Genomic DNA, 72,089 nt, shown 5'->3' on the forward strand with positions numbered 1-72,089 from the left:
AAACAACTCAGAACTCAGACAGTCAGGGTTCTCTCGGTTACATGAAAGAAAAGGTAAGTTGTTCCTAATATTACGATTGAATGACTGTAAGCGCCTTTCGGAAATCAGTCTGCACACAGTGTCTTGTGGAATATCCTCTATCTTCCCGCCAAAAGAGGCTTTTAGTCCACAGTGGTCAGAACTCAAGGTGTTTATTACAGATTTACTAATCGCAATATCGTTACTGAAGATGTTGTCTATACATGTTGCACTGGTTGCCGTGATTCTAGTTGGTTCACAAAATAAATTTACTAAATTAAAAGATTTAAAGGTATTTAGTAACCTTCCACACAAAGGCGAATTTTCTAGCATTGGAATGTCAATAAATAGACATTCCAATGTCAGCTATTTTCAAAAGCCAATATTATTCCTCATTCCTTCTCTATTCACACTTATGATACCAACAACAGAACGATATTCAAATAAGCATAATATATCATCGGAGCTCAGTAACTACAACATACGGAAAGGTTATATTCTCAGCGTGTAAAGTTCGTTTTCACATATCAATGTCAACTTTGTATAGGGTTGTACAGTCAGTTTGAAAAGTATCTGTTTAAACAAGGTCTCAAAACTATAGAAGAATTAAACTACACATAAAAGACTACATATACCTTCTGAGGTGTATCCCTTGCGCTATGACATGGGTTTCTTCAAGAAGCAGGTATTTAGGGTTCTCAAAGGTCGGCAACGCATAAGTGGTTCCCCTGGTGTTGCTTATGTCGATGGGCGGCGATGGCTGCTTACCAAAAGAAAATTTTGAAAATTCACACGTCCGGCAGCCGTCGCTATGAGCTTAGCTTAGTCCCAGGTTCGAGTTTTGTCGGAGGTGTGGATTTTTTTCATTTTTCCTTTGATTAAAAAAAATTTAGTATCGCTCGCAGACGTTTCTGTATGATAGAAAACATTTTTTTACATAACACATTAACTAAACTATATACATACATAGAAGATACACATAGGGCCCCCTCACATGCGAGCGTAGCGTTGGCCAACTGTATTGAAAAAGACGCGACGCCACGTTGACGCGGCGTCAGGCTTTGACATACAGTTGGGCGGCCGCTACGCTCGCGAGACGCTTGATACTCGTATAACGGGGTCCTTACTTAGGCCTGATTTAGACGGCGTGCGAACTCGCATGCGATTTTAGTTACATTGCGGGCTGTTGAGGTTACATACAATTTTGCACAGCCTTCAAATACCGCAATGTAATAAAACTCGTATGCGAGTTCTCGAACCGTCTAAATGGGCCCTAGACTTGATTTAGACGGCGTAATGAACTCGCATGCGATTTTAGTTACATTGCGGGCTGTTGAGGGTACATACAATAGAGAATAAATTGAACGACATAGAACTGTTAAATGACGAACTCGAGACCAATCTTTGCAATTTTTTTCTATTTTTATAAAATTTTGTTAAATCGTGTATCGAGTACGGCTATATTCGTTGAAATATAATGAATAATAACGTATAATTTACTTGCATTACTAAAACTAATAGTTTGTCTTAAAAAGCTGCGCAAGTAACATCAATTTTGCGCAGTTGGGTGTTGTCAGCCCCTTAAGGGTATCCATTTTAAATACTTTTGGTGCGTTATTTCATCCGCTACTGACGCCCACTGTACATTACAAATTCGAGACATAGTGCGGGAGTTAGAGGCACCTTCGAGCGCATGCCGGCGGACTTACAACACAACTTATAGACAAATTTACACGTACACTTTTTTATTGGTATTATCTTTGAACGTGGCTTGAAATATGAGGATGCGTCTGTTTAGGTTTACAATTTTGGCATATCTTAAATAATGATACTAGCGAAAGGCTTTGATGTTTATTCCATAGGATATTTTGTAAGCTTTTTTTTAAAAAACAATCGAGGAAGTTTAATTTGATACAATTTTAGTAATAATTAGGACATCAATGTACGCATCAGTTTGTAATAATTTACGTCAAGGTAGCAACATTTTACTGCCTTCTAATTTTATCTACTTACCTATTAACATAACAAAGTATAAAAATAGTGAAAAATATCTACCTCGGGTGACCCATGAACTCACAATTAAATTAAATACATTTTCCATATTACAGTCCTTAGACATTACTAATATCTGGGTAACTAGCCAATGTCACAATCGCTCACGCTTCATAACCGAATTGAAGCTACTCCCTATCGCTCTTTTGTAATGGCTCAACAGAGCCAGACTGCCATTCGATCGACACGAAGCGTCAATGATTCTCACTTCGGCCGGTGGTGAATGGATTTCGCTGCCTTGTGTCGATTAGGCTTAAATCGCAGACTCCTTCCATTATTAATTGGATTTAAGTGCACTAAATTGGGTGCAGCAAACGCTTTACTTTTTTTGTAGAATCTTTTACTCTTATGGGCTTATACGTAGTTTCAGGTGTATCCTCATATTTCATATAGGTACCGTGATTTTTTATTTCCATCTAATTTGACACGTCGTTAGGCTTAAATGAATCAATGAGTACCTGTGTAGGAACATTAATAATAACACGACAAGATATACCTACTACAAGAACAAGTGAAAGTACATGTTTTTCTAGAAAATATTTCAATTTGCATTTTTTAAGAGTCACACTACTATTAAACTATAAACTGAAATAAATCAGATTTGGACACTTGGGAGCTTTAGTAATTTATTATTTTTATATTGCCATTTATTTCAGACAGCAGCCAGACAGGCTTAAAAGTTTTATAATAGAATAGGATCACGTCAAAAATTGCAAAATAATAAAACAACACGTCTTTGTAATAAAGGCGTCAGCAACACCCGTGTCAGCATTAAATATTCAAAACTAATATCGGCCGCCTAGGACCGCCATCTTGAAACCCACGTGTATTGCAAAGGCGTAACGAGCACGGGAGAAGAAAATATCATCCATTTTGTTGAGAACTTAACAAACTAATTTAATAGTGCACGAAAATTAGTGATCGGATACTTCCGATCGCGCGATTCGCCTAGGTAGCAATTATTAGGGTATGTGCCCACGACCAACTTTGTCACTGTAACTATTTTGTCTCGATCGTCAATGGTAATAATATTAAGTTTACAAAGAAAAAAGCCAAAAATTTTATTTGCATAGCTATTCCAGCGCTCTGCCATCTGAACCATGAATGACCTCGTCCATCTTCTTCAATCTTTCCACCTCTCTCCATACCCTTACAACGATCTTATGGAGAACTTTACAGAACTGTTTGACATGATGCCAACGTCCACTTTCCATCGCCATCGACAGGGCGCTCATCCACACACCTTGCAACCTAAATGGTCTCGTACCGTGCGGTGTCAGAGGAATTTCCTCTCGCGGACGCTCCGGCTGTGGAATGAGGCAGCTCTCTGCCGAGGTATTCCCGATGAACTACAGTATGGGGTTCTTCAAAAAAAGGAGTGTACAAGTTTCTAATGGGTCGTCAACGCGCATGTGATACCCCTTTAGTTCCAGGCGTCCATAGATTACGGTGACCGCTTTCCATCAAGCGGACCGTATACCTGTTTGCCATCGACGTGGTATAAAAAAAAACTTTTATTAAATGGGTTCGAACTTCGAAATGACAACACGTTTTTCAGTTTTAAATGTATACTTAGCTGAATGATTAAATTTGTTTATAAATTCTATAATGGAAGTCAAGGTCAAGTTATAACAGTTCTTACAAGAGCTTGGCTCTCCCGTGCACTCTGAACCAAGCTGGGCCAGGTGGCCGCTGACGGCAAATATATAGGAGATTTATTCACGCTGACACTTTAGCCTTTTGAGGCTTTTACACGCTTTTATTGTATGTATTGTCAGTAATGCCATTAGGTTATAGGTAGGTAAGTACTTCGTTTCACACCCCTGACAGACGGGGGCTGAGTTTTTCAATATTGCAAAGGCTAATAGGTTAAAATTAAGCAGATATATCTGCAAATGAAATAAATACGATTAAATTACATATTACGAGTATTTCAGGCATATTTGACTTTCGTTGTACTGTTTTAAAGTTTAATTTGCACCCGTCTATCCAGTGTCTGTTATCATTTCAAATACGAAGGCCCGATGGTACTTGAAACTTAACAAATAGGCTTATAATGTTTTACTTTCGTTATTTAATTAGGGATACGAATTTGAAGTATGCGTATGCGTCGGTGCAAACTGCATACAACTAAAACTCTTAGGTTTTAAAGTTTAATTTGCACCCGTCTCTCGGGTGTCTGCAAATGCCGCCAGCATGCCGCAGGCGTCCGTCTGTCTGTCTGTCTGTCTTTTAAATGGAATTTTCTTTTTTTAATTGGGTTTATTTGGAAGTAGTTATTTTTAGTTGTAATTTAGTTTTTTAGTTATTTCTAAGTATTTTTTAAGTTTTATATTGTTATTCTTTCACCAATGTATAATTTTATAATTGTGTTTACCATTGAATAAATAATAATACTAAATAAAGCGAACTTTTGCTTGTAAAAATTACCATCCCGAAATGGCCCTTGAAAGTTTGAATTTTTTGTGTTCTTGCAATTAAATATCACGTATCTAATTTATCGCCACTCGTTTCGAATTTCCTCTTTTCCGCACTTGTATCCTAATGTACTAATTTATGGTTCCGAGGTAGGTTTTTTTATCAATCTTTTTTGTCTTTTACGGAGTTACGGATGACGCCTAATTTGACAGATTAAAGGAAATGACGTCATACGTTATGTTCAACGTGGTTGTTCCTTTTCCGCTTTAATCATGACGGGTCACGGATTACATAACATCAGATATGACATACACGGAGATCCCCAAAAACGGTTTGAAATCCAATACAATTCAGCACATTAATCAAATAGAGCAATGTCGTACATGCGAGTTCTCTCATTTATGAAAGGTGAAACTAAAATAGTATTTTATGCAACAGGCGTTTAAAGGAGGTCAAAAAAGACGAGTGGCGTGGGTAACAATTTGAGGCGAAGCCGAAAATTGTTATTAAGACGCCACGAGTTTTTTTTGACTCAGTTAAACACCCTTGCATACAATACTTTTTCTACGACCATGTACTCACTTTTGAATAGTTTTCTAGAATAACTTTCTTGGAATTCGCACTGTTTCCTATTAAGTATTTTGACTTGTCCTCTGCAATGTTTCTGCACTCACCGGCCTGTCGCTCGCACTCCCCCGCGCCGCCGCCCGCCCCCGGCCGGCGCCCCGCGGCCCGCTATATCCCTTAAAGGCATCCTAACAATGCTTTAAAAGCTATATCGTATGCGTGGGTGCGCGGGGCGCCGGGCGGGGGCGGGCATCATTTATGTAGGGTTTTGACGATCTATGCACGACACGGTAAATGACGAATAACAACACGGAAGTAGAAAAAATGCTTTTCGCACTTATCTACTTTATCTAAGAAAGAAAAATGCTTGCTTATATTTTAAATCCATAAAAAAACATTTCGTAATCAGTCTATGTTGGCGTTGGCTGACGATGGAAAGAGAAGAGTCTGACTCTTCTGTTTATGCACAGACTATAAAACAGACTTTTATCTATGTCTGTATTTTTATTTAGGTGCTAATCTCCAAAGATATTACGAGTATACAATCCGGTTGTAATTTTTTTCCCTCACTAGCTCAGAAACACGTGTTTTGTCCTTTAATACCAGCGGGTAAAAACGCATTTTATCCACTAGTGGGTAAAGTAATTTGACCTTGAATAAAGTCAAATTAACTGCTTTTAAATTGATAAAAGTAGGTGAATCAAGTAATAAAGATGATTTACCACCTGTGGAACTACTGGAAGCAGTGATAAACGCATTTTTTGCGTTGTAGTTTCCTCGCTATAGTGAGGGGAAAAGTTTTGTGTTACACTCGGGTGCAAATGTATTTTACTTCTCGTGTGTTAAAAAACTGTTCATTTATTTCGAACTTTCGTCGTGATTCAAAAAATCCTTTCACACTCCACCACACTCGGCGTTAAAATACAACTTTGCCCCCTTATATAGGTAACAAATAACTATTAACTTTATGGAACACAAAAAAGTACAATTGGCGGACTTAATGCCTTTAAGCATTCTCTACCAGTAAACCATGGAGCAATTTTGGTGATGGCGTATCAGTTTCTTCTTATTCTTTGCCTCTTTCCACTTCATGTAGGGTCGGCTCTCCTAAGTCCTAACTCTACGGCGCGAGGACGCTGTGTCCTGGGTTGTCGGGTCCGGCAGGTTTTTCTCTCGTAGGAGTTTACTTTGCTGGCCCACCAGGTGTATCTGTATACATAGGTAGTTATTTAATCCATGCCCCAGTTTATGAGCAAACAGAATCACAATAAACAGACGCGGTGAAAGCGGTGCAATCAGTAATTTATGCACTTTGCTGCGCGCGCGCGGGATTTCACGGGATCCCGGGCATTCGAGTCTCTATTCAAATGCTGAGACTCATAAATGAAGGATATTTTAACTTGAGACCTGGTTCAAATGGAAATGTAAGGGGTGTATTTTTTACGTGATATGAGATCTCTACGTTTATTATACGCGACTGCATATATTACTGTAAATTTTGTAATGAGAGAAACTAAATGTGTGTGATAACTTAGTTCAATTTGATACGATACAGCCATGCTTGACATGGAGATTACGATTATTTCGATTGGTTATTCATTATTACCAGTGCCTAAGATTGCTTATATTAGATGGTAGATTTATCAGATTGACGATAGTTATAATAATAATAATCTAAAAATATCATCAAATATGTAAAAATAGTTATTTGTTATACAAGGGGGCAAAGTTGTATTTTAACGCCGAGCGTGGAATTGAAAAACGAGCAAGTGAAAGGAAGAACCATGAGCGAAGCGAGTGGTTCGAGAATAGCATCCTGAACTTGCGAGTTTTTTAGCACACGAGAAGTAAAATACATTTGCACCCGAGTGTAACACAAAACTTTTCCCCTCACTATAGCGAGGAAACTACAACGCAAAAATGTGTTTATCACTGCTTCCAGTAGTTCCACAGGTGGTAAATCATCTTTATTACTAGATTCACCTACATTTATCAATTTTAAAACAGTTAATTTGACTATGTTCAAGGTCAAATTACTTTACCCACTAGTGGATAAAATGCGTTTTTACCCGCTGGTATTAAAGGACAAAACACGTGTTTCCGAGCTAGTGAGGGGAAAAATACTTAAACATAAGAGGATACATAAAGGGATATATTCAACAAGAGATTTACTAATAAATACAAAATTTAATAATTTTATAGAAGTTCAATCGAATAAAAGTATCAAAATCGGTAGCTTATCAGCTTTAAACTAAATAAGATAATCGTCAAACATTTCGGGATAATCTTTATTAGAAACTAGTAACCCATAAAATATTATCTAGCACATAAAACATAATTCACATCCCCAATATTCAAAACTATCACCTGATACTGAACAAAGACAACAATAGAGGCTGCTCTGGCCTAGTCGAGTATTCCAAAAGCCTTAGCAAGCCAGCCTTCGTAAAAGTTCCACTACTGTATGCTATAATAAAATAATTAGCTTAGAATAAATTTGTAAGTTGATAAAATACTGCCTTATATGGAAAAAGAACGGCCTCTGGGTACGTAGCCGAATGGCACAAACGCTCACGAAACGAAACGCTCGTAGATATCTATTCTATCTCTAACGCCCTTGCATATTGGCACGACAGATCCAGACTACCTTTCGCAGCGCTTAGTTTTCTTTTCGTGTCGCAGAAATGCTATTCGTCTACGCCACCTGAAGAGTCTCCTGCAGGCAGTAATTTTTCCACTTTTGATTTCTTTATCATTTAGTAGACATTTCTTTGTGTAAAAATAATTATATATATTTATTTTTCTATTTTTTGGAACATCAGACAATTAGTCACTGTATTGTTTGATAAATTTTAAGTAGTCAGAAATAAAACTAAGTTCACATTAGAAACAGTTCTATTGGCCATTAAAGTTCTTTCACCAGAAGGAACCCCGAAAGCGGCGGTTTTTTTTCTTAAAAAATATTCTACTAGCTTTTGCGGCTTCGCTTGCAATAAATTCGAAAATTGCGGAAAGGCTCCATACAAACTCCCCCCTCCCCCAACCTTATTTCAGGGAAGTGGCGGTTTGAGGAAGACAAAAAGAAGCCTGTGTCACTTTCCATCCCTTCAACTATCTCTACTTAAAAAACCGGCCAAGAGCGTGTCGGGCCACGCTCAGTGTAGGGTTCCGTAGTTTTCCGTATTTTTCTCAAAAACTACTGAACCTATCAAGTTCAAATCAATTTTCCTAGAAAGTCTTTATAGAGTTCTACTTTTGTGATTTTTTTCATATTTTTTAAACATATGGTTCAAAAGTTAGAGGGGGGGGGACGCACTTTTTTTCCTTTAGGAGCAATTATTTCCGAAAATATTAGTATTATCAAAAAACGATCTTAGTAAACCCTTATTCATTTTTAAATACCTATCCAACAATATATCACACGTTGGGGTTGAAATGAAAAAAAAAATATCAGCCCCCATTTTACATGTAGGGGGGGTACCCTAATAAAACCTTTTTTTCCATTTTTTATTTTTGCACTTTGTTGGCGTGATTGATATACATATTGGTACCAAATCTCAGCTTTCCAGTGCTTACGGTTACTGAGATTATCCGCGGACGGACGGACGGACGGACGGACAGACAGACATGGCGAAACTATAAGGGTTCCTAGTTGACTACGGAACCCTAAAAATCACGTCAATTTGTTGCTCCGTTTTGCCGTGACAGACTGACAAACACTCAGACACACGCACTTTCCCTATAATATTATGGATGGTCCAGCTGATCGTTCGACTCAGAAAGCGTCTGCTATATCATTGATTTACACGCCCCTCGGGAAATTAGCTCGTAATGAAGCATTGTATGACCGAAGCTCGACTTTAAGCTCTGGCCACGTGCAGGTAAACTACTATTGCTAGGTTTTAGCCTGTTGTAATAAGGGTTACAAATGACAACGATCTCAACTGACATGGATATTTTTTGAACTAATGGTTTGATTAAGTAAGGTAAGGAGGGGGGAGATTGAATAACTAAACGCCGTAAGACTTATAAAGAGACAATAGGAGCGTACCACCTACGATGTAACGCGGCCAATGAGAGCACCTAACTTAACCAACCTTTTTAATTGCTCAAATATTGCAATTTACTCTTTCATCATCTTCGCTACCATAACCACCACTTCCATACTTAGCCGTTTAGTCAAGTCATCCATTGTAAATCAGTACTACTTTTGGAAATAAATTATAGAGGTAGTCTACTTATATTGAAGTTTTTATAAGTCGTCGGCTCCTGATCCTGCACGGCAGCTACAACACTGAACATATTTCGTCTTACCCCTCAAGAAAAACCCTTCACAATCTTCCCCCACTTTACCTTATGTGTAATTATAGTAATGTACAATCAACCAATTGGAAACCTAGGCCACTTACAACCATGTCAAAATGACAAGCAGTAAGAGATTTCTTACAATGTTATTTATAACGTCATTATGACATAGTTCTACAGTGGCCTAGGGTTCCAATTGGTTGGCTGTACATTGTAAGCGACTGGCTCAGTGTCAGCCTCCTTGGTCTGAGCACCATGGAGGTTGGTGTGAAGCGCGCGAACTGGCCACCTGCACCGCCGCGCTCAGCGCACTTGTTTTGTTTAAAAAAAAATTAAAAAATACTCGAGCTGAAAACTGCTACGCAGCGCTTTGTATTAATTAATTGATTAGTTTTCGTGGTAAAATAGTTGTTATAGTTATTAATCTGTGTTGTAAATCAAATTTTAAGTCTGTTTTACCAAAATTTGCTAGACTTTATTTTGTTACTTAGTTCTATAATGTAAAATGTTAAATGGTTCACCGCGACACAGGCGTGGCCTAGTGAGGAGACCCCTGACAAGTTCTGTAATGTTTTCTTTGATAATAAACGTATTGCTATTTCTAAACTGTATAATATGTACCTATAGTACTTTCATGTGTATATTCGGCCCGATCTGCTACAAACATGTATGTATGTATAAGTTTTATACTGGTTCTCATTATCAGCTGCGCCTAGTTTAATGCCGATAGATATTAGCTTAACTAATTGTACGTTTTGACGTTGTTGTTGTATAATAAGGTGTTCTAAAGGGCTTCCAATATATTAAGATGGAAAATATTTTGAATTTTGTGATTATCAGTTACAAAATGACAAGCTGCCATGTACAAAGTCACATTTTTTTTCCTAGCATTTTTAAATATATTTAATGACTTTAGAGGCCTTCTAATCTATTCACGTAATTTCGACTTTCATAAAAGGTGCTAAATTGCTTCTACATAAATTAATAAAAACAATAAAACATTTCAATACTCCGCTATGTAGCCACAGCTACTGCAAGCATTTTTTGATGGGCTCTAGTGTCTTTAAAAATAAGAATATCAAAAAAATCAAAACGGTCCGACACAGATAAAAAAAATAATTATCTGTGTTGAAAAAATCATTGCTCTATATTCAAAAACCAGGGAGGAAATAGACGAGAGCGTCTGTATGGAGAATTGACCCCTCCTGTATCGTCTTAATGAATCAGTTATTTAAAGCCGAATTTCACTACATTCAAATAATTTCCGTTAGCAAACTAGTGCACTCACAGTCTCACAGCGGTCAGCGAAACACACTACATTTGTCTTGGTGTAACACTACCATGGTGTAATGAAAGAGTAAAGTAGCTTAATTGATTCTTGATGAAGGTCTATTATTTGTACTAGTATAATAGTATTTTATACAATCGTGATAATATATAATACAAAGATTTTGAGTCGAGTACCACTAATAGTACGGTACGAGAGTGAAAAGCTTAATTATATCACTATTGTATACAATACTTTTTCTATGAGTCATCATTTTCATCATCAATGGACGAAAATTGTCATCATTCAAGTTAAAATTAATGTTAATAGCGTCGTTCACCGTTGTATCAACATCGAATTACCTAGCAACCAATTGTTTGTAATAACCGTATCTGATTGGTCGATAACGCGATAGATTAAAAAAAATGTGTTTCAGATGCAGAAAAATTTGCCAGGTATCGCAATTTATTAGTATAGAACTTGTATGAAGTTCTATTTTTGAATTTTTTTCAGTTAACTAAAGTGAAGTGTAATGAAATATTATAGTTGACTAAGTGTCAAAGACTATCCAACACTGAAAAGTCGGCACATATAGTTTAGTTTGTGGTGTCCTAATTGACAGATTAAAGTCGACGAGTAGAAAAACATTGTTAAGAGTTCAATGAAGTTCTTACAAAATTTATAAATAGTTCATTACTTATAATAAGTACCATACAATTATAAAATTAAAAAAACAATTATTACTACATATATTTAAAAAAAAGGTAGGATACCTAAAGGAACCCGTTCTGTGCCATGCCGGGTCCAAAGGTCCCCATCACGCTAGCAGCGTTACCCCGCTGTATGGATATGGAGACCTGCTGTTGTATGAAGCCATGACTCAGAACGGGGATCTTTTGTTTTCTCTCTGAAGCGCTTTCCGATCTCTCGGAAGAGTTCACACGCCTCCCTTCCCCAGGGCCCGGCTATCTCAACCGCGAAGGGCACGAAGTCGTAAGTGGCTTCCAAGGCAGAGTACTTCAGGCGTTTGTTTTTCTCAGTCAGTCTCTACCGCTGAGCCTGCCGTCTTAACTGTGTGTCTGATATGGAATGCAGCAAATTTACTCACACACAGAGTTCAATTGTTTGAAATATGACGATATTTCGTAATCGAACAAAATCTCGCTGGAGGAGCTTTAATGAAAAATGCTGCTCAGACCGTATGGGCTATATTAAAACAATTTACGGCGAAATTGTGTCTCTCTTAGGGACCTACAAAACAGTCCAAGATGGCATATATTATATATTTTTTAAATGAAAACATACTCCTTTCTAGCGGGTCGCTAAGTGAATCAATAAAGAGATATCTATAGGCAATTACTCCTAAATAGTTCGAATTTTATTTGTAAACGAATTCCATTTTTTTTAAGTATTATTATTATACTTTAAAAAAAAATTAAGGCTTACTCTTGGCCACAGACTAGCCAAAAGCAAAGACCTGGCCTACGATGGAGTGAGCTCGCCCAGAAGATGCCTGTTCACATAAGAAAAGAAGAAGCAAAGCGCTTTGTGCGAATTCGTGGATATTATACAAGTATTCTACTTCAGTACTTGTCATTGCCTCATGGCGAAGTGCTATGGCTATTTCGTACAAGTGAACATCGGCCAAACGCAGCGAGTTCCACAACACTTTGACCGCTGCTAACGTTCCTATTTGTCTTTCTTTAATCCCAATGACTAGAGATCCAGGGCGAGTAAGAATGAAAATAGATGTTAGTGAGGATTTTTGAATAAATTGAATTATTTTTTATCGATAAACTTAATTATAATGTTTTTTCAACAAACTTATGCTAATAAGGCGACAGCCAGTTATGCCAATGTTTTACAGGGTCGACTTCATATATAAGTATCATATTCATATATATGAAGAACAATATCAAAATAAAATCCAAAGGGGCAACTAGAATTTGAAGATTATTTTTTGGTCTGCAAGTGAACCACGACATTTATTATTTAGGTATATTGAATTTATTACCTAATTTATTTTTATTTTACATTTGTATTAAAGATAGGTATGAAAACTACAATTGTGTATCAGTTTTCCCTTACCATAATTTATTTTGATATAAACTGTAACGATTTTTACACATAGGTCGGAGGTTAGTGTAATAAACAGTAATACGCGATTAAATTCCGTTTGCAATTTTAATATTGGTTATTTTGTTAAAGTTTGTATAAAATATGTCGAAATATACATCAGCGGGAATGCAGTCCGTCTAATTAGGCACTAATACATGACTAATAAATTAATTAATTAAAAGTTTGAACGAACAGTAGCTGAATTCTCTTCACAAAGTAAAATACGAGTATTAACTACTTAGTCAAACTCGGATTGCCAGACGTCTCAGACGGCTTAATTTAATCATGCTGTGAAAATATTCCTATTTTTTAGCTGCTGTGAGCGAGGAAAATGCTCAAGAAAACCAGTTTGGTTACCATTACAATACAATACAATACAAAAATGTATGAATAACACCAGCGTTACATGTCAACATCTTATAGTAGGTAATACATTGTGTAACCATACTTAGTTGTATGTAAAACATTGTTTTTAATACGTAACCCGATATCATAGAAGTCATGGAACATTACATGCTTGAGAGAACGTGCCTGTCGCTTGCACGACTGGCATATCATCTGCGTACAAAATGACTGTCAAATGAACTACATTTTGTACGCTTTCAAACTGTTATAAGCTATTAGACTTATATTGACCGGGATATAGACCGTGATTACCTTTTTGATTTTTGTCGAGCTCCCGATATTTCGACGCAGTTGCATGCATCATGATCACGGAAAACTGACGAAGGCGGGTGGATGTTAAAGTTGCATAGACAGCGCGCGATCTACCCTCCTTCGCGCGCGTCGGCTGCGTTCACTTTCAGCGTTACCACTGGTCGCATTCACACTCGATGGTCTGTCCAAACACACTACACTCACAGTGTCACTACGTTTGTTCAATTCTGACTTCACCGGTTTTTTACACAAACAAATCACTGGATTCCATACATTAGATAGTTTGAAGCCATCCTCACGATAATATAAGTCTAATGAAAATAACCGTGAATCATTCAAAACTCTTATTGTTATAAGCTATGTAAGTAAGTACCTACATATACATTTTTTTTATTAGACCGTTATAGTGTCCCAGTGGGCAAAGACCTCTCCCCTTGATTCCCACAACTCCCTCTGGTGTGCTTTTTCCGGCCAGTCACTCATAAAAGTGTCCAAGTCGTCCCGCCATCTTAGCCTAGGCGTGCCACGTCCCCGCTTCTTTGTCGGCATATACATACCTACAATTAATCAAACATTGTTTTCCGTAAACGCCAAACAAAACTTGTAGATGGGTAGGTACCTCTGATATTCGAATTGTCTGTTAGTCATATTATGGCAATCTACAGATTATACAGTACCTACTCGTAGGTGAGCAGAGCATGGCTATCGTGAACTCTAAGAGAACTCTAATGTAACCAATCGACACAACACAGGTTCCAACAACTTTTTTAACTCGATAAAACCTAGCTGTCATACACAACATGGAAATTTCATTACATTTTTCAACGTGTTTACTACTTTTGTATTACCACTTTTTTCGACAGTAATTGATGTTACTGAATGTTACCACCGATTAATATTTCCAAAGACACATATAATAATTCAGCTCTGTATAGACAGGTAAAGTTTAAGAAAAAACATACTTACCTCGAAGCCATCAAGAAAAATGTAGGTATGTTCAACTAGATGCCGCTACACATTTGGTTATCAACATTGTGAATTTTAACATCATATCGAGTTAAAAATATGGGCCAACTTATCAAAACTGAATTTCAAACGTTTTACTCATATGGAGAGATGGCAGTGCATTATGACAACACATTTTACTTTGGCAGTAATTGTCTATTTACTCGATTCTCTTTGATATTAAGTATGTAGTATATTGAGCCACATTTTAAAATGGTTGGCCTAAGACTTCGTTGAGCATTAAGAAACACGGCCTGCAGCAAATTTCAAAGTGGGTTTTTAGGCCAAGCCACCAGTGTCGGAACTTTTGACGGTAATTGTTGACGGGACGGGCACTACACGTTGTTATAACATTAACTAGTAATAGAGAAGAATTACTTGTTAGTGGGATTGCCAATTAATTATATAGAAAATATTTTTATTTGTATTTAAGTAGGTCACATTACTATTAGACTGTAAACTGAAATAACCCCCGTTTGGTGACGAATTCAGAATTTCACCACCCCTTTCCTTCTCATGGGTGTCGTAAAAGTCGATTGTGGGATATGGGATAAATTGTGGCGGAGGCTGGCAACCTGTCACTGCAAATACTGCAATGTCACAATTTCGTTTTCAGTCAACCCCTTATTTGCCAAGAGTGTCACTGTAACTTGAGTTGTTTCATGTGCTCTGCCTACCCCTTTATGGCATACAGGCGTGATTGTATCTATGTATGTAAACTGAAATGAATGTCATATCCAAAAAAATAATAAAGGGTAACACAGCCTTCGAGAATTGTCACATACTTACTTGGAAATTTCGACCCTTGCTACCGCGATCGAATGGCCGTCCAGTAAACGGTGGACACTGGTTCGAATTTGGCTTTGAACATTAGGCTTTGGTAATTTTTTCTTTGTATTTGACGATTGTTTCTTTTTTTTCACAGTGCATGATAATAGTTGTATATGTACCGATTGCTACAAAGGTTCGTCTCAATGTCGTAATCAGGCATAAATAGAAAATGAATGCTAATCCAACAAACCCTATTGCGGGTTACGTAATCCGGAATGCGTTGCCAGTGCATGCAAATCTCGCCTCTAATGCACTAATACAGACGTGCAGCAATTACTGCGATTAGCGCGCGTGTGTGCGGATGCATTGTTAACCGCGTTCGGTGTAGACGAGCGATTGAAATAAGTACAGAAGTTAGAGACATATTTTAACATATTGAAAGACACAGTTGTAATGTTTATTATTTATTATCAAAGACATTTTTTTTATAAAATTAATTGACATGAGTGTTTGCCGAGTGTCTGTCAACGCGCGCGCAGCGTGCACCGTGCACTATGCACGGAGTGATGAAGCAAGATACCTTTTCTATGCGGTTGGAGGAAATGAGCAGACAAGTCGCCTGATAGTAAGCGATCACTGTCACCAATGGACACCCGAAACACCAGAAGGGTTGGAGGTGCGTTGCCGGCCTTGACTTTGATTTGTATTTGATTCGTAATATGTTCGTAATGGAGACTGCTTTTCATTATCTTAAGTAAGGTCAATTGTCACCAATATTTTTATGAAAGAATTATTTTATTGTTAATGTTGTCAATGTCAGGCTGCGATCCGACGTGAAAAATGGTGGAGTCAAATTAAAGGCATGACAATCACAAAATATTATTTAACTTGACATTAATATACAATACCAGTTGGTTATATTCACAGAGAACCTCCTATAGAGTAGCAATCTTGTATATTTTGTTCGCGATACGAGTCACCAGTGTTTGGGGTGCGAGGAGCGGGCGGGGAATGTGTTAAGCGCGCTGTGATTGGCCGTTTCAAGGACGGCGGGCAGTCGCGCCAGATGAAAAGGGACAGAAGTATGACTGTCCCTCTACTGACGCGTAAGTGGCCAATGTAAGTTGACCTATGCCGGCTCTGAATAAATTATAAATATGACTTATTTGTGGAATGTAATGCCGTCTGTTTTTAAATTTGAGCTTCTTGTTACCTTTCCACACCATTTCACACTACAGGTGGACATCTTTAAGGCATCAAAATACCCTTTTCCAATTTTTTAGTGCGAAAAACACGCGCTGCTTTCGGGTCTGTTACTTGGTCGATACTGATCGGGCACGGCGAGCGCCCGCGCTTATATCAGTGCAAATACTAGGAAGGCTGGCGACCGCGAGTCGTCTTGTAATGGATGTCTATAGGGGTTGGTCTGTGGTTATATCAGCAATTCCCGTCAACTTTGTACAAAAATTAAGGGAAAAGTTAAATTTGTTTTTATTAATTCCTATTTTGTTACCAAGATTTTGTTGATGAATTGAGATTTTATTAAGTTTTATTTCGTCATTAAGGTTCTCTAGTATCTATATTTTCTTAATTATAACAATTATCCTGTATATATCTTACGAAAGTCGAATTATATCACTAAATGTTGGTAACAAAATAGGATCAATTAAAATTTGCTGACGTGGCATTGTACAAAGTTGACGGGAATTGCTGATATTAGGTACAGGGCTATCATCGTTTTAAATCTAACTTTTAACCGCTGGTCTGCTCTGGCTGCTAATGATTATGACATAGCACATTACCTATGGTTCTGTGTAATGTTTTATCTCTTTTACACACGTTGCAGTAGGATTTTTCTGTTCTTTTACATATAATAATAAATTATGCGCAATGATACCTACGCGACTCTATTAGAATTAAAGTGTCTTTTGTGTGGGGGTTTAAACGTACCTATTTATTTAGTATTTTCTACATAGGTACTTATAGTGTTATTTTTAAAAGCTTTTATTCAACTTGCCTTGTTAGTATGTTAGTGTGCCTAAAAACGTAAAAGCTTTTGTGCACACATGTGTAAATCACGTGACAATGCAATATTATGGTATCATGGAGCTGATCTGATGATGGAGCGAAAAGGTGGTCATAGGAACTCTGTGATGAAAAGTCGTATTATCCCATCGAGTAAGGAGTTTTTAGAAACGAGTAGATGACTGTTGAAATGAATCGATACACATGGAAATTACTCCATCGATAATAGCTTTACGCTTAAGTAGGTACCTGTACGATGATAATATAATTATGTAGGTACATACATGAACTTAAATTATAAGTAATTAAGGTAAGTTTGTATCGTGAATAAAAGAATATTAAACCAGAAATCAGTTCATGCTGAATTCATTTTCCCCAACCAATCTTTCCATCAGGATATACGAGATGGCTAATAAATACTACATACTCCAATATAGTTCAACTTCGCAGGCTGACGTCCGGAAATCGAACAAAGGCGCAACCGGTAATCCGACACGGCGGCATCCGGTGTCCGTTCCCAATTATCCGGAGCCGGACCGGGCCCGGACGATAAGAACTGCAGTCGGCGCACTCGGCGTTGAAAATTTAATTAGTGGACTGGATATCGAATTGCTTAGATAGTTTTGTGAGTGAATTTTTGTCTGTGATAACTAAAGTTATGAATCAAATTATTATTATCTTTTAGTTCTTTCTTGTATTATTATGTAGGTATAAAAATACGTAGAATAAAAGCTTAAGAAAGTATCAATCTTGTCAGAGAGTAAAATGTGACGTTTGATCCTATAACGCTGCCACTTCTGGCCCCGAAGCCGAATGGCATTTCTGCGACGCCAGACGCGGACAGAAATGCAATCTATCTCTATCGCTCTTGCATATTGGCGCGACAGAGCCAGACTACAGGGCCTGATCCATATCCTAACTAGAGCCAATACCGACTTAGGGAGTATTTTTTATTTGTAAGTTAGGATCGGGACAGGTGGCGATCTCTCGTTTCGGAGGCCAAGATTCACTTTGGATCACTGAGCCACAATAGTTAGTTAGTTTAGTTACATAGTTTAGTTTAGTTAATGTATTTTCTTTATTGTATAAATTTCTTACTTTTTAGTATTTTATGTTATTATGTTTAAGGTTGAATATGTGTATATTTAGGTATTTTATGAATACCAGAAGTGTCCTTTGCACATTAATCATTATCTTTCTATTTGTGTAGTCTAAGATGTCTTCGGTGATTATAAAAGCTGGCGTCTTTATAACGACGCGTATCCAGTCTAATGATCCAGCAAGGAAATGTTGAAAAAATGTTTCATACTTAGTTTGCAGCAAGGTCATTTCTAGATCAAATTAGCTTATGGGTCCCCCCATATAGCGTCTCGCGAGCGTAGCGTCGGGCCAACAACTGTATGGCAAAGCCTGACGCCACGTCGGCGCGACGTCGACGCGGCGTCTTTTTTCACACAGTTGGACCGACGCTACTCTCGCGAGACGCTAGACGTGGGGTGACCCTTAATTGTAAAGGAATGGCCCGACCCGACAACTTACGGAGATTAAGTAAGTAAGTAAGTAAGTAAATATTCTTTATTGCACCACAAGGATAACAGATTACAAATAGCAGACATTAAACATAGGTAGCAACAGGCGGTCTTATCGCTGTAAGCGATCTCTACCAGACAACCTTAGGGTAGCAGGAAATAAAGAATAGACATTTTGAAAATGGTAGTGCAAGAAATAATTAAAGGAATAGGAAAATTACACATCACCAATAAAAATAAAATATAAAAATAAATAAATAAAAATAAAATATCAATGGTGAAATAATACACAAATGTTAACCATCTGCAAAAATGTTATCTGCAAGGCATATGCCAGCACGATTTTTTTGTTTTATATAATGTGTAATGATAATGATATTATTATTTAAATAAAAACGTTCTGTGTTTCAAGTGAAATATAATAGGTCCATTGACAAAACGTGGACAAGGCGATGGGATGGTGCAAAGAATTAATTCCGACTTACGAATTAAAGGGAGTATTTTTTCCACTTTTAATTAATTCCTAAGCTTTACAGGACCATGATCTAGCAGGTGAGTAACAGAGGGTGCAATTAGGCAGTAAATTACAGCGCCCGGTATTTACACTGCCGTTAAGCCACCGCGGCGATTTACTGCACTAACTGAAGATGAATAGAACGTACTTTCTGTACTATGCTTTGCTATCAATTCCTTTTCACATCACCCGCTCGGGAAGGGTACTTTTCTTCTGTATTAGGATTTTTTCTGTTCAAGGACTTTATGTTGCGAGTATAAAATATTAACGCAAAGAAGAGTTTGCTGATAATAAAATCTCTAAAAAATGTGTCAATTAAGTGCGTGCGCGAAATGACAAGGAAAACCTTGAAACATAAAGAGAAACAAAAGCAATCGATAACTTTTCAGTTGATAATGAAAAAAAAACAATGCATTTAAACTGAAATTTGTCGTAGATATTGTAAATAATTCACGACAAAATTATGAAATATCTACATTTTACAATATAGATAAAACAATTACACAGCAAGCACAATGAATATTTTAATGGGGGACAGCCAAAAAACCTTGACAATGCTTAATAGAAAGCTAAAGATAAAGCTGACACTACGGTAAGTTGGTAACAGACATCAGACAACCTTAGGCGGTATATATATTACGGCGCTCAGTATTTACCCCGCCACTAAGTCACCAGCAATTTACTGCTCGGTTTGAAGCTGTGTAGCCGAGTAGTAGGTACTCCCAAAAGTCATCAGTTAGAATCTATCGCATACGGGCTATCGCTTGCGTGGCACTGTCTCGAAAATGCTAGGAAGTGGGATTAATTTATTATTCATTTTTAATTAATCCCCTTCCTTCACCACGAGGGTACCCTTGCCATAATTTCTGAAGGGCGCCAAGGTGAAATTATCTCAATCCCACTCACACCGAGGGCTTAGATTTCCCCTTCGATTCGCGAAAAGAAAGAAACAGCGTGAGTCCCACATACCGAACGTGCATTACCACTCTGTCAACAAAAAAATAAAAAAAATATCACTATCAATTTGTAGAGGTTAACGATATTCATAACTGTTCCAAATTTCAAATCGATAGCATAATAATATAGTTCTCGAGATATTTAATAATATGACAGACGGACTGACAGACAGACGGACAGAGCGGCACCATAAAGCCTCCGCCACACATAAAGCGTTTTGATAGCGTAGCGTCAGCGGAGCGCAATGATAGCGGTGCGCCGCCGGCGGAACGCTGTACCTTTTTGGTACGGAACCCTAAAAAGGGTACAGGTTGCTGGATCCCGTTGCTTTGCTAAAGGCCGGTTGCATCAAACTGTAACTATATAACTTTTAACTCTTTTGCCAAGTTTTATCGTTTCGGAACTTTCATACTAGGCCCCCACAGCACAATCAGTAACGTGATCAGTTTGTTAAATGCGTGGTGTAACTGGATTTATTGAATAAAAAAATAAATTGGCATTAATTATGGACGTGGACAGTTTTTAAGTGATTTGACAATTATGAATGACAATCATGAGACAGTGAAGTATGGAGATTAGAAATATACAGTGAAAGGTGCCTACTGCCTTGCCAACATACCTATCGTTGTTTACGGAGCCATGGAGATCGAAAGGCCAATTTCTTGTCACATTCATAAAATATGGCAATAAAAAGAGATGACTATTTACGCTGGTCTGTTAACATTGGAATGTTGGCTAAAGTACCCCGGTATTAGGCGGTAAAATACGGTGCTCAGTATATACCGCTGCGATTTACTGCATGAAATGGAGATGAAGTAGCGGCATTTCATGCACTTTCCAACGTAGACGTACAATATTAGCGATCTATTTGCCGGGTTAGCTAGTAGGCTAGTTATGTTAAGTATTAGATTTAAGTTTATTGGTTGGAGACTGAAAAAATCTGCAGTCTCGCTGAGTCTCATCTGGACACACCTCTATAATTTTACTTACTAAGTTTTTATACATATTTCCATTTCGTGCTGTATTGGTAAATAAATATCTTTTTATTTTTATTTATTGTTTCAAAACCTGTAGTGGTGGTTATCACGAAAATAAATGCCCTTTCAGGGATTCGAGCCCAGGACCATTGGCTTAGTAGGCCATACCGGTGTAGTTCGGGCGGGCTAGTAAAACCACCTACAGGATTGAAAAATAATCATTATGTGTGTATGTGCTGGAAATGTACACTCTTTTGTTTGTATGGCTTTTTCATATTGCTTATAGTTGGAACAGAAATTTCTTTTTATTTATTGGTCACTCACATTTATCAAAGATTTTGTGGTATGTGTAGAAGCATAGATGACATATATAAGAAGATCATACCATCCCATATATTAAAATGCGACCGCGTAAGAACGCTCCTACACTACACCACACATAGATGGCGCCACAAAAGATGCCTTGTTGCCATCGATTACTTGTAGATTGACGTTAAGTGTCACTTTCGAGCCATAGATCTATCTCAAAAGTGACACTTACCGCCATCTACAAGTATCTTCTTGTATTTAATCTATGGTAGAAGTAAAAACTGTTTCGTAGGTTTCCTATGACTTAAATATTCAATCCGTATAATACAGCAAAGAGCTGGAAATGTCATTTGTATATGAAACACCACATATCAAAATCCTCCACTCGTTAATAAAACAGTAGCATCCTAACCACAATGCGCATTGTCACGAGAAAAGGCAAAAGTTATGTTATGCCACTAACATATTCATTACCTTCTGGCTGCCTAGCCAAAGCGGCAATCGTTGACGCTACGTGGCGATCGGAACACAGTATGTCTCTGTCGCGTCACTACAGACGTGCGAAAGAGAGGGCTAGCAACAATACGCTTACGAAGTGTAAAAGATTGTAACGTGTCTAGGTAACCTGCTATACAACGACACTTCATAAACGTCCTATCTCAATGCACCATTAACATTCAAGATTAAACCCTAGCGCAAATGTGATAAGGTATATTTCGGATATTTTTATTGAATAAGACATGAGAACAAAGTAGGCAGTCGATGGATGGCTCGCGTTACACCGTATCGAGCATTAAACAATAAATATTCTTTTCACCGTGTGGTGACGGGTTAAGAATTTCACCACCCCCTTTCTTCCCGTGGGTGTCGTAGAAGTCGACAGTGGGATATGGGTTAAATTGTGGCGTAGGCCTGGCAACCTGTCACTGCTATGTCACAATTTGGATTTTGTTCAACCCCTTTTTGCCAAGACTGGCACTGAAACTTAGTAGTTCATGTGCTCTGCCTACCCCTTTATGAAATACAGGCGTGATTATATGTATGTATGTATTCTTTCAATTTATAGGCCAGCAACGCACCTTTAACCCTTCTGGTGTCCATTGGCGGCAGTGATCGCTTACCATCAGTCAACCTGTCTGTTCGATTGCCAACTATAAAATTGAAACTATGAACACGGACCAGTGAAAAATTACCCACTGAGCATGAAACTTACAATAACTTGCAGTAAGTTTACATACCTCACATTTGTAAGTTTAGAATGTAAGGTCGGAGAAATATGACAACAACATTCAACTTATTGGTAATTTGAAACTTTCAGAAAATTAGTAGTGCTATATTATTGTAACATGACAAATGAAAACTAATATTATAATATTGCAAGGATGTTTTGATTACAAGTTATTTAAATGTTCATTTATTACATTGCTGCAACAAGGTATTAGCTATATTACATATGCAACGTTACAGCAACATTAACTTTTAAACATCAAGTTTTCAATGTTACTTCAATGTCTAAACTTAAAGTTTCCCAAATGTTCAAAATCAATATTACTGCAACTGACCACTTGAAATATTGGTTTTATGCAGTTGCTGCAATATCACAAATTAAGATTTACTTCAATAAAACCTTTTGATATAACCGGTATATTTATTTTGTAACATTACAGGTAATTATAAATACAATGTCACGGCAATTGTTTTTTTTTAAGAATTAATTTCTCAATGTTGCACCAATTTTAAATAATAACGTTTATTAAACATTTAACATCAATATTGCAGTCATTGACCGTTTTAAATATATTTTTTATAATTTTGCTGCGTTATCACAAATTGATATTTCCTTTAATTAATCTATTTTAGAATCTATAAATATTACCCGTATCAAAATAGCATAACATCAGGGCAAATTATAAACACAATAGATGTTTTGAGCTATACCTATTAGATTTTTCAGATTGTTTTTTTACTGCTCGGTGGGTAGGTATTAGTGCGTTTTCACAATATCCGATTCGATATCGGATGTCGGACCGATATCCCATACATTACCGGCGCCATCTTGGATTTTTTCTATTGAAATCCTTCCGACATCCGATATCGGATCGGATAATGTGAAAACGGTCTTAGGGTAAGTTACATCAAGGACGAATTTCATTTCAAACCCCTACACCTTTTGAAAGACCTATGTTGGATATCCAACGACTCCATCACGAACCACTCAATAGATTCATCCCCAGCAGCATGCAGTTTATTACTTTCCATTAAAATCCTTCCGACATCCGATATTCGGATCGGATAATGTGAAAACGGCCTTACGTGTGCACCCTGGCAGGCATTAGTATGGTCGAGCGATGAACGATGTTGATGTTTTATCTTATCATTTATCGGGCGACCATACTTGCCTCCCTGATACGTAGCATAAAGTTTCCCAAATGTTCAAAATCAATATTACTGCAATTGACCACTTGAAATATTGGTTTTATGCAGTTGCTGCAATATCACAAATTAAGATTTACTTCAATAAAACCTTTTGATATAACCGGTATATTTATTTTGTAACATTACAGGTAATTATAAATACAATGTCACGGCAATTGTTTTTTTTAAGAATTAATTTCTCAATGTTGCACCAATTTTAAATAATAACGTTTATTAAACATTTAACATCAATATTGCAGTCATTGACCGTTTTAAATATATTTTTTATAATTTTGCTGCGTTATCACAAATTGATATTTCCTTTAATGAATCTATTTTAGAATCTATAAATATTACCCGTATCAAAATAGCATAACATCAGGGCAAATTATAAACACAATAGATGTTTTGAGCTATACCTATTAGATTTTTCAGATTGTTTTTTTACTGCTCGGTGGGTAGGTATTAGTGCGTTTTCACAATATCCGATCCGATATCGGATGTCGGACCGATATCCCATACATTACCGGCGCCATCTTGGATTTTTTCTATTGAAATCCTTCCGACATCCGATATCGGATCGGATAATGTGAAAACGGTCTTAGGGTAAGTTACATCAAGGACGAATTTCATTTCAAACCCCTACACCTTTTGAAAGACCTATGTTGGATATCCAACGACTCCATCACGAACCACTCAATAGATTCATCCCCAGCATGCAGTTTACTTTCCATTAAAATCCTTCCGACATCCGATATTCGGATCGGATAATGTGAAAACGGCCTTAGTGACCGGCGACACCAGAGCGTCGCGTGTCTCGGGGCGCGCAACGGGCGTCCGCGCCACGCCGCCTCAGTGTAATTCAAAAAACGTCTCCTCAGTACATTTTGTATAGGAAGGACGTAAGGCAGCGTTCCCACTTATGCGTCGCGTGTCTCGGGGCGCGCAAAGGGCGTCCGCGCCACGCCACCTGAGTGTAATTCAAAAGCGTCTCCTCAGTACATTTTGTATAGGAAGGACGTAAGGCGCGCCGCCAAGCGGCGCGGCGCGCGCCCGCCGCCGCCACGCCACCTGGGGCGCGTCTTACGTCTTTCCTATACAAAATGTACTGAGGAGGCGTTTTTTGAATTACACTGAAGCGGCGTGGCGCGGACGCCCGTTGCGCGCCCCGAGACACGCGACGCTCTGGTGTGGCCGGTCACTAAGACGCGCCCCCGGTTGCGTGGCGGCGGCGTGGCGCGCGCCGCGCCGCTTGGCGGCGCGCCTTACGTCCTTCCTATACAAAATGTACTGAGGAGACGCTTTTTGAATTACACTCAGGTGGCGTGGCGCCGACGTCCGTTGCGCGCCCCGAGACACGCGACGCTCTGATGTGGCCGGTGCCTTACGTGTGCACCCTGGCAGGCATTAGTATGGTCGAGCGATGAACGATGTTGATGTTTTATCTTATCATTTATCGGGCGACCATACTTGCCTCCCTGATACGTAGCGGCGTGTGCATCAGTGGGTTCGGGCCAAGCCACGTACATACCACATAATATTGTATCGTCACTACTTTAAAAAAAAACTTGTATCTTCGTCTGTCAATGAAAAGAAAATCGTATTAAGTATGTATGGAATGCATATAGACTTACTGTGTTTTAACTTTGAGAAGCAGGGTGAGATACGAGATTTTTTCAAAGTAGTGACGATATATTATATTGTGGAACTGGTAAAGCTAGGAACATATTATGGGTCTCGACCGCGGACGCGATCTGGATAATGATTATACACTGAATTGTGCAAACTATCGATTGTCGGTCATGCACGTGCAATCGCAGACGTCCGCGCAATATATTCCTAGCTTCATTGTGTGATAGCGTTCCCTTAAGGGCCACTTGTACCACCCGCTTAACTCAAGGTTAGTGGACTGTCAAATTCCATATAAAATGGTGGGTTAACCTCGGATTTTCGGTGGTGCAAGTGACCCTTACTGTCATTTAGGTTCAGGTTCCCAATAGTTGGTACTCTTATAAGATGGTGAAGGGTACCGTTTAGGCCTGGCTAATCAGAACAACAACAGCGTTTCCAATAGGATTTATTAAGACAACACAGAGCTATACACAAGTTTAGACGTTTAGAATCTGAATTTATATTTTCGTTAGTCAGACACACAAACACTGCTTATTCAACAACAACTACGAACAATATATTTAATCTTATAATTAAATCTTAAAACCCTAAAGACTAAAACTAACACAAGCAGGTTATAACTAAATATAAAAAACCCCCTCAGATCCCCTGCCTCCGGCATAGACCCAAGAATGCTTGCGGCGTTTCCCCTTTGCACCGCCAGACTCAACCTCTGAGCAAAGAAGGAACCCGCTATTTGGTCCCCCCAGACACCTGTAAGGCGTTCCGACACCTTTTTAATAAAATTTTTGGACAAGTTTAGAAAAATAGTCTTTATGTATTAATGTGGTCTAGTAACACTAATGCCATAGGTGAGTGGTATATCTTGTACACTGTCTTTGCTTACACTGAACTGCACTTTCACTATTTGACGCGATGGTAGCGGGTGTACCAAAGACAGTATTATAGTTGAGATTTTATTTGTTGAATTTATTTAGTCTTCACATTAACAACTCTTTCTCTAAGGCCCACATGCCCTCTCCTGTTCTTCGATGGCCCATTGTTGGTTTTTATTTGCATATTATTCCCATAATCACAGGACACGGCAAGGAAGTGAAGAAGTGGCAGCATGGGCACACATTGGGCAGACACAATAACATCTCTGACAAAGACCACTGCAGGCTAGCATGCACCGGGCCCAGGATTGAGTGGCGTGAAGAGCACTGGTAAAGAATGGCCTCATTCGTCATGTCCCTCAGCCACAAGGATACAACAAAGAAGAGAATTATTCTTCTAAAATTTACTTCTGCAGCTCATTAATTTCCATTTTCGACTCTGCTACTTTTTCAACCGGCCGCTTACATTTTGGTTTACCTATAACAAAGTAATGTTTTAGAATAGTACTGCATAAAAACAAAAAAAAAATTGTTCACAAATTTTTCTAAGTCCTTTTGCTATACTCTGACCGTGTATAATAATACATTTATTGAGAAACAAATGTCAGTGTTTATCATATAAAAAAATGCCCTCACCATGATTTGAGCCTGAAGCCTTAATTAAGCACAGGGTCACTACACTGCCGAGACATGTCATATTAACAAATAACAACCGCTACATGAAGCAGAATATTTTCTTGTTCTCAATGAGGCCGGCTGCCTTAAGACCATATTGTCACAGTCTTAACATGCTTCCCTCAAATCCTCAATCATTCTGTGAATCCACCGCAAAATAGAAGAGGTAGTTTGATTAACAATATTATATTAATTAAACCTGAAGTTTGGCAATATGCGTACAATTCATACTAGAAGAAAGAATATGTTTCATACGTACATAAGGTATTCTTTGGAGGACAAACAGGTGTTTTTTTTAGCTTAAGAATAGTGAAAAAACCAATTATGTACAATAATATAAATTGTAAATAATGTCAAAGAAAAGATTCTGACATTATTTCAGTGTTGCCAGGTCCAATTTGAATAAAATCAGAAGACACGTGTCCTAAAAATCAGGAGACATAAATAATTCGTCACTACTTTAAAAAAAAACTCATATCTTCGTCTATCAATGAAAAGAAAATTGTAGTAAGTATGTATGGAATGCATATAGACTTACTGCGTTTTAACTTTGAGGAACAGCGTGAGATACGAAATTTTTTAAAAGTAGTGACGAATTGGCTCGAAAGTCATAGATTGATAAAGCCTGAGAGCCTAATAAAGAGAGAAATATAATATGAGAACTATTCTTCATACTAAACTGCAATGTCACCCCATACATCAGAATAAACAGCGCCCTCTTGACAATAATAGTCATATATTTCTGGTCAGGCTTTAGTATTATTATTCGATAACTTTATTTTCACAATTATTTGCAACATTTACATTAATAAAATTATTTAAAGAAAATTATGGCCAAGCAAATACTGTCGTTTAAAAAAGGCGCCTAATTCAAATTTTCTATGGCACAATAAACCTTCGCCCATGTTTCAAATTTGGCGCTTATTTTAGTATTTCGTAGTCAACTAGGAATCCTTATAGTTTCGCCATATTTGTCTGTCTGTCTGTCCATCCGCCTGTCCGTCCTGGACTGGAAACCGCTGAAATTTGCTTTTGCTGAGATGCAAAAATAAAAAGTGGAAAAAATAAATAATAATATAATATAATAAGTTTTATTAGGGTTCGGTTGCAATCTGTCATTTTTACCAGTAAAAGATAGGGTCTAAATAGCCATGAAAAAATAATGCCATGACATGAGGTGGGGTCCGTAGCCGTACCCTTCCATTCGATCTTGAAAGTCATTTTTTTTAGTTTTTCGTAAATAACTCGTAAACGGTGGCCCACAACAAAAAAATATGTTGAACAAAAACTATCTACATAAAATTTCCTACAAGAAAGGTTGTGTACGTTTTTTGGATAGGATCAATATATAAATGGATAATTTAGTAAGAAAGTTTTTTTTAATCGATTACATGCTCCGTTTTTCGTCAATACCTCGTAAACGGTGGCCCACAGCAAAAAAATATGTTAAACAGATAATATCTACATAAAATTTCCTATAAGAAATGTTATATAGGTTTTTACGCTAGGATAATTTTTTTAGTTGGAAAGTATTTTTAAATAGATTACATGGGCCGTTTTTTGTTGATAACTCAAAAACGGTGGCTCACAGCCAAAAATAATGTTACACAGAATTAATCTACATAATATTAAAAAAGTTTATGTAGATTAATTCTGTATAACATTATTCTTGGCAGTGAGGACCCTGGGAAATTTTTGACGCCGCCTTTTTTTTTTTTTCAAAATGGCCGACTTTACGTAGAGTGCTCAAATTTTGGTCGTTGAATCTCTTAGCGGCCTTGATTCGAATGAAATTAAAAAAAAATTAAAAATGCTACGAGTGTGAGAAAATTGGCCACTTTTATTTTGTATGGCAACTTTTAAACCGTAAGAGATAGCCGGGGGTGCTCGACCAAATGTCATACAGGTCTCGGAGTAGAAAAAAGTTGCATTAAAAAAAAAATCAAAATGGCCGACCTTTTTTTTAATAATTTCAAAATGGTCCTAGTGCGCTGAGATTTGGCACACGGGTGGAAGGTTGCCTCAAAATTTATATTCAAAAAGAAAATCTTGAAAAATTCAAAATGGCGGCCTTTGAGGGCTAATTGAAATTTGTATGGAGGTTTGTCTTTTAATTACCACAGGTCCGTAACGGTACAAAGAAGTGAAAAGTGCTAAAACAAATGTTATACAGTCACCTCAGGTCCACTAAATAGCATTTTTAAAAAATCAAAATGGCCGACTTTTTTTTTGAAAAATTTCAAAATGGTCCGAGCGCACTGAAACTTGGCAGATGCGTGTACAGTCGCCCAAAGATTAGTATACAAAAACAAAATTTTGAAAAATTCAAAATGGTGGCCTTTGAAGACTGATTGAAATTTGTATGGAGGTTTTTTTTAATCCCCATAGCTCCGTAACGGTAGGAAAAAGGTTAAAAGTACTTAAACTAATGTTGTATGTAGTTAGTTATCTGAGGTCCATCGAATAGCATTTAAAAAATTTCAAAATGGCCGACTTTGAATTGTTATTTTTTTATCTTCGGTCCGAGCGCGCTAAAATTTTTCACGTGGTAAGAACGGGGTCCAAAAATAGGAATGAGAAAAATTTTTTTGGAAAAATCAAATGCCCTCGGGCCCCGCGCACCTTTAAAAAACTAGTCCATTTATATATTGATCCTATCGAAAAAACGTACATAACCTTTCTTGTAGGAAATTTTATATAGATATTTTCTGTTTAACATATTTTTTTGCTATGGGCCACCGTTTACGAGTTATTTACGAAAAACTAAAAAATTGACTTTCAAGATCGAATGGCAGGGTACGTCATGGCACCCACCCACCCACCTCATGTCATGGCATTATTTTTTCATGGCTATTTAGACCCTCATGTTTTACTGGTAAAAATGACAGATTGCCTCAAGAACCTTTTTTGGATTTTTTTACCACTTTGCACGGTTCTGGCGCGGTGAAGAACCCGGCCAAATTATCTGGCATGAACACTATACGACTTCTGAGGAACTCTACTTTCACTTTTTAATAATTCCAGGTTGCCTCAAACACCTTTTTTGGGCCCAAAAATTAAATCTTTAATTCATAGCTCGATAAAGCCCCACTCCCAAGCTGCCAGACTTGCAGACCTGATGTGGGTTATGATTGGAGAAGCATCTGAGCACCTTTCCAGGTTGCCTCAAGGACCTGCTCAAAAATCCTGCCAGCTCTTGGACCAAAACGCAAACTGTGGGATGTTTTATCTCGCAGTTAATTTATTTATTGATTAGCTATACTTTAGTTAGACATTGTTAAACAGACCCTAAATATTTTTAACGTCGTCAAAAGATTTTAACAGTGTATTCCTGACCACTTTTAGAGACTATATTGTCATGTACCTACTTATACTTTTTTGGACATCGCTTAGCTTCAGAGTTACTATCAATTGAAAAAAAATCTAATTGTTAGGCTTCCCACAGACAGTCTTAAAAATTCATAATCTTAAAAAAAACTTGTATGCAATCTGACAGTTCAAACTGACACTGACAAGACACTGACAGATCTGTCAGTGTCAATTGCATACAAATTTTTTTTAAGATTATGAATTTTTAAGACTGTCTGTGGGAAGCCTTACTCAGTAAAAAAGATCTTTTTAAGGGAGTTGATGCCACTATGGAGATTAGTTTCACTGAGGTTTCACTATCCTCATTGATAAATGTCAAAAAGTGAAAAGTAAAATCTTTCAAGAATTATGTTTTTAGAAAAAAAAGTTAAAACTCGTTTCAAGAATTATGTTTTTAGAAAAAAAAAGTTAAAACTCGTTTCAAGAAAAACGAGAAGCGAATTATATTATGCTGGGTCGAAACTTCGAAGCACGATTTTGTACTGAAAAACGTCATAAGTATAGTATATTCAAACTTGCATTATCATTTAATACATTATAATTATTTTATTTGAGATGCTTTTACACTTTTACTCCGTGTTGAAAATAAATCACAATAAATATTAAAAGATAAACATTAAAACATACAAAATAATATTTGTCAGTAATTTCTAAATCCTTCATTGATCATTTCACGTAAATTAATATTTTCTTCTTTGAATACCTACACTTATAAATTATATGCCAGAGACTAATTACTAAGGGGGTTTCTTATTAAATACAACTTATATGTATATACCCGTCCTAGCGAAATCACGATATGCATTTTCGCCACTGACGGTGACGCAACTAAATAATATTATTATGAAAGTTACGGGCTCTGAATATTATAAATATAATTTTCCCTCTGTTTCTGAGAACGGTTTTAGAGTTGGCAACCCCGGACCGCGACGCGCCGCGAGCGACTGAAGGACTTGTATCCATGGTCTGGAAATAAATTAAAAAAAAAACGGCGGACGCCAATGCCGCCATCTTCTATCGTGTCGTGCGTGCTGTGCTGCTGTGTGAACTTGGAAATAAATCCGCTAGCTGAAGCTAGCTGACCGGATCGGAAAAATGGTGAGATTTGCTATTTAATTACCCATTTACAGCCTATGTGGCAGTTAACTATTCGATAGCTTATTGAGTTTATTGTGGGACTAGGTTGGTTTCTGGCGTTCCCACTTAAGCGTTGCGTGTCTCGGGGCGCGCACTGAATCGGCGTGAATCCCCAAGATATCATATTACAGAAAAAAGGCTCGCCACCGGACTACCGACATGGCGCATTACGCGATTTATTTTAAACATTCTAATTCAATATAATTTTTCACTGTGTTCAGGTTCAGGGTTCTTTTTGTTGCCCCATGCCCCATCATCTGCCGCCATCGTGGACAAGTCGGCGATCAATAACAGGACCCGGCCTGCGAGCAATGGCCAATGAAGTCTATCCCAGTGCCACGTCATCAAGTCATCACGCAGTCGTCGGGTGCAAATGACGCGGCGGATCTTTCTCAAGCTTAGAAAGGTAGTTGTGCATTTATACGTCTATTTTGATTCCCTTTTCGACTGTCAAATTCCATATGAAATGGTGGGTTAGCCTCGGGTTAACCCTCCATTTTCGGTGGTGCAAGTGACCCTTAGGTATGTAGTCAGTTGTGATTGCTTGATATTACAACTCGACAATAAAAAGCCGTCGAGAGTACAATATTTGTATCTTATCTACAACATTTATATTTGTATTTTATTGTGTACCAAGTATAAAAACGTCACGTAAATAATCCAAAATGACCCTTTGATAGTCCGAGCTCAGCTTAATTAACCTAAGAGATGTGTAGCGTTTGCGTAGCATTTGATATTTGGGTGCATTTAATTGCAAATTATTTGTGTGTGTTCATAAATATTCCTGGGTTTTCTCATTAACTGTTTCTGCACCTCCCTCCCTGTTATTTGCACTTGTTTTATATAGCCCACGTACCGGACATTTCAGATGGTTGTGGCCCAGAGCCCCGCTACTTCGTGCCAGGCCATTCTCCAACTGCAGATCCATGTGTCATCGCGACAGTGCACTCACTCACCTTGTTTGGCCCGATGGAATTTGGTTAGCTTGCACATTTTACCCTTCTCTTCATTTATTTATTTCTGTATTTTTATTCAGTAAATACAAAATGTCGGACAATGACAGTAGTGATAACGAGAGCAAGGAGATTGACAAAGCAAAACTTAAATAAAAATTGCCTTTAAAAATAATCTGCCATATTTTTAAACCCAATTTCTATTTAAGAAGTCTCATTGAAATTTATAATGATCATATGAGTTGACCTTGATGTCAGTCGACACGTTTTCATTTAATTTCCATATCAGCAAATCATTCAAATTCGTTTTGAGAGTTTAAAAAGAAGCTGATTTGACTAGAAGGAAAGTAGCCTATAATAAGGATGTATTGATAAATAATCATCTCAACCTCACATCATTTTTAGGGTGCTGTAGTCAACTAGGAACCCTTATAGTTTCGCCATGTCTGTCTGTCCGTCCGTCCGTCCGCGGATAATCTCAGTAACCGTTAGCACTAGAAAGCTGAAATTTGGTACCAATATGTATATCAATTACGCCGACAAAGTGGTAAAATAAAAAGTGGAAAAAAAGTGTTTTGTTAGGGTACATGTAAAGTGTGTCGCTTAACACATTGGACACCGCGTACCCGACAATCGGGTACTCGTAAACTTTACTCAGATGCCGGCATACCCGATAGTCGAGCAAGAGCTATAAACCTTCACGCGACGCCAACGTACCCGATAGTCGGGCAAGCTTTGCATCTTCGCTACCTCAGGGCTGCCACTGACTGTCTTCTGATTATAATGTACTTATGTGGTCGAAAAGTTGGTACAGTTGATTATTATATTTATTAATTCACTTTGTATTTCTATTTACTTTACCTAATGCGATTACAAAATAATAATTCTTATTAGTTGGTTACGTTAAATCGCATACACGGGTATGTATCAATAGGAGTTAGAATTTTCGTAAATCGTACAACCTAATTTGTGTTTACGAATATTTAAGAGTGATAAAGTAGGTACTCATAGGATTATTTTAGTGAAACAAAATTCGGAGAAAAATAAACCAAAAAATTCAACTAAGAACCTAACAACATTCTAATTTCTAAGCGGCAGTTCTCAGAAAAAGACAATAGGTAAGTCATAAAATAGCAACTGCGTGGAAGCAAAACAAGTAGCTTTGAATAAAATATTAAATAAATAAATAAATAAATATCTATTTGAAGTTAGCGACTCGGGTTTTTCACACCGGTCACGGTGTAAAATTTGCAATCTGAGCCATTCCGTAATGGTTTGTGATGTGCTTTGGACGTTGTTGTGTTGTGTTAATTTTTATTTTGACGACTATCGGCTTGTTTCTGGACAACTGTGACTTCTGCTTTCTTACTGGACTTTGTGGTTTTGCCTCTGATTGGAATTAATAATTAATTTGGTTGTTTCTACTACGACGATGGCGAATGCTCGTGGTCCTGATGACATTGAGCGAGACTTAATAAATATATTCGGCGAGGATGCAGTAGTTGATGAGCACAACTCTCAGCCACAATTACGCGAAGAGGAGTTAACTTCACTGTTGAATTTAGGAATTTCGTACATTAGCAATTTTGATTTTCGATGTCATGTCTTTCGGAATTTCGTACTTAGAACATTTGATTTTCGACATTGTGCTACGCACTCTTTCATTTTATGCACGTATACGAAAGTTACTTGGCACAGCCCTGAGCGTCCGCCGCTTGCCCGACTATCGGGTTCGCGGCGTCCGGCATTGAGTTGCACGTCGTTGCCCGACTATCGGGTACTGTCGGTTTCTGGGGTATTGTTCGAAATTTAGCCTGGTTGCGAAAGTGTTAACTTCAAAAGTGGGTAAATCCATTCTGCTAAAAGGTTTATTTTATATAAAATGTAATATGATCTGAAAGATAATTAACCTTATAGCAAAATGGATTTACCCACGTTTGAAGTTGAGCGACACAAGTGGGGACTGATTTTTTTTTCATTCCAACCCCAACGTGTGATATATTGTTGGATAAGTATTTAAAAATCAATATGGGCTTACTAAAATCGTTTTTTGATAATATTAATATTTTCGGAAACAATCGCTCCTACAGGAAAAAAAAGTGTGTCCCCCCCCTCTAACTTTTGAACCATAATATGTTTAAAAAAAAAACCGGCCAAGAGCGTGTCGGGCCACGCTCAGTGTAGGGTTCCGTAGTTTTTCGTATTTTTCTCAAAAACTTCTGAACCTATCAAGTTCAAAACAATTTTCCTAGAAAGACTTTATAAATTTCTACTTTTGTGATTTTTTTCATATTTTTTAAACATATGGTTCAAAAGTTAGAGGGGGGGGGGGGGGGGATGCACTTTTTTTCCTTTAGGAGCGATTATTTCCGAAAATATTAATATTATCAAAAAACGATTTTAGTAAACCCTTATTCATTTTTAAATACCTATCCAACAATACATCACACGTTGGGGTTGGAATGAAAAAATATCAGCCCCCACTTTACATGTAGGGGGGGGGGGGGGGGGGGTGCCCTAATAAAGCATTTTTTTCCATTTTTTATTTTTGCACTTTGTTGGCGTGATTGATATACATATTGGTACCAAATTTCAGCTTTCTAGTGCTTACGGTTACTGAGATTATCCGCGGACAGACGGACGGACGGACAGACAGACATGGCGAAACTATAATGGTTCCTAGTTGACTACGGAACCCTAAAAACCGGCCAAGAGCGTGTCGGGCCACGCTCAGTGTAGGGTTCCGTAGTTTTCCGTATTTTTCTCAAAAACTACTGAACCTATCAAGTTCAAAATTTCATATTTTTTAACCATATGGTTCAAAAGTTAGAGGGGGGGGGGACGCACTTTTTTTCCTTCAGGAGCGATTATTTCCGAAAATATCAATATTATCAAAAAACGATCTTAGTAAACCCTTACTAATTTTTAAATACCTATCCAACAATATATCACACGTTGGGGTTGGTTTGAAAAAAAAAATATCAGCCCCCACTTTACATGTAGGGGGGTTACCCTAAAAAAAACATTTTTTTCCATTTTTTATTCTTGCACTTTGTCGGCGTGATTGATATACATATTGGTACTAAATTTCAGCTTTCTAGTGCTAACGGTTACTGAGATTATCCGCGGACGGACGGACAGACAGACATGGCGAAACTACGACTACGGAACCCTAATATAAAAAAAAATACTAAAGTAGAACTTTATAAAGACTTTCTAGGAAAATTTGTTTTGAACTTGATAGGTTCAGTAGTTTTGGAGAAAAATACGGCAAACTACGGCCGGAAAGCGTGGCCCGACACGCTGTTGGCCGGTTTTTTTTAGACTTTACTCTTAATAACAAATCTCGTAAGTCGATTAAATTTATTGTAGACCATGTTTCAACAAATTTGAGAGCCTTGAATACGCTTAGGGAGCGCACTGACATGTGGGTCACTCTTATAATATATATAGTTGTCCAAAAACTGGACAGTGTAACTAACTAGCATTAAGTGGGAAGTCTACTTTCCTTTTAGTAAATTCAGCGTGTGCTATTCTGCGGCGCGGCGGCGATGCCTTCATAATGAACTTCAACTAACTATGGTAAAATGATGTACGTAATTACGTATAACGTACAATATGTACGTATGATGTTTATGACTGCACCTATAGGGGGAAACGAAATAATGGGCTTTGATTGTATCGGTACTCATAGATAGAATCTACATTATCTACTTTTTCTTATGGAAATTGACGTACAAATGCCTTTTATTATGTACGTATTGAAAAAATCATTACAACTTAGTAATTTTATGTACTTTCAGTAGTTCCGCATTCCACCTGAACCTTATGAGCAGGGAGCGTACTTTTCGTGCCGATTACATCAATTTGACGTCACGCTCCATATAGGGTGATCACAAATTGTATCATTGTTAATTATTAATCATTAGTCATCAATATCATTTTAAGTTATGAATTTATTTGCATGGTAATGAATGCAAGAAGGATGGTGTGCTTTACGTTAGAGAGAAATTCTCTTTTCTACGTATTTATTGTAATGTGTTGTTAACAATACTATTTAATTAAATTTATTTATAAAAACAAATCAAATAATTTTATTCACGTTTCACATTTCAAGTAGGTATTATTTATGCCACATGTAAATGGACTACTGTATTTGAAGTAATTTGTATATGATTAAAATAATTGACGAGTAATGATTAATAATTTACAATAAACTATTTGGGATCACCCAATTTGGAGCGTGATGTCAGATTAATGTCATCGGCATGAAAAGTACGCTCCCTGCTTATGAGCTATTATGTCAGGAGGTGTACAGGTAAGTGAGACGGAGATATGTCCCTTCCACGCTCAAAGCCCATTATTTCGTTGCCCCCTATACTGGCCTCCTAAAGCCGAAAAGCGCTATCTCAAACGGAAATCCACAGATAACTTATAAAGTACTAGCTTTTGCCCGCTGCTTCGCTCGCGTTAGAAAGAGACAGAAAGTAGCCTATGTCACTCTCCATCCCTTCAACTATATCCACTTAAAAAATCAATCACCACGTCAAATCGTCAACTCGTTCACGTCAATTCGTTCGAATTCGTTGCTCCGTTTTGCCGTGAAAGACGGACAAACAAACAGACACACACACTTTCCCATTTATAATATTAGTATGGATCTATAACTGACAGTTCCATTTCCAAAATCATTTGGTTTTGAGATAGCGCCACTCGGCTTAGCGGGGCAGTATAGGTCAGCAATTCCCGTCAACTTTGTACAATGCCACGTCAGCAAATTTTAATTGATCCTATTTTGTTACCAACATTTTGTAATATAATTCGACTTTCGTAAGATATATACAGGATAATTTTTATAATTAAGAAAATATAGATACTAGAGAACCCTAATGACGAAATAAAACTTAATAAAATCTCAATTTATCAACAAAATCTTGGTAACAAAATAGGAATTAATAAAAACAAATTTAACTTTTCCCTTAATTTTTGTATAAACTTTTCGAGAACTGCTGAGGTACAGTCATAAACATAATACGTACATTTAGTTGCATTTCATTAACATTATGGTGCCGCCTCCGCAGAGTAGCACACAAATCAGCTTCTTTTTAAGTTTGCTAATTATGGAAATAGTAGGAATTTGTGTTTAGTGACGTCACGGTCAACTCTTTTAGCATGGTGCATTGGGGTAATTTCGAAGCACAGAAATGCTCGGGTAATTTCGAAAGGGGAATATTGATATGATGATGGAAATAATGGTGATTTTTCTGTGACTTTCGAAATTACCCTAATGCACGCTATCAGACATATTCAATAGAAATTTGATTTAAAAATTACATACATACATACATACAATCACGCCTGTATCCCATAAAGGGGTAGGCAGAACACATGAAACTACTAAAGCTTCAGTGCCACTCTTGGCAAATAAGGGGTTGAAAGAAAACGAAATTGTGATATTGCAGTGACAGGTGGCCAGCCTCTCGCCTACGCCACAATTTAACCCATATCCCATAGTCGCCTTCTACGACACCCACGGGAAGAAAGGGGTGGTGAAATTCTTAACCCGTCACCACACAGGCCACAGGCAGGGGGATTTAAAAATTACTTTTGCGAATGTGTTTCTTATAATTATCTAATGCTTCATTTGTAATTTTGTATGGTATAAAATATTTTAAGTACAGGAAAATTCCATGTACAAAACCACAATTGCAAAGTATCCTCTTGAAGACTTATCAGTTTCTAAGAAATCGTCAGACGTATTGGAGACTGTGCAGGATGCGAGCTCCAAAAGCGCTCAGGCAAATAATAATAATAATCATACATACATACATACATACAATCACGCCTGTATCCCATGAAGGGGTAGGCAGAGCACATGAAACTACTCAAGTTTCAGTGCCACTCTTGGCAAATAAGGGGTCGATAGAAAACGAAAGTGTGACATAAATAGTGTGTAATAAACGATAGTGTGTAATAATAATCAATAAAGTTAAATCATACAAAATATCATAAATCCTTCATCTCATCAGCGGCAAACTCATGTTTCACGTGTACAATCAGAATTATAGATTTAATGAATTTAATTTTTTGCAGGTATGTCACCTGAGGCGAGGAGTAGGTGCGTGTGCGAACGGCCTTAGTGACGCCTCTACAGCGCGACGGGTGTATTCTCCTCAAATATGAGAAGGAGCTCGGGTCCTGCGGGCTCTTAACCGTCGTAGTATTCACGCAGTGTTTTAAAATAGTGTTTGTGTGTATTATGATAACATATGTTCAATTCAAATGTCTAACACTACATAAGTATACATATCATTTTTCATTAGTATGGTGCTGTTTTTGCGGTCTGAAGAAAAAACTTCAAATAAAATAATTATGTTGTCTGTATATCCATGTTTTTGTTTTACAATCAATGATTTTTGTGTGAGGTAGTTTTTAAGTTTGACTTTTTCGTTTCTAGTTATTTTGATCATACATAATCATTAAAATTATGCTGGGAAGTATCTGTAAGCTGCGCACGGATCCGAACCTGTCGAGCATACTCGCGCGCGAGCCTTTGGCTGTCGGATTTTGGAGAGAATCTAGCTTGTTTCAATCGAATCGCGATCGAATCAAGCGAGATCTCTTTGAACCGGCAGCTGGCAGCCGCACGAGGCTCGCTCAGGCTCACGAAGATTGCAGAGCACCTTGCGTGCAGTTATATTTGCGACGTCCTACCAACCACAAAAATCACGTTCCCTGAAATATCCCTATGAAATATTGTGTGAACGGTTCACGAGTGACTTGCACAAAACGTGCATCTAGTAAATTGCAGCAATATTATTATTTCACTAAACGAATAAACTGCCAGTGATTCGTTGACACAACATACCAAATATAACCATAGCAGAAGTTTCAAATGAAACATTATGAGAGCTACTTTTAGGTACATTACAAGTGTAACTTGCAAGGAACTTCACAAGAGTTATTAAAGCAATGTTACATTAGTAACTTATTAAAAGGTATCTGTGAAAAGTTAATACAATATAAAACTTTAAACTTATTGGTGTATTGTAAATGTAACATTGCCGTAATGAATAGCGTGTAAGTTACGTACAAGTTGCATAATGTGCTATTGTTGCAATGTACAGAAATGAAACTTGCAAGGAACTTCACAAGAGTTATTTAAAGCAATGTTACATTTGTAACTTATTAAAAGGTATCTATGAAAAGTTAATACAATATAAAACTTCAAACTTATTGGTATATTGTAAATGTAACATTGCCGTAATGAATAGCGTGTAAGTTACGTACAAGTTGCAAATGTGCTATTGTTGCAATGTACAAAAATGAACTTCTTAAAAGTTTTCGTCGTAACTTTCTAGTAAGTTGATATTTCAATGTATCAGCAACATTGCTATTCAAAGTTATAGAAAGTTGTAAAAATCCGATCTGGGAAACTTACAGGGTTTATCTACAGCGCGGCCGAATTCGTTTAACATCAATATGGCTCCAACGTTGCTCAAACGTTGCAAGCTTGCAATTGTAAGTTTCAAGCTCCCAGATGTAGCATTGAGCAATGTTACCGCAAGTTCTGCTTGCTTAACGGGTAACTTGACAAGATTGAGTCAGACGAATTGATTTAATCTTTATCAATAATATGTATATCCATGCACCTTTATATTTCTAATGTAGAATTTTGACCAAAAGTTATTGAAACGGTTTCATGGAAGTAAAACTCAGAGGGTGTGATTTGTTTGATAAGTAGAGTTCATTTTTTATACTACGTCGGTGGCAAACAAGCACACAGTCCGCCTGATGGAAAGCGGTCACCATCACCTATAGACGCCTGCAACTCAAGGAGTGTCACGTGCTCGTTTCCAACCCATTAGCAACTTGTGCACTCCCTTTTGCTGTTTTAAGTACTCAGCAAAAAAAGTGTACAAGTTCCAAGGAGGGTTTGGATTGCCGACGACTCTTAGGACAATAGATGGAACAAATTAGTTCCGTATGTTGGTGCCCACTGCTAAGCCTCTCTTCCTCCAGTATCCCACTTGTCCCGGTCTGGAGTAAGTCGCAACCAGAACCTTACAAATGTTGTTTACCCAATGAGTCAACGTATGTTCATCATGGCACATTTTAAAAGCTTTTATTCAACTTGCCTTGCTTATGTTAGTTTGGGTCATAACCTACAAGCTATATTTGACCCACTTCCCGATTTCCGATTGAGCTGAAATTTTGCACACGTAATTATGTTAATCACGTGACAATGTAATATTATGGTGTCATGGAGCTGATCCGATGATGGAGCAGAAAGGGTGGTAATAGGAACTCTGTTATGAAACGTCGTATCTCCATCGAATAAGGGGTTTTTAGAAACGTCTCGGAGAGCACTAGATGACTGTTGGAAGAAAGGCACAGTCGGCGATAAAAGTTTGTGCCAAAAATACATTTTTACAAAAAAAAAAAAACTTATTTCAATCAGGAGTTAAAGGGAAAATGTGCCCTCATTTAGGTATTCGCGGCAGGCCTGTTTCTTCGCGTAGCCTGTCGGTGTAAAAGCGGAAATACGTGGACCGTTTAATACAGCTAATGGAGCCTGGTCTCATTTGTCCTGCGCGGCTGGCGATATGTCACGGGAAGTATGAGTACGATTACATACGAAACAGAACATATGTACGTTTCGGGGACTAAATGTGTCTCTCATATGACATATACCTATATTACTAAGACTAAAAAATAAGCTAAGTAATATTTTAAAAATATTTTAAAAGTTTCTTGCACGATACTCACTACAACTCATTATTGAAACTTAAATGACAAATCGGTAATGAGATTTATAATTTCTTCAATGAAATAACTACATTTATTAACAGTGTAAAAATGGATACCTGTCTTATAGCCTGCCTGCCTGCTGTTCCCGTGTGGTGTCGTAGAAGTCGACTGTGGGATATGGGTTAAATTGTGGCATAGGCGAGAGGCTGGCAACCTGTCACTGCAATGTCACAATTTGGATTTCTTTCAACCCCTTTTTGCCAAGAGTGGCACTGAAACTTAGTACTTCATGTGCTCTGCCTACCCCTTTATGGGATACAGGCGTGATTATATGTATGTATGTATGTATGCCTTATAGGCGAGCTCACACCATAATCGTCTACGGCTCGTCTGTTCTGGCCGTGAGTAAGAAAGAACATTTATATTATAAATTAAAAAAGTATATCGGTAGTATACATTGGTGATATCTTACAAGTCATTGTTCGAATTTGATTTGAACGTAAATAAGTATACCCACCTCTCTTTGGTTCACCATGGCACATTCCTTCTTGTCTTTAGTCTTCTATTGCATTCTGTTAGCTGTCTTCTGTTCTGCAAACGCTGTCGAGTAAAAAAAAATACTTTGGAATGTGCAAACAAATCAGAAAATTTCTAATAAATAAATATATATTATAGGACATTCTTACACAGATTGATCGAGTCACAAGGTAAGCTCAAGAAGGCTAGTGTTGCAGGTACTCAGACAACAATTTATATATAATATACAAATAATTATATACATAGAAAACATCCATGACTCAGGAACAAATATCTGTGCTGATCACACAAATAAATGCCCTTACTGGGATTCGAACCTGGGACCGCGGCGTAGCAGCAGGGCCACTACGCGCTAGGCCAGACCGGTCGTCAAATAATAAGTAGGTGGATTTCATGAAATAGCGAATATTTTCGTCTAGCTCATAACTCGGCTGTCGGAAATCGAAGGGGCTGTCCAATCCCAGTCGTGTGATATGCTAAAAGGTTACACAAAAGAGCGCGCTGGGTCGCAAGGTGGGGTTGACTGGTTTGTTCTACTACACACCAAGATTATTTATGCAAGATTTGATTTTATTTATTTTATTTTTTATTTATTTACAACAACGATACCACTACTAGGTTTATTTGTAGACGTCAAATTTTCGTAAAACAAATTCAAATATTTTAACTATACCTCGGATATACTTACGTATTAAATATATCGCGTTTTGGCACAATTTGCATTCTAGGTACATAGGGAGAATTACCTCGATGACTATTTAATTGCATCATGAAAAAAATAAGTCCTCAATGTTTCATTTATTTGATTATTAATTAAAGTAATACATACTTTATAACTTCGCTGGACCAGCGACCGGAGGTGGATCTGGGCCTCCAACACTGTCCAACTAATTATCTCAACTTACAAAATCACGTCAATTCATTGCCCCGTTTCGTTTTGCCGTGAAAGACGGACAAACAAACAGACACACACACTTTCCCATTTATAAGATTAATAAAAAATGAAATAAAATGTAAAGTATGGACTGAATTTGTACTTCCATAAAACTACAAAGGTTTTACTGTGAAATCTCTAGCTCTAATTTAACTAAATTGTATTCAAAGATAATTATTTTCGCAAGACTGATATTATTTCATTTCAGGTGTATGACTGATGCTTGGTAATGCTACTACAATATGTAAACACCAATAACTCGCGGAGAATGAAGCTGTGAAACATAATAAAACATTAGTGTTTCATTATTTGTAAAATATAGTACTGTGGGTTTCAACTTAAGTAAGTAGTAAATCTACCGCTTAAATTATATTTTACACATTTTATTGGTGAAATAAAAATAATAATGTAGGTACCAAAAGGAAGAAACCTCGTAGGTGCAAATGTGCATCTCACGAGATGAGCCGTTGTGTCAGACATGGGAGCGTAGCCATCACGCGTATCTAACTGCAGAATAGACCAGACAGTACTTATGTGAATACATTTGTAACAGTACGGGCCGACATTGTCGACAATATATACCTGCGCAAAAATAGCTATTTACAGTTTATATTGTACCACTGACAAAATACACAATATGTAAATAGCCTTCTTTTTAAAATAATATATATGTAAATAGTATTGTGTATTTTGTCAGGACATGTATTGTAAATATTATATTATAATATTTACAATACATGTCCAAAATAAAACATTTGCGTTTTGTTGACAGATCAGAAACTCAAAAATCTGATAATATATGTATGTATATTTGTATTATATATTTATGTATAAGTATATATGTATTGATATGATATGCTATGTATTATATATGGCCAATTATGATTGTATTGTAAATAATAGTGTTGATAGTTGTAAATTGCCTATACCTAGTTGTCATGCTCTCTTAATTATTTTTCTGACTGCAACCACATTCGCGAATTTCTGTTTTGCCCTATGGTTGACTGGTAGAGAATTAAGGCATTAAGTCCGCCATTTGTACTTATTTTTTTATTGTGCAATAAAGTTTAGATAAATAATAATAAAAAAAAATGCAAACCTATAAAACAAAAGACGCTCACAGGAAGTGCCATCTGTTCCGTCCAGGCTGTCATATCATTACGCATGCAGCACAGATGTTGGTAGTTCCGTCGCCTACCACACTCTTACACAAATTCCCTGGGTAAGGTAAATCAAAAAGGCTTGTGTTGAGGGCACCCAAGTAGTGTATGATTAAATAAATAAATAAAAAACAGATAATACCTGCTTCATTATTTATATAGCAGTACCTACAATTGAAGGCAACCGAAATGAATTACAAATAGTCGTGGTCGGGACTAAGGCTCTGGGCTTCTATTAACTACTTATGAGCTTTTGACGTTTCACCAATCACTTAAATCGGGGTTAGTGGGCTGTCATCTGCCAAATTACAGATAAAATGATGGGTTAACCCTCGGGTTAACCCACCATTTTATATGGAATTTGACAGTTGACAGCCCACTAACCTTGAGTTAAGCGGGTGGTGAAAGTGGCCCTAAGTAACCTAATATTTACTTGAAGGTATAATATTACCTTCAAGTGGCTAAAATTGTATATTTAATTTTTTTACTGTTAAAGTTTCAAAAGCTTTTTATCAACTTGTGAACTTCGATTACAACTTTATAACAACACTTGTGTTTTGAATCAATTAAGCGAGAGTTTGGTAAGTAGGCTTTGCAAAACCGCAATTTCATTGCGGGTTACAAAAACCCACTTTGGTTTAAAATATAAGGGAATAGGGATGAAATTTCAGTAATTTTCTTTCTGGAAGCCACAATTCCTCGTAGCTAATAAGTATTCCGCGAACCGCTTCGTTTGCTTGATGTTTTTATTAGCAGATTGTCAGACACATGTGACTTTTATCTAGGTTTCCTTAAGGTTTCGATTTGAACGCTACGTAGTTTTCGATACGAACAGCATTTTTTGCCGATATTCAACAAGTGTGTGTTTTCTCAAAGATTATCTTTCGTGTAAAACATATTATTAGCATCCAAACATGTTATTTACGCTTAATATTTTATAAAAATATAGACATTATTTTTTTCATTATTTATAAGTAAGTACCTTCAATAATACCTAACCTATATTAGACTATGGGAACTGACTGGTCAAAACCCTTTAGACAAAGAAATACCACTGCGGAAATGGCGCTGGATAGGTCATGTTTTACATAACCGCCTATCAAGCTGACCAAGGCAAGCAAAGGCTGACCTGAAAAAATCCCGGAAAAGGAGGGCAAGGTCGCCCACGTACCACCTGGAGAAGTACAGTGGAAAAAGTGGCGGCATCAGTTGGCCTCGGCTGGGCGGAACTGGGGGAGGCCGCGCTGGACCGCGAAGAATGGAAGTTCCTTCTGAGAGCCCTATGTCGCTGATGAGGGATAACAGGATATCATCATCATCAAGAACCTTCAATGTGACATATTTTTATACATTCAATAATCATTTATCTAAGCAGTTTGAACCAACTTTATATGCATGTTAATTGTGAAGCTATATAGATTAATTGATACTATATGTGTTCCTAGATTAGTTAAATCATATTTGCACGCCTTTTATAGGCAAAATAGTTGAACTAAATTGTACCTTTTGACCATCTTACTGTACACTATTTTATGCAAATAAATTACTTACTTACTTACTTACCAAGTTTGCCAGGCTATCATGCTTGCAATTTTATCCGCGTGGACGTGGATAGCTGTCACAGCTGAGCTGCTTTATGCATGTAGAGATTGTAGAGTGATGAAGATAAGTGATAAAATTGGAAGCTGAGCTGTCACTCCCACACTGACTTACTTGCCAAAACGTGACGAATGCTGTAGATAAGTGATAAAGAGTGATGTAGATTTGGCTTGGCTTAATGTTTGTAACTAATAGTTAGAGTTAAATATATTTAACATACAGAAACTCAGAAACAATACCGAGCTACTTACACCCAACCGACGTATAACGTCTCATAACGCTAACGCAAACTTTGATACCCTTAGGGCCACTTGCACCAACGAAAATAGAGGGTTAACCCGAGGGTTAACCCACCATTTTATATGGAATTTGCCAGATGACAGCCCACTAACCCTGAGAAGTGATTGGTGCAAGTGGGCCTTAGTTATTTGCTGAGCTACATCAAACAGATAACTTTGGCGCCGAACCTAACATATCAAAATAATGAAGTACCTACGTATACAATTACAATTACATGTATTAAAATGTTACATAAAGTCTGACAATCATATTAAATAGAAATGTAGGCATTGTAGGTGGGGCAGTCTTAAACAAAACTAGTTCGTATGGAAAGACAAAAAGGCTTATATTGAATGCAGCCAGACAATTGAGCTTACCGTGGGGCTTAGTCAACCTAGGTAAAAGTTTCCTAAATAAGTATTTATTATTTATTTATTTATTTATAATAACAAATGTGGCGTTGAATGTATTACCTGATTCATGTTATTACTTATTAGAACGTATGTGAGCTAAGTAAATAATGTAAAACAGCATGATAATGTAGGTACCTATCTCTCAAAGCAAACATTCGTCGATAGCAGCTACGATTAGATCGTCTTGGGATCAAATTGGGCGTATTCCGGTTGTTGCTTACAAATTTTATGCATCGTGTTCACGGTTATAATATTTAAAATAAAAATAAAGTTATGTATGGAAATCCGTGATCTCTGCCTACCCCTCTGGGAAACAGGCGTGATTGTATGTATGTATGTATGTATGTATAAAGTTAGATAAATAATAATAACTGAAGGAAAAAATTAAATAAAGAAAACAGATCTGATAGTTTCACAAACAATAGGGAATTGGCCTGTACTCAAAATATTTTATACCGTGCAAGAAATATTTAGACCCAATTTTTATTTAATAAGTCGGATAAAAAAATTTGTTGACCGTCACTTCACTTAACTCATTTTCATAATTAATTCCATATTAGCGAATTGAATTGTTTTGCCAGTTCATAAAAAGAAGCGGATTGGACTAGAAGGAACGTAGTCGATTTAGATTGAGACGTAAATATAACACCTATAAAATATATGAATATAAATAGACAATTCAAAGAATAATCGTGTTCCAATAACATAATAGGTACTAAAAAGGTTTGTTACTGAGCCTCACTGATTGGTTTTTCGATGTTTTAAAACACGTAACACTATATCGTTAATGTATGGAATTTTTAATTTCAGTTACACTTATGAGACAAAACCCTGGCAATTACGAGTATTATGCTGTGTATGAGAGACACGCGGGTATATCTTATTAGTTGTTCGTAAATTTTATAAAATACTAGCTTTTGCCCGTGACTTCTCTCGCGTTAGAAACAGACAAAAAGTAGCCTGTCACTCTCCATCCCTTCAACTACCTCCTCTTAAAATATCACTTCAATTCGTCGCTCCGTTTTTCCGTGAAAGACGGACAAACAAACAAACACACACAAAATTTCGCTGGCTTGGTTTAAGTCTTGGTGGCTCAGTTGGCAGAGCGCTGGAGGATCGATCCAGAGGCCGTGAGTTCAAGTCTCACCCAAGGCAGACATTTTACACTTTTAAATTTATTCTAAGCCTAGTGGCATCGATTGCAGATCGCGTGTTGCTCGAGCGTTTCTGCTAATCAGAAGTTAAAAACACACACACTTTCTCATTTATAATATTAGTAGTATGGATTTCCCATGCCCATTATTCAGGAAGGAAAAACGACATAGTTTAAATATTATTTAAATGGTTACCGCAATATTCCTCTCTGAGTGGCAGACGGCTGGCCTGGAATCAGTTATGTCAATCAAATTCGAATTTCATTTTAATGAATTAACAATTATCATTTTAAATGACTGTGATATGATGTACGGCGTAATACCGGTTAATTTAACCGGAGGGATATTCTCAGACTAAACTTTATTTTACTGACAAAAAATACTGCGATATTATCTACCTCACAGCAAGAAAGATTTAAAACTGGACTGAAAAGGCCCATAAAAAGCTTAAGCTTAAAACTAGATGGCGCTGTTCGCAGCCTGGAAATAGCCAAAATCATATTTTCCCCAAATATTTTTACGTGTTTTTATTTTTTATAACAACAAATGACATATTTCTTTATTTTAAAATCATGATATCACGTCAATAAACATTTAAAAAAAAAAGTTTTAGGCATCATCAGTGTAGTTACGATAGTATTTAATAGGTGGCGCTAAAATATGTATGTAAATCCTATCTTTGCTAATAGTCGTTATTTTTATCTTTCCCATGGGTGTCGTAGGAGTCGACTGTGGGATATGGGTTAATTCTTTATTTCAAAACTTTATTTCAATGCCCCTACACGTTCCAAGAGGTTTCATCCTCCTATTTTTGTTAATTTTGCATCGTCTAATTATAGACAAAACAGCTTTTTAAAACGCGCCAGTCGTAGCATCAATGAGTTGTCGAAAGAACTGGATATCGATATATTCAATAGCAAGATTCCAAGCGTGAGGCAGTGTCTAGTAAAGCGCTATTTTCAGTGAGCGTACCAAATAGTCTATGATCTCATAGTATAAGTAATATTAGTACCAATGTGATACTGAATTTTAGAATTTAACTGTATCTTAGCTTTTAAACCTACACTAAGTTAGTAGTTAACTACATAGGTACCTGCACAAAGAAACTTTTTTTAGTTGTCGAAGTCGTGAAATTTAATTTCTCCTGCAAAAACTTTTTTTATGTATAACTTCTTTTTCCATTGTCTCTTTTTATGTTCGCGTGTGCGGTGACACGAATGTGTGTACATCTTTTTATTTTTGTTCTATCACTACCTGTGAGTTCCTGTAATTGGCTCTTTGGGTTGAAAATTATGGCAAATGAAATTCTGGCAAATGGGGGTATCCCGTTGTATTATCTGTGTAAACAGCTGTTGGTACTCTTTAAATAAATAATAATAAATTGTGGCGTAGGTGAAAGGCTGGCAACCTTTCTCTGCAATGTCACAATTTCGTTTTCTTTCAACCCCTAAATTGCCAAGAGTGGCACTGAAACGTGAGTGTGTTACATGTGCTCTGCCTACCCCTTTATGGAATACAAGCGATGTTCAACAACACGTTAACATAAGGTTAAATTAAAAATAAAATACGTACCTAAGTAGATATCGTTTCCTTAATCCTTCACGAAGTCGCGTGTTGCGGATCACAATGCCGACAAATTCGCGCGTCATCTTTAATGACACGATAAAGAATCGCGGTCCTATTCGGGAATTTTTGGGGCTTCACACACGCGACTTATTTTGTTTGCTCGAGATAATTAACGAGGAGTCTTGGAGGTGCGCGATATTAGCGCCCTCTCGTGTAACTTTGGGTACAACGCTTTTATCTTTACATTAATCCAGAAAGCTTTATAATTGCGAAGTCACTGTAAGTTGTTATTATAATAATTATTATTTCGGTTTTGACTCCAGGTTTTTTATTTGACTTTTTGACATTTCTATTTTTTTTTCTTTTGTAGGGTTCTGTGCAAAAAACCGTACCGTTTGTTTGTGGGTATGTTTATTTTGTTACCTGTTAAGTATGTATTTTGTAATTACAATGTAAGTATAATATTCAACAATAATAAATTTACAACCCAATTTACCTACGCACTTAGACAATTTTTTTCATAAAATAAAATCTATGTCAGATTTTGACAGTTTCTGGCTTGCCCTATAATCTGAGCAGTAGCAAAGAGGATCGAGTATTATAGAGAGTTACTGTCAAAGTAAAATGTGTAATCACAGTGCATAGATAGCCATCTCTCGACACAAGCTTAAAAATGTTGTGCCTCAGTTTTGACAATTTGAACCATATTCTTAACTTGATATGTGTTAAAATGTCAAATATTAATTTTAGCGCTATCTAGCCGAGCGTCCTTCAACGGTGTATCGCCATCTTGGTCACCGTACCTTTTTCTGTATGGTTTTAAGGTACGTTTTTTTCTTAGACTTTATCTGTCTATACGAAGTTACATAATATGTCTTTGGCAGTAGCTAACGTACTGCACACTAGCACAACTGTCAACCTACGACGGCTACGACAACCGGTCTCTACGGGATTTCGTAGGCTTGCTACGGAGTGCTACGAAATGCTACGGACGTGTTGTGCTCGAACTGCGAGTTCTGTTGGTAGTGTCATACGGCCCGATTCTTAGGGCTCATTTAGGCGGTACGAGAACTCGCATACGAGTTTTATTACATTGCGATATTTGATGGCCGTCCAAAATAGCACGTAACCTCAACAGACCGCAATGTAACTAAAATCGCATGCGAGTTTGCACGCCGTCTAAATCAGGCCTTAGTCTAAATCTAAATATATAGAAGAAGAAACTGACTGACTGACATATCAACGCGCAGCCGAAACCGCTGGTCCTAGAGATTCCAAATTTGGCACGTAGGTTCCTTATAAGGTGTAGAGGAGCAATAAGAAAGGATTTCTCAAAATTCACCTCCTAATAGAGTGAAATGGGGGCCCAAAGTTTGTAAGCGAAAACAAGATTAACGAATGCCGGTAAGGGCATTTATTTGTGTGATGAGCACAGATATTTGTTCCTGAGTCATGGATGTTTTCTATGTATATAAGTATGTATTTATATAAGTATGTATATCTTCGCTTAGCACCCATAATATAGCTTTGCTTAGTTTGGGGCTAAGTTGATCTGTGTAAGGTGTCCCCAATATTTTTTATTTTATTATTATTATTTCATTCATGTTGACATACAGCCTTAACCTACGGAGCAGAGTGTTGGACTATGAAAAAAGTTCACGAACAACAACTGCACACTAACGAAATGAAGATGTTGAGGTGGGCCGGCGGTGTGACGCGTCTAGACAAAGTCCGCAACGACTATGTTAGAGGTTCCTTCAAAGTAGCCCCTATCGTGGAAAAAGTGAAGGAAAGTCGCTTGCGTTGGTATGGCCACATACAAAGGCGCGAAGACGACGACGTGGTTAAGAAAGTACTCAACATACCAAAATCGACCAGGGGAAGAGGAAAACCGCCGGCCACTTGGTGGAACAACATCAAGAAAGAGATGGACCGGGACAACCTAAGTACTCAGACAACCCAGAAACGAGTTCTCTGGCGCAAGTGTACAGGGAGACCCGACCCCAGATAAACTGGGAACATGGGTAGGACAAAGAAGAAGATTTATGTTGACATAGAAATAACTTAAAAAATTGCTAAATCGTATCACAACAATGTATATTGTAAAGTAATCTTTCACCCTAGGTAGTAAAATACAACCGTTCCAATCTCAACGCGATCGCCCTGATTGCATTGCTAATTGATAACCTTTTCACTCGTGACTCCACCGGCGTAGGGCTGCCAAAACTCCTTTTGGTCAAAATTCTGCAAGTCATCATCCTCCTTGAGCAATCCCGGCATTTGCCGCGGCTCTTGGGAGCCTGGGGTCCGCTGTGACAACTAATCCCAAGATTTGGCATAGGCACTAGTTTTACGAAAGCGACTGCCATCTGACCTTCCAACCTAAAGGGTAACTAGACCTTATTGGAATTAGTCCGGTTTCTTCACGATGTTCCGTCACCGAAAAGCGACTGGCAAATATCAAATGACATTTCGCACATAAGTTCAGAAAAACTCATTCGTACGAGGCAGGGTTCGAACCTGCGACCTCCGAATTAAAATTGTTATATATCCGGGTGCCTCAGGAGGATGGCAATTAATTAATACACAAATCACTTCTGAGAAACACACCAATATATTTTATATTAATTAAATAAACTTTTACATTTTTACTAGTTGTACAAAACTTGACAGAAGAGAGCATGTCAGCTAGAGAATATTCATACCGCGCAAGCGCGAACATTTAAATTAGGAAACTCAATATACTACAGTTCCTAACTACTGGGGACGCTATTGCACAACACCCTGCATTTTATGATTAAGCACTGAGACTTGGAACAGGTTGTTCCTTGGGTGGCCCTGAGTAGATAAAGATCGGGAGGCATCGAGAGCCCCCCTTAATTTAGGAGGGAAGAGGGGGGGAAGGCTGGCGCCGCCACGCTTCCATTGAAACCATATTTCTCTAAAACTATACAAAATAGGGCATGCGATATATCATTTTCGGATAAATGAAGGACGAGGAATTCATTTTTGGAACAAAAAAAATGTATTTTAGAACAAAAATACAAAATAAAATGGGAAAATCTGAAAACGAGATTTTTTTTTATACATATTATTGCACATTTTATGAAAACTGTAATGGTTTTTTCTAAATAAAAAATATTATTTAATAGCTACATTTATCTAGTTTTAGAAAATGTATAATTTGTTATATAAATATATTATAGAACGAGTGATAAAAAATATTTTACATCGCCCGATAGGGTGATTTGAATGCTCATTTCAATAAGTTTTGTCAATGATTTCAGGTATAATCACTATTTTTAACACACGAAAGCCGTAATCATTGTAGTTTATGGCTATTTTAGTGATTAATGTACTTAGAATAAAAAAAAATACAAAAATTTTAAAAAATATTAAAAATGTGATATTTTTTTTTAACATTATCCTATTTTGTTCTTTCTACACAATATATATCTAAAAGCAATAAATATCAATAAAAAGCCACATTTATACAGTTTATAAAAATATATAGTTTGTTATATAAATATATTACGAAACGCGAGATAAAAAATAATGAAAATGAAAATTTTAATGTACGGGTCAGCTTGCATTATTCGATGAGGTGCGGTAAAGGTAGGGTTGCAAAAAAACGGTTTTTTTTCTGGCTTGAAAAAAACATGAAAAAAAACCGTGAAAAAAAACAGTTTTTTTTCTGGAGTATGTTTTTTTTCTAAAGTACGAAATCTCAAAATTTGCAAAGTAGTTAATACTTTTATACGGTTTTTTAGACTTAATGTTAACTATTAAACGAATTTAATCAAATAACTTTAATTTCTGGTCTTATAAAAGTAACATTTACGAAATCTGTAGTTGGTAGTTATCACTATTTACTGTTGGAAACACCACCGCCTCTCCACGCTACACGCAGCATCGGGGATTCCCCAATAAACGTTTGTATACTGAATGTTAATTGAATTAAAATGTACGTTATTGTTATTGAAACACGTTACAACTCACGAAAAACCGTTATTGTCGTATTATTTGTTCATCTGAAAAAAAACCATATTTAGAAAAAAAACCATGGTGCTCGGTTTTTTTTCATGTTTTTTTCACAATTCTGAAAAAAACATTTGGTTTTTTTTCTATTTACAACCCTAGGTAAAGGTACTACCCGCTATGCAGTGGAGTTCGTCTAGTAATACAGAAATATACTTATTCTAATAACGTTTACACATGTAGGTATATCACGACCCAGTACAGAAAATTGTAAAAGTCCTATAATATAGGTAGTTTATTTTGATTGTAAAATAAAATTGCATGTGACTTATATTGCAAAAAAAATGTCTTAATCACGTTCTCCTCTCCTAAAGCAGTTCTGCATGCCATAGGCTTGAAGATTTTTTAGTTTACTAGCAGAATTTAGTTACTTCCTTTGGGCCCCCTTAAATCGGTTTTACCCATCCATAAAAGATAAAATAAAAATCGTCATATTCTTCCTTTCGGTATCAATGATTGTTAGTTATTTCGCAATAGTGCCATAAAAAAAAACTAGATTCGTATTAGCATTAAACATTAATGATTTTTGAACTAAGACATTGCTTTTGTACAAAGGAGAACCTCAAAAAATGGTCTGACTAGACGAAAACATGTGTATCGGGGCTAGTACTCAAGGCTCTCAAAAAGTGTAGCTATTTTGAGTTATTCAAATAAACAACATGAATAGTCTGAATTTAATTATGTATATATCATCACATCCACTGCATAAGCACATCAGCTCCGAACATTTAATTTAAAAAGTCTTTTTTTACGGTTGCACCTTACGCGGCACTGTTTTTTATTACACCTGCATCCGACAATTTCGAGGCATGTTTCTGCAGCAACAGGCAACGTTGCGGGCAAGTAGGCTCCCAAATCCCAATTGTTACAGACTTTCGTCCAGCCACAAGTAGCAAATAATGGCAAATTTTGAATTTGGTTTAGTTGACCCCATAAATGGACACCTTGATATACCTATAACCCTTACAAAAATGGTGCAAGGCAGCTTTTGTCGGTGAAATGCTGTTAATTTGGCGGTCTTTTTTGGTTAATAACTATTTTCGGCACTCGTTAACCTAAGTACAGGACGCAGATCTGGAATAATAAATATGTCAAGTAAGAATTATCCATAAATTATGCAAATCATATAGATAACTACTATTTCACAAGATGTATTAGGATCAGATATATATATCTGACCTATCATATCAATCGATCATTCAATGTAATATAAATAGTTAAATTCAGACTATATAGGAGTATGTTGTTTAATTTGAATAACTCTAAATAACTACACTTTTTGAGAGCTTTGAGTACCTTTACCTCACCTCATCGAATCATACAAGCTGACCCGTACCGTACATCAAGATCGCCCTGCCACGTCACTTTCATTATTTTTTATCTCGTGTTTCGTAATATATTTAAATAATAAACTACATATTTTTATAAACTACATAAATGTGGCTTTTCATTCATATTTATTGCTTTTAGATATGTATTGTATAGAAAGAACAAAATAGGATAATGTTATAAAAAAGTTATCACATTTTTTTTTTAATTTTTGTAATTTTTTTATTTTAAGTACATTAATCACTAAAATAGCCATAAAATACAATGATTACGGCTTTTTTGTGTTAAAAATAGTGATTATACCTGAAATCATTGACAAAACTTATTGAAATGAGCATTCAAATCACCCTATCGGGCGATGTAAATTATTTTTTATCACTCGTCGTATAATATATTTCTATAACAAATTATACATTTTCTAAAACTAGATAAATGTAGCTATTAAATAATATTTTTTATTTAGAAAAAACCATTACAGTTTTCATAAAATGTGCAATAATATGTATAAAAAAAAATCTCGTTTTCAGATTTTCCCATTTTATTTTGTATTTTTGTTCTAAAATACATTTTTTTTGTTCCAAAAATGAATTCCTCGTCCTTCATTTATCCGAAAATGATATATCGCATGCCCTATTTTGTATAGTTTTAGAGAAATATGGTTTCAAAGGAAGCGCGGAGGCGCCAGCCTTCCCCCCTCCTCCCTCCTAAATTAAGGGGGGCTCTCGATGCCTCCCGATCTTTATCTTCTCAGGGCCACCCAATGAACAACTGTGCCAAGTCTCAGTGCTTAATCATAAAATGCAGGGTTCCCATACAAGACATAGCAATAGCGTCCCCAGTAAACCGATTTCTACCCAATTCTATCGATTTTAATATTTCACAATGGTGAAAAGCTAGGATTTTTCAAAAGAAATTGTATAGTAAAGTTATGTGCTTAATTTTTGATGTCATGTTCTCGTAATATTGGTGATAAATAGAAAACATGCGCGTTGCCAACTCATTAGAAGCTGCTGTAGGTAGGTGGTAGATTTGCTGTAGGTCCAGTTTTTATTCCAACTATTCAGAAAATATACGAAATTTCCTTTCAAAAGTCAGTCTTTTACTAGTCAGATATTTTTTTCTTTTTTAATATAATTATGTAACATACAATACAACGATAATCAAACAAAAAAATGAAAATTAGACATGTTTGGTATCATAATATATGCGGATGAAAAATCAGTGAATCGTTTGGATAATCAAATTAACCAAATTAGAATCCGCTCGCGCTCTTTCAACCGTGGTCGTTTTATGTAAGTAATTAAGTATACAAATGTTAATTTAATTATTTTTTGGGAAGACGTGTAAACACTACATCAGATGTGTGGTAGAAAAGAGAAACTCTTTAGTATTTAACTGTTCACAAAACACCAAAACTCAAAGTCGCCATCCCTAAAGAAGCGCGTTGGTCGTAGCTCGTTACCTGCCGTCATTACATTTCTACCATTTCTCTCGCCATCGTACTAAACTAAACCTAAAACCTACACCTATAGAACTCACGACGACTGCAGAATTATGTTTGTACCAACCAACATAGTTCACATTTTAAACGGATATGCTGAGCTGTTTGAAATTTTATCTCGTTGATATTAAGGTTTTTGAGTAAGCAAAGTTATGTTGGATAGAGTAGAGATGAATGAACGGCCATGTTTAATGAAACAAGTGCGCGTTTAATATTCATCACAGACGCCGTTTTTCGACGTTTGCTGTAGATAACTACATCTATTAGTACTAGTAGTTCTAGTGGTGTGGTTATTAATGGTGTAGTGGTACTATGGAATCAATTGTGATTCATGGTACGACCACAGTATAATAAAGAGTACTATCGTACAGTATGGCCACTCCCGCTCCCCGCTGAAAGCGCCGCCCACCCCCTCTAGGTTACCTCACAGTTACCGCCTGTCAAAAACGCGAACAGTCAACCTGTCATATCTCACTCATACAAGCATGGTACGCGTTCACCTACACGAGCTTAGAATGTGTGCTAGGAACTCACCTCTTTCATATATTTGATCGCCAGTGTCCGAGATGTGGTACGACCTACAAACCTCCGAGAAAATAAGCGTTCAACTATCTTAAAGGCTGGCTACATACCTCCAACCCTTCTGGCGTTTCGGGTGTCCATGAGCAGAAGTCATCGCTTACCTAACGCCTTAAAAACATCATTCATTTTAAAACATCGATGTTGATAGGTAACCTACCTGTAAATTAACCTTAGGAAAATCACACGCAAAATTTAATTTAACTGATAAATTCACATTTCAAACTGCCATTTTCCATGTTTTGTGGTTTCTGGCCCGGAAGCTTGTTTAGCCCACAATTATAAAACATCTGGCCGTCCCATGCAAATAGTGCCACATACAAATAGTGCGATAGGGAAGGCCAGATGTTTTATCATTTATCTCGCTACCATACTTGCCTGCCTGGTTTAAACTTTCACGATTATTACGGAGGTGTCTTCACCGAGACCACGGGGATAACGCCGTCCCTAAATCGTTGGAGGTCAGTTTAATATGTAGTGATACTTGTATGCGATTAAGTCCCGATTAAAAAGTAATTATGTGATGGTAACCCATCATATAAATTTCATCATTCATTATCGTCAATATTTTCACTTACTTATACTTGATTTATTCACAATCCACTCTCCTCTTGTGGGTGTCGTAGAAATCGACTATGGGATTCGATTGTACCGTGGTCGCTGCTAGCAACTTTCTACTAAATACTATATAAAAATTTCGTTTTATTTCAGCCCCTAATTTTTAATATAAGAAGAATACAGGGTTTTAGTAATGAAGGCGTATAAGTGCATGTTGCGGTTATTTAGTTTTCAAATATACATTCTCGGGATTAACTAATCTTGGCGCTTGGCAACTGCCAAGGCGAACCCCAGGCTCAATTTATCCATAGCAATATGCAGAAATAACGCAAAGAAGAATATGATTCCGTGTACTATACCCACTGTATTAAAAATTATCTAATTATATCACTGAGACTTCCAATAACTACTCCAAAACATAATAAAGTTTCCGATGTCATTAAGTAGTCATAATTCAACATTAATTAAAATATAGTTGTCAAAGATAATGTTTATTTACGTTCCTGAAAAGGGCGTGAGTTAAAGAAATAAAATAAAAGCGTTTTTATCAAATATGTGAAATAAAAATATTTGACTCCCGACTAGAAACATAAATGGAATAATATGGATAAAGTTTTGGAGCTGATAATAGAAGCGATGGGATGATTAAACGCGTTTCATAACGAATCCTAAAAAAAGATTTTTATTAAGTACTCCCACGTTAGGTGCCCGGCAAATTAAGTTATTTATTTTACTACAATACAACGTTATGGAGCCAAAACAAAAAATATATCTCGAGTAGATTTCTCAATGTTATAATTTTGTATCACAATTTTTCTCAAGTTTATGACTACTTAAGTAAATACTGAAACACACGGTTTTACTCGCGAATAGTACTTGGGGCTCATTTCTCTAAAATAATTTGGCTAATAATATTAGTGTGTTTTCATGGCAACCCATACGATTTTACAACTCGTGGTATGTGTAATAGTATTAGTCTAATATCGTTGGAAAAGTGAGCCTTTGGAGACGTGTTTCGAATCAAATAGGTTATAGATTCTTCGTCATGTCGTAACTGACACAGTATGTAATTGCCGCGCCGCTAGCACTCATGTCATAACCGGACGAAGAATCAACATGAAAAAAGCGTTTTTCAATATTTGAAGCACGTCACACGAAAGTTTATGACTTGCACCAACATCATTATACAACGCTGGGTCGCGGGTGTCCGGATTACTATCCCTGTAATTAAACTTTCCCCTCCTCCCCCCACCCGCATGTGCGTATAGATTATAGCCAATTTACTGCAGCACTCTGTTGGAATGAGGGCATTTTCACTAGAAATAGTTGCGCGTTGAGCGTGCAGTTTAGTATGTAAGGTGCATTAGAGTAATTCCGAAAGTCGTCTAATTTTGAAAGTCGCATAAAAATCATCATTATTTCCATCATATCAAGATTCTCCTTTCGAAATTACCCGAGCATTTCTGTCATTCGTAATTACCCTAATGCATCTTACCTATGTAAATCTGTGATTTAGTCTACTAAAGCCTGACCACAAATAAATATCACTAAAAATAGCCCGTCAGGGAATCCATCAAGGAACAAAGTCATGGATAAACAGCTTGACGGATGAAAACAACATTAAACAACATAGCCGCGATAAAATTCTGGAAATCTGCACAAACTATTACAAAAAGCTTTACTCAAAATCAGATACATCTCCCACTGTCTCCAGCCGATACATTTGTACCGAAAACATCCCTCCCATTACAGAGTATGAAGTAAATGAAGCTCTTAAGACCATGAAACTTGGTAAAAGCCCAGGAGAGGATGGACTTAGCACTGTGTAACAGTCAAAAGGTGACCTACCTAACCTACCCTATACTCTACCATAAGCACCCTATATATTTAACAACCCAAGAACCCATTAAGCTTAAGAACTACCCCTAAATTTAATCCCAATTTATTTTGTTTGTTTTGTTCTGCATTTAAAACGATTGGCCATAGAAAAATAATAAAAATGTGATCGTTTAGTAAAAGTAGGACGCCTAAGTTGTACGAAGTAACCACAAATCCTTTTCTCAAGTGTAGGAAGTTTCAACACACCAGATATTTCCCTACTTTTACAAATTCTACCCCCAACATGATAATAGTTTCCGCTATTCTAATATTCCCTATAGATGAGTACCAATACATAATTTATTTTATAGAGCAATTACAACCAACATATTCTTTCAATTCTCATAGTCAAATATACACTTTGTGAAGTAGAAAGAAATAAAATACAATAATTAAGGTGAAAAATTCAATTTATTAGTCAAATTTTTAGGAATTTTATTTTTAAAGGTGTTTCATCCCCAACGCGTCCTAGTACGAATTACAATACATAGTCGGTAATACATACTAAGCTGTGACCATCAACGTAGAGCTATTTACCAATTCAATTCTTTCTTCGAATTGAATATGAAATTGGAATTCTATTTCAATTATTTCTATTTTATATTGAATCAGTGAACATACATCTTCAATATTGATACTATTCAAGATAATTTAAAGGAAAACACTGCAATTCAAGAATTCCAAGAACCCCTTGTTTTATTTTATATTTAGGGCTTTATTTAGGCAAATACCCCCTGGTTTGCGCATGAGGTAAGGTCGCCTATTCTGTCATCTAAAATGCCAGGCCTTGGATCCTTTCTTAGAATCATCTTTTCTGGAATGTGAACCTATCAACCGGTTCTCTTAAAAATTTTGAACCATATAAACCATAGAACCCCAGACTCTCCTCCAACATATTGACAAATGAAGACTACAATTACTATATTTGAACGAGACAATTCCATTTAATGGCCATCATTGTATGTGGTAAGCTTGTACGCATTGCTATACAAAACTTGCCTCAACTGTCACGTTACGCTTAGCTGATATACTCAAGCCTGGACCTCCTGCCCAAACAAGCATTATAACTTCAATGCCAAGTAGCAAGAGAAAAGACCTGAGTCTCTTTAATTTATCAAAAACAAATCCGAAATAAAAATATTTAATACAAACTGGCATTCCCGACAGAACCTAGTCCCTAAGCTTCTCAAAACCCGGCTATCCCATATACTTCAGCAATTAAACCTCCAAAGATATAGTCCCCATTAGCAGCTCATTCTATAGATATAATAAATAATAAAAATATAATAACACAATATTATCAAATATCCAGAAATAAAATAATCTTTTATTTCTGAAAAAATAAATAAAATATAATTGGCTTCAGCTTTTTCTGAAGTTGATTAAGAACCTTAGTTCATTTAAAAGCAAAAGCTTGTACAGAATAACCATATAATTAACACATAAAATATCATTTAGTTTGCTTCAGAACTCCTTGGAATTAATGTAAGACCCTTAGATCTCAAACACAAAAGCATGCAGTTAAGCATTGTTTTTCTGAAGTTGTTTAGAACCTTAGTTCACTTAAAAGCAAAAGCTTGTATAAATAACCATATAATTAACATTGTAATAAGTTCTCATATAAAATAATTTAGTTTGCTTCAGCATTCATTGGAATTAATGGAAGACCCTTGGATCTCATACACAGAAAATATGCAGATAAGCATTGTAATAAAATTATAATATAATATGCTCCAGAATTTCAGAGAATTATTTAAAATCTATAGATTATTCAAAGTGTATAATAAAAACCCTTAATAAATCAGTTATGTTTCAAAGTACCACAAAATAGTCATATAACAAAGCACAATAGAACATCATAATGAAATCACAAAGAAAAACAGTGATAAATATTAAAGAACTCACATGACTCCTTCTTATCTTTGGAGAGATCTCCCCGTGGCTGCCTCGACCCACGACTCGTTCCTGAATGTTTTCCTGCGCCCCGTGTACTGGCTTATATAGCCCGCTCGGGTGACGGCCCCGCCCGAACCTGCCACGCTAGCGTCCCCCCGGAGCCCCGACGGCATTGCTCGCTTGTATTACCATATATGGGCATCCGAAGCGCACCCTCCAGCGCCGACGCGCTCATCTCGATCGTGATTGGCTGCGCACCATCGCCTGACGCCAAGTCGAGTTCCGACCTGTTTCCTAGAACTTTTGCTACCGATGTTTTGAATGATGTTTCTACTTGGAATGAAAATAACGATTATATTTATGCATGCATAGGTTTGTACGAAACGAGATTATCGGATCGTCACAATTGCCCCCAACATTTGTCACAGAGGAAAGGTTTTGTAAACCTTGACTCGGAGCACAAATGTTCCCACTCTAAATCAGATATTGTTATTTAACCCCTTGATGTAAATGTGGTGTGTAAAGTGACCATTACTAGAAAGGAAGCAAATTATCCGGCATGAAATTATAAACCCACAGAATTATGACCCATGAGTCCAATTGCTTTCAGACAGAATTTCCACCCTCCATGCGACACTTGGTTGTGAGGCAAGTGAGCCCTATGTAGCAAAGTCCTCGCGTTTCATCCGGAATCTACGACCGTAGCCATTGAGATTCCACCACCTACATTGCCCAGATGTCCAGAAACAACGAAAACCTCCCCATAAAGAATGGAAAAACCTTTGCGGTAACCTCCAACACTTTTTCCCAGTGGTAATAACTCCAGTCAATAACCCACACAGGACAACCGGTTCCTTTCTTTCTTGGCGTGATGTAGTACTCTATTTCCAAGCAAGAAAGCTAGAAGTATTTTGAATTCATATATATTACGTTATGGCTCAAATGATTTCCACTCGATTTTTTTTTTTTTATTCGTGTGGAACCCAAACGAACTCTAGATTCCTTATCTGAGGTTAGCGTCAGGATAGATGGACACGAAGTAATTCAAACATGTGTTTTAATTCACATGCTTGACCACCCCACATCACGTAAGCTCAGGAGTCAGCCAAATGGTCAGTTAAGAATGTAGAAGACATCCTTAAAAGTATTTGAAAGTCTCGACCGAGTTACTGGTAATACAAATGGACAGGAAGGAACTCCTGGACAGCCTCAGCCTTGCTATTACATTAATAATAACTTTATTTTATTTTGTGGAAGTTATTATTATCATAATCCTACTTATGATGAAAAATTACTATAAAAATTATACATATCTGGATGTATATCGGCTGCAAAATGCCATACTAATCTACAATGCAATTGATTTCAAAAAAAAATCATTTCTATAGAAAGCTTTTCAGTTAAATAGCAATAACCAAAACTGTCTATCAGAGGCACACATTTCTCTCCAAAGGTAGGACCGCCACGTCACTGCAGTTCAAACACATGGTTCTTTTTTTTTTTTCCACGTGCTTGCTGTGCAGCCCGGTACCCCGGATCCCCTAAGATAGGTTAAGCAAACTAAATCAAAACACTCCTTCTGCAAACCCACTCGTTCATAGAGAGTGTGACGGACGAATAGTGATAGCTTCTTGTAGAGTATTGTGTTATCAAAAAGAATTTACCTATAAAAGGTATGAACTTAACCTAACACCAATATTCTCTTGATAACACATCTTTGTCCCCTTTCCCCGTTTGCAAATAACAATAACTGTTGTCAATATTTGATGATAAACAACTCTTAATAAACTCTCTCATACAAAATCATACATCAATTCTTTCATCCATCCTCTCTTACATCTACACATAACATACATCATCTGAGTCGTACACACATATCATACATGTTCCATTCAATCATCTTTTATTCTTCCTCACTCGCTCTTTCATACAGTTTAATACAAAGTTGCAAACAATCAAAATATTGACAGTAAAAAAAGTTAATCCCATTTCCTTTTGAATAAAATATATATTGCGTTGTGCTTTATATTGAAAAAATCTACATATTATACTATACTACAAAACATAACTTATAATTAAAGTTTACGCTTACGCTTAATGTTAACGTAATTGGTTGAGACAAATTACGCCAAAAGTAAATATAGTCAAAATAACACCAGAATCAATTCCTGATAGTCATGAATAAACCCTTACACATACGAAACCATGACTTGTTGATCAACAAAAAGCCATAGCCCCGCACATGCACTGGCCACCCACAACCACCAAAAACCAATCCCACATTACTCCAACCATAAAAGTTACGCCTTATATGCTCTAAAAATTACGCTTGGTTACGCCTTATATGCTCTAAAAATTACGCTTAATCATTTACGCCAAATTGCAATTAAATTTACGCAAAATGTACTTTACTTAACGCCAAATTAGTTACGCCAATTGCTTTAATCAAAATTACTACGCGCTATGCCACTTAACTTAGGTATTCTAACTACAAAATGGTAACATGTTCATCTTACATTTGACCAGCCACAAATATTCTGAACCAAACGATTACCCACGTCTCATTCTTCACTATCCAGATCCTCTTCAGATGTTTTTGAACTTGTTTATTCTGCCGAAGTAGTAGATCCTACTGACTGCACAAATATGTTCTTGGAGGGCTTCAGGCGAAGACAGCCACTCCAATTCATAGATCTGCTACTGCAACTGCGGCTCGTACAACTACTGCTGTCCCGTACAACTGTTGCTGGCTCTGTAACTCAAAAGCTCGAAGCACGAAACGCGTCGAGTTAGCGTAATTACAAACAAAATATGAACTTGGATTAACCTTTATTTTTAGTTTCCCCAACACAACATTGCAAAATTAATACTGTTACAGTTACACGATATTTTTAGCTAGGTGGAGGATAAAATGACGGCTTAAAGACGGATGTCCCTTATTTACAATCAGTTTTACTTGAGAATAGAAAAACATGACTAAATCTATGCTTGATAAACAAAATAATAAATTTTAGTGTAAGTAGCTAATTGGTTCATCAAATCAAGCTAAGGTCTAATTAATAGATTCTCGTACAACTTCGCACATAGTCATTACATTGTAGTGCATTGTTGCTAGGTACTGGAATAAAATATTTTCATTCAACTCCCAACCACATGATAAGAAACATAATTTAAAGAACAATATTGTCATGTAGCGATGCGTAAATAGATACTACTACGCCACCATAACTAGATATCCTAACACTAAATTTGCCCCCATGTCATTGCAAGTTTTATGCTATTGACTAACTCTGTAAATGTAAAACTATTAGTTTCTGGCTTCTAACCTTTGCCGAATTATGATGACGAGCTCCCTCAGTTATTAATTAAGTTAATCGGAAACAAAAGTAACATACACATACACTTACAATTTAATTCATCTGGTGCTTACACAAACTAATTACAATTTTACATGCTGGCACACGTGCCCCCCTGCGAACTAAACTTTTACATACTCAGTTGTGATAATCAAACACGGAATAACTCACAACAAAAGTCATCTTTAACACATGTCGTAATAATTACAACTCTCTTTACTCGCTGGCATACATGCCCCCGTGACAACTAAAATGTAGCGTATTCTAAAGGGTTCAAATTGTGAGAAGCTAAATAAAGGAACCAATTGACCAAAGTTTAATCACAAATGGATAAACTTGAACAATAAGATTAAAAACAAAACTAAAATAAATATAGAGGAAGAACCTTAAAACTAAACTAAAACAAATTAAAAGGAAAAAACTCAAACAATAAAATACACAAAAATATTTCATTGCCGGGGTTCGAACCGGTAATCTACCGCTTCGTAGCCCAATCCACTGAACTAAGTGTGCTACGGCGACTGTGGTGAAATAGCACAGACCAACCCCTATAGACATCTATTACAAGACGACTCGCGGTGGCCAGCCTTCCTAGTATTTGCACTGATATAAGCGCGGGCGCTCGCCGTGCCCGATCAGTATCGACCAAGTAACAGACCCGAAAGCAGCGCGTGTTTTTCGCACAAAAAAATTGGAAAAGGGTATTTTGATGCCTTAAAGATGTCCACCTGTAGTGTGAAATGGTGTGGAAAGGTAACAAGAAGCTCAAATTTAAAAACAGACGGCATTACATTCCACAAATAAGTCATATTTATAATTTATTCAGAGCCGGCATAGGTCAACTTACATTGGCCACTTACGCGTCAGTAGAGGGACAGTCATACTTCTGTCCCTTTTCATCTGGCGCGACTGCCGCCGTCCTTGAAACGGCCAATCACAGCGCGCTTAACACATTCCCCGCCCGCTCCTCGCACCCCAAACACTGGTGACTCGTATCGCGAACCAAATATACAAGACTGCCACTCTATAGGAGGTTCTCTGTGTGAAATAGGCAATGTATATCGACGAAGACAGATTGCCTTGATGTTTAATTTTCTTTCATTTATCTTTTCTGATTATTTTACCACCGTAGGAACAATTGCGTTTCGGGCAAAATGTCGCACGAAAAATATGAATGAACACTAAGCACATTTAGAACTAGTCCTGTAAATACACGAACAGTCGTATAACACTTACCCCGCGACAATAACATACTCGCACGTACCGCTTATACATACGATTACGGCATACACCGTTCCATTCACATACATAAAACAATTAAACCCCACAGTTTACATTTCTAAAATGACGTAATTTCTCATTGACCTCTCATCTTGACGACCGGTCTGGCTCACTCGGTAGTGACCCTGCCTGCTGAGCCGCGGTCCCAGGTTCGAATCCCGGTAAGGGCATTTATTTGTGTGATGAGCACAGATATTTGTTCCTGAGTCATGGATGTTTTCTATGTATATTAGTATGTATTTATCTATTTAAGTATGTATATCGTCGCTTAGCACCCATAGTACAAGCTTTGCTTAGTTTGGGGCTAAGTTGATCTGTGTAAGGTGTCCCCCAATATTTATTTATTTATTTTATTATCTTCTTCTTCTTGACGGTCCATCTTCATTTTTTTCGCGACACCCTACTTTTTAAAATAAAAAAATGTATGTTGTCACCCGTTGCCCTCTAAAGTCTACAAATTGAAACTAGATGGCATTATTAGGATCATGTAATGCGATGTTATGCTAAAACATCATGTTTCAACCACAAGCATTACCGTATCACTTGAAACAAGCGACTACTAAAATAACATACATACACATATCTACAATTACATTTAAAATACAAAAGTGTTCCTTTACATACTTGTTGGCCTACTTCAGGTCCTCTTTGCGAAACTAACTCTTCTTCATCTATCACAAATTACAGACAAAAATTCTATGATTTAGGTTTTGGTGATGAAAATAGTTTATTTCTCTTACTTTAAGCTTTATTTAATTACGTCAACGATTTCAAAAGGAATGAATAGATGAATAGCCCTTAATAGAAAATAAATGACTTCTAAATAGTCTCGTAACATACATACATTACATACCTACATTCAAAAACAAAACTATACATACCTACATTCAAACACACAACTACAGGTACATACATTCAAACACAACTATGAAAATTGAAATTTAACTTTAAGTGTGTTCTCAGTTCTCACACTATCCGATCCGACCTCCGATATCGAATGCGAAAACTCCCTGAATAGGGTGCACTTTTAACCTCTTAATGTAAGTTTATCTATGTATAATGATGGTAATGACAAACTACTTAACTTACGTCTTATTTCGTTAATTTGCTTATAATTAGAATACCTATTGATAATAGTTAGCTTATACATCACGCAAAATACGCGCAAGAAATCGGTTGCGGAAAATCGCCCGTACTACAATACAGTACAATACAATACAATAGTAAGTACATACTCTTACCCTCTGCTGACCATTACATTGAGTTGAAATTCGACGTACCTAACTTTTACTATTTCTAAAAATCACGTCTATGTTTTTCAAAATCAAAATCAAACAACTAGGAGGTATAAATAGGTATATCTATGTTTATGAAAAACGTGATGAACTATCCCTTATTTACTGAATCGATACTATAGAATTGGAATGTAAAATTGGATTTAAACAATTGAATATAATAGACGCAGATTTTACTGAGTAGGTATGAAAAATAATTTTCCTTTGACATGCAATATTATGAATACCTACTTACATACCTACTTCCACAGAATATATAATAGAACAAATACTTACTACTTAGCTACTTACTTGGTACTTATACCTATTACTTACTACTTATTTGGCTGGCACGATAACCCAAAATGAGTTTCGTCCTTCAACACAAGAACACGCCGTTTCGTTCGGTCTTGAGCGGTGTCATTACCTCACATTCACCTTGAGAGAATGGGAGAACGCCGCGATACGATAGAGTGGAGGTAGACTTCCGTGAGCTCGACGTTGACGAAAGCAATATTATGAATACTCGACGATAATGGTAATCTACTAATATATCTAGTAAAACAAGTACTTACCAGTTACCTTGGTTTAAGAAACTAATTAAAGTTAAGAGTGAAACATTTCATAATACTACTTGACTCTATTTGACCTTACTTGACTCTAATGTTAATCTGAAAGTTTACTGATATGAGTGCTTATCAAAAATTTAAAAGACTGGTTAATTTAAGGACTAAAACGTTTAATATACTACGTCTCTAGTTTGAAATATAAAAGAATAACATGAAAATCCTTTCTAATCTTAAATAAACGGAGTAATGTTAAAACTGACAATTACGGAGCAACATAATCTACAATAAAACTCAATGAAACTACGGTTGCACTCACGTTGTTATATCGCTACTGTTGCGACATGGTTCGAACCAATAAAGTACCTACCTACCTAATCACAAGAAGATTCGAATTTAATCGAATGCATTATATTGTAGATCTATCTCGCCGAATCTATAAAGTTACATAAGTAAAACACGAAGATTATAATAATTCAGACATGCTCACTTACCTCGACATAATATGAAACTGCTAACTGACTCTAACTAGTCTGACTTCATTTACCATTTTACCAATTTCTTCTACCACGTCGATGACAAACAGGTAATTATACGGCCCGCCGGATGAAAAGCGGTCCCCGCAACAATTTTTGAAACCTTTTAGTATCTTCTGGCTGATATTTACTCCACTGTGCCTTGAGTCAATTCACATAAACTTCTAAGTTTACTAAGCTATAAATGGGGAAACAAAACAATGGAAAAACATAACAGTACACAACAAAAATAAATAGGGTTAGTATAAAATAACAAAAAGGTAAATAAACATGTCAAATATGTCCCGTTAACTTGTAAATCTTCATTTCTCCCAACTTCGAACTTCCTGCATCTTCACGTGCCCCCCCTTATAGTAAAGTCTTGACCCACCATTATACAAGAACAAGATAAGTAGTGTAGACCTAAAAATATAAAAACACAATGTTATAAGAGAAATAAAAATTATGCAACTGTCGTCATCTACTTTTATTCTGATTTCGAACTTTACTACATCTAATACACATTATGTGACTATGTTTGGTAAAATATATAACTTTTTATGGGGTAGGAGGCAAACAAGCAGACAGGTCGCCTACTGGTAAGCGATCACTGCCACCCATGGACACCGGAAACACCAAAAGTGTTGGAGGTGCGTTGCCGGCCTTTAAGATTGGTGTACACTTTTTTTTTGAAGATTTCAAAGTAGTATCGGTCCGGTCCGAAAATAACGCCGATGACGATTCATTCTATAGTTTAGCTGTATGGGCAGACATAACAATCGAAGACATTTAAAACCAGGTTCGGCTTTGCGAGCCATACCTACTTATACATATTCATAAAAGAAAGTTGTAAAAGTCGCTGACATAGACTATATTTTATTCGCTTTTTAGTGATAAGACTGCCTATTGTTACCTATTTATACTCTCACTCAACATTATGTATACATAAATGTAATGTGTAAAATGGTGCAATAAAGTATATTTACATATTTATTTATAATATTAAGTGATGATGATTAATGATATGTACTTAAAGTGTTAGTTCCTTAAAACAATCCCTACAAAAACGTTCCTTCAATGTTGTTCTTGAAACCCTTTCATATTTCTACTCATACATACATATAATCACGGCTATATCCCATAAAGAGGTAGGCAGAGCACATGAACTACCAAGTTTCAGTGCCACTATTCATACGAAGAAAGCTGAAGTAATCTTTGCTTTAGTTGCTAACACTAAAACCCTGACGTCATATGAACATCTTATAAACTATATGGCAGCTCGTTACAAAATCTGAAGGATTAAAACGAGCTTAGAGACTAAAATAAGAACTAATATTTGTTAAATATTAAAATAAAGACTACATGAAACTTTACACTAGCCGTGTATATGAACAATGATATCCTAAATGTTGAGGACGACAATCGTTCGCTACGAAGAATTGCTATTACAAAATGACAGGTGTTATTTTTGTGTCGTACTTGGAACAAAATCCCACCCACTAGACTGACTTGTTTGCCTTTGGTCACAGCAATTCTATCCTAATTTGACCATCTATCAAATTATAGAACTTTCTACTCTAATGCTGATAACCATACAATAGACCTATGCCTATCAACACTAAGCTTAAGTAAAGATAAAAGTAAGTTAGTAAAGGTAAGTTAAGAACATGTTAAGTTTTAAGTGAGAACCCTTATTCTATAGGATAAAGTCCTGCTCCTAGGTTTTCCAGAGCTCTCTATCTGAAGTAGTCGTTAACCAGTTGGGACTAGTCGGCGACGGCGGGCGGCGGCGGCGAGGCGGCGGCGGCGAGGCGGCGGCGGCGAGGCGGCGGCGGCGAGGCGGCGGCGGCGAGGCGGCGGCGACGGTAGGCAAGGCGGTGACGGCAGGCAAGGCGGCGACGGCAGGCAAGGTGGCGTCGGCAGGCAAGGCGGCGACGGTAAGCGGTCTGACTAGCCCATGAAGCATGACTAGGCGAGGCGGTGCATGAGGCGGCGGCGGCGAAGGCTGACAAACGCGTGGCGCGTGACGACACGGTGAGGTGAGGCGGCGGCGGTAGGCGACGAGGCGGCGGCGCGGGTGCGAGCCCGGCCGTCCCTCTTCTCGTTTGAATCTCAAGATTTGGCGTAGGCACTAGTTTTACGAAAGCGACCATCGACTGATCTTACTACACGTAAAATACTAAATAAATGCTAAACAAGTAGGTATGTTGAAGTCATTGAAACTAACCTATTGCGGCTATGTACTTACAAAGAAACTTACAGAAATAAACTAAAACTACCTAGAAAAAATATTTAACCTAGAAATAAAACATAAAACAAGAAATTTAAGTTGCCTAGAAATATGTGAATATAAATTATGATGTATTATTTTTGGAATTTCCCTTTTTATTCTACTTAAGTAGATTTTTCTTTCTCGCTGATCCAACAACAAAATCTATAATGGTCGTTAGAACTTTAAACTGAATCATTCATTACGTATCGAAACGTAGGTGTAACAATAAATCGGCGACAACTTTAAAAACAATAGCATAACAGTATATTCATAAATTCTATAGATAATCAAAATCAAAAAATCTAAAATATAACTGTATATAAATATAAATTACCCAAATATCCTAGAAAAACAGGAAAAGTAAAAAAACAGAAAAATTTGATTATCCCATCGGAGGTTCGAACTCTGGACCCTCGAATCACATGTCCCACGTACTGCCGCTGAGCCACTTACGCAGTTAGTATAAGTACGAATTTGTTGACCAATATCCTCCCGTGTGAGATAGTTTGAAAACCCCACAATCCCCAAATCTTTGATCAATTTTACCTATAAAAGATTTTAGCTTAAATTTTAGCTCGCTAACATTACTAAACACTAAAACTAACTTTCCTACGCTTTCTTATGAAACATGACTAAGTACACTCCCGACTAATTCAGTTTTCAAACAAAAAATAATCTAAGTTGGTTCCTGCGTTCGGGAGCTACGATAGCACAGACAAACACACACACAGACAGGCAGACAGTCGAACAGACAGACAGACATACTTACATACAGACAGACAGACAGACATACGTACAGACAGACAGACAGACACACGGACAGTCGAACAGACAGACAGACGTACAGACAGACAGACTTATAGCACTCCGTAGCGCGTCGTTTTTACTCGCTACGCTCGTGGTTCAATACCCTACTATCAACTTCGGCATGACCGGTCAAACAACAAACCACTCGCTACGCTCGCGGTTCAATACAAGAATCCCTCGCTTAAGTACTCAAGTATCAACTTTGGCACGGCCGGTCAAACAACAAACCACTCGCTACGCTCGCGGTTCAATACTAGAATCTCTCGCTTAGGCGACTATCAACATTGGCAAAAAATACGGTTTAACAACAACTTTGCCCCTTGTAAAATAAATAACTAGGTATCTTTTATTATTTATCTAATCCTACAATACAATACTAAATTAACCTTCCAAACCCCTGTTTACAGTTTATTGAACAGTTTTGTCGAAAAAAGACATAAAACCCTCTAAAAATCAAAATCCGCTTTGTGACGAAATTCTGAACCCCTCGTACATTTTCAACCTGAGCGCACCGTCCAGTAACCACGTAGTCCACCAGACTATACTCGCCCTGTCAGTGTTGCCCGCCAAAGTTTACTGACAGATGGCACTTTTCCTCACTAGTAACAATAGTTCCATAGTTTGTCAAAAAAAACAAACAACTTTCTCCGTGCTTTCACCTGTTTATCAAGTTTTTAAAGTAATATTTATTCCATTATCAAGTGGAAATATATTCGCATACACAACAATCAATGAGATAAAACCCCCGTACAAAAATAAGTGATAATTTAACCGCAATTCCACGACTATTGGAGCCGGCAAAACAACGTAACCCATCAGTGGAACTCATCATTCACTGTGAAACGAAATATAACAAATCTAGTTAAAATGTGTAATGTGTTAGATATTCAGTAACTACCACATGTTGTGTAAGTGAATTGTGAACTAGTGTTAAGTGATATGTGGAAAGAAAATGGTCAATCACCATTTATTGTCTTCAAACCCGTTGAATGCTGTAAGGTTAGTAATCAATATATAGTTACACTGTATATAAATAAGATGCGTATAATCAAAACTACTCAAACTTAATACAATGAGTTGAAACTACAACTTGAGTCCCTTTTCACTGCAACAAATTGTGACATTAAAACATGTCACTTGCAAAACAAAACAAATACACTCTTAATCAAGACAAAGACATGAACAAATGTAAACAAATGAAGCCAACAACATTCTAATGTGGCAAACAACCACAACATGGCATACAAATGCCCATCCTGGTCACGGCACCAAATTGTAACAGTCAAAAGGTGACCTACCTA

At 36.9% G+C, this 72,089-nt stretch overlaps 1 protein-coding gene and 1 long non-coding RNA gene across 2 annotated transcripts; one reads left to right on the forward strand and one right to left on the reverse strand.

Moving 5' to 3' along the window:
• Positions 1-25,965: 25,965 nt before the first annotated feature.
• Positions 25,966-27,232, reverse strand: LOC125226696. Its single transcript, XR_007177111.1, has 2 exons — positions 27,048-27,232; positions 25,966-26,889 (listed from the first exon to the last, which is right to left on the reverse strand). It is a non-coding gene; the product is annotated as an uncharacterized LOC125226696 (long non-coding RNA).
• Positions 27,233-50,583: 23,351 nt separating this feature from the next.
• LOC125226544 lies at positions 50,584-50,949 on the forward strand. Its single transcript, XM_048130535.1, has one exon. It carries the CDS (start codon positions 50,584-50,586, stop codon positions 50,947-50,949), a length of 366 nt encoding a protein of 121 aa, XP_047986492.1.
• The last annotated feature ends 21,140 nt before the right edge of the window (positions 50,950-72,089 follow it).

This window comes from Leguminivora glycinivorella, chromosome 5 (genome assembly GCF_023078275.1).
Source record: "Leguminivora glycinivorella isolate SPB_JAAS2020 chromosome 5, LegGlyc_1.1, whole genome shotgun sequence".
NCBI classification, from domain to species: domain Eukaryota; kingdom Metazoa; phylum Arthropoda; class Insecta; order Lepidoptera; family Tortricidae; genus Leguminivora; species Leguminivora glycinivorella.

Coding starts and splice junctions, on each gene's coding strand:
- LOC125226544 (XM_048130535.1), top strand. CDS start 50,584: ATGAAAAAAGTTCACGAACAACAACTGCACACTAACGAAATGAAGATG.